General features: G+C 50.1%; 2 protein-coding genes and 1 non-coding gene across 5 annotated transcripts; 1 reads left to right on the forward strand and 2 right to left on the reverse strand.

Annotated features, from left to right (window-relative positions):
• Positions 1 to 2,249: 2,249 nt before the first annotated feature.
• Positions 2,250 to 2,322, reverse strand: TRNAM-CAU. Its single transcript has one exon. It is a non-coding gene; the product is annotated as a tRNA-Met (tRNA).
• A 12,674-nt stretch (positions 2,323 to 14,996) lies between these two features.
• On the forward strand, positions 14,997 to 28,855 carry FAM83A (family with sequence similarity 83 member A). Of its 2 annotated transcripts, XM_016131197.2 has the most exons (4): positions 14,997 to 15,476; positions 23,091 to 23,258; positions 24,798 to 24,922; positions 27,948 to 28,855. In XM_016131197.2, the coding sequence occupies exons 1-4, from the start codon at positions 14,997 to 14,999 to the stop codon at positions 28,474 to 28,476; spliced, it is 1,302 nt and encodes a 433-aa protein (XP_015986683.2). In that variant the 3' UTR covers positions 28,477 to 28,855. The 2 variants fall into 2 exon arrangements, with proteins under 2 accessions (XP_015986683.2, XP_036088885.1); XM_036232992.1 differs by lacking the exon at positions 23,091 to 23,258.
• Positions 28,856 to 32,523: 3,668 nt separating this feature from the next.
• Positions 32,524 to 51,427, reverse strand: LOC107503233 (uncharacterized protein C8orf76). Of its 2 annotated transcripts, XR_004954648.1 has the most exons (9): positions 51,273 to 51,427; positions 48,285 to 48,380; positions 47,434 to 47,577; positions 43,616 to 43,956; positions 43,331 to 43,435; positions 39,683 to 39,815; positions 34,680 to 34,787; positions 33,514 to 33,715; positions 32,524 to 32,810 (listed from the first exon to the last, which is right to left on the reverse strand). XR_004954648.1 is itself a non-coding variant. In XM_016131198.2 (7 exons), the coding sequence occupies exons 1-7, from the start codon at positions 51,387 to 51,389 to the stop codon at positions 35,792 to 35,794; spliced, it is 1,131 nt and encodes a 376-aa protein (XP_015986684.2). In that variant the 5' UTR covers positions 51,390 to 51,427; the 3' UTR covers positions 35,659 to 35,791. The 2 variants fall into 2 exon arrangements, 1 of the variants encoding a protein (XP_015986684.2); XM_016131198.2 differs by lacking the exons at positions 32,524 to 32,810; positions 33,514 to 33,715; positions 34,680 to 34,787 and adding an exon at positions 35,659 to 35,986.
• Positions 51,428 to 56,692: the final 5,265 nt, after the last annotated feature.

A 56,692-nucleotide genomic window follows, 5' to 3' on the forward strand; every position in this document is an offset into this window, starting at 1 on the left:
CACACACATACAGCAGGTAGACTATAACGCGGGAACAGGAGTTAAGCACAACAGCACGCTGGTGCTGGAAGAGACGCCCGTTCCGCCCGCCCTGTCCTCCAGCACCCTCTACTGACAGCTTGCGGGTGCGCACCGTGAAGAGAAATGCTTGAAGAGTTGGGCGGGTCTGTTTGGGGGAGCAGGTCCTGAAGAGTGCATTGGAGCTGAGAGGCAATAAGTTGATGACTGTAACACTCATGCAATTCAAAGTGGCTCTTATAGTTTACTTGGTTGCTTGACAGAAATGTGGGCTCAGTGTTGGCCTCGATCTAATCAGATTGACATGCCAGAGTTTCCCCGACGTGATGTAGAGGGACTTATCCAAAGGCTTAGGAAGGCAGGAATGCATATGAACTTCTCACTCACCTCCCAACTACATGCTCAGCCCAACAGACACGTCCTTCGTTAAGGCATTGAGTGAAGGGAATATCTGAAGACTTGAAAAGCCGTGGTGGCTCCCCTCTATCGGTGATATGTGACAATGAGACGCCACCATTGATACGCTCCCTGACCTCAGTGGGGATGATGGAATTCCACGGTAGCCGAGGCCAAGTGGCAGCATTTAACTTCCAAGGACAACCATTCCCAGTGAAGGGCGGCTGAGGAGTAGTAGTAGGAAAGGATGTTCGGCTCTTGGTAATTGATTATATGTTCCTAAGAGTGAAATAGATAGGCAACCTACTAAAATACTGCTTGATGTATGTAACAGGAAAAAGTCCAGATCTGACTGGAGTCTCCACGTTGGAGAGCCATGCCTGTTATCCATCTTCCAGACCTAAAGTCACTTCCAGATCCAAAGCCTCTTGATGGAGTGGGGAGCCAGGTCCCCCTGAGGAGGGATCCTGCAGCAGCGACACCACATGTATATGCTGTAATAATCCCCCAGCCTTCCAGAAGGGACCTGTAGCCATTTGCTTGAATGGAAACATCAGGGCTTTTAGGGATTACTAGACATTGGCTCTGAATGGACACTAATGACTGTAGCTCACTGAAGTCAGGGCGGGGGGTAGTCAGGTGATAAAGGAGTCTTGGACCACGTGTGAATTACAGCAGACGCAGTGAGGCCATGAAACCAGCTGCGGTTATTTTCTGAGTACCTGAATTTATAATTGAATAAACACATTCCACAAAGACAGCTACTCCACACGTACACTATGTCCCATTGAGGAAGGGTCATTATGGCAGAAAGAACCAAGTGAACGCCCCTGGAAGGCCCTCCTTACTAAGGTAGTAAACCAAGAGTATTGTCGCATCCCTGGTGGGAGAGTTGCAGAGATTAGTGCCACCATCAAAACCCTGTAGGTGAAGGGGTGGTTACAGCTCTCACATCTCTGTGGAATGACTGAATTGTCAGACACTCAGCCCGTGGCGACTGCAACTGAGCAACGGTTTCGGATGCAGGATCAGCGCAGCCCTGTCGTGTTATGTCCCAGGAGGGACTGCAGGACCCCCCTGAAACCCCTCCCCCAGACCCTGCCTCGTCCCTCGTCCGGCCACTTCCCAACCCCACGGCCCCAACCGCTCACGTGTTCAGCACCCATGATTGCCTGGCCTCTCATCGCGCGCCACCCACCTGCTACAGTCCCCGCGACACTTCCCTGGTGTCAGGTGCCAGGAATCGGCCCCTCCCGCGGGCCTCGTGTCCCAGCCAGTCCTCGGAAGCCTTCACGAGGAGGCCTTGCACCCGGCGGCTTACGCGGCGCCCTCCTGGACCGGGATCAACCGCGGGCTGTGGCCCATCCCCGGGCTGTGCACGTCCCCGGCGACAGCCAGCGCTCAAGGGCAAGGGCAGGACCGAGGGTGGAAGGCGTGACAGCAGGGGGCGCCTTTCCTGGGAAACCCTCGGCCGCAGCGTGAGCGTGGGGCTCTTCCTAAGGGGTTCGGCCGGGTGCCGCCCACCCGACGTGGGCGCCGTCTTCTGCAGGTGTCCCCCACTTACTGTCTTGCTCTGGACTTCCGTCCAGTTCTCCAACTGCCGCCCAGAACTCCGGGAGCCAACGATGCCGCGGGGCAGAGTCGGGAGATTAGGGGACAGTTAAAGCTTCCAGGCCCGGGTGTTCCGGGAGGACAGGCCTTGCTGAGCGTAGGCCGGCACACCGGTGACCCCAGAGTGGAAAAAGTACGGTCGCCCAGGGTCTCCTGGCTCAGAGAAGAGTAAGTAAAACCGTCTTTCCAGCCGGAGTGTAGAACTGGAGGTAACAAAAGTATTGTGCCCCGTGTGAGGATCGAACTCACGACCTTCAGATTATGAGACTGACGCGCTACCTACTGCGCTAACGAGGCACCTGCGAGGCCTGTGCGCCTGGAAATTAATGAAGCTTACAAGGCGGCCCTTTACGCATGCTCAGGAAACCACAGTTTTATCTGGTTTTTTCACTTTGTCCTGGACCGGGACATTTCAAAAGTTCTCGACCTCAGCGCGAGCGTGGGAGGGCATCCTGGCAGATCCGCCCACCAGCGCTCCGGTCTTTCTCCTCCAGCCTGTCAGTCAATAAATGATGAGGTTTGCTTGACATCGCTGTGCTGAATAGGAGGACACCAGGGAGTGGCATTCTTCCTGTCGTAAACCCTTATTTTTGTATAGTGCTTACAAAGCGTTGCGCATTTGTGATCTCGGGAAACATTTATTGGGCACCTACTGTGTTCCCCGCCCTGTGCTCGGTGCTGCGTTCACAGGGACACTCTCAGCCTCAAAGAGTTGGAAGGGGGCGCGCAGAAGACACAGATATGCACGCACACGTGAACACTATTTCGGCCCTACCGCAGATCCCGCTCCACCTGGGTCCCTCCAAGCGCCACAGGCCGAGGCCACAGTTCGGCAACGACACCTCAGCCACAGCCTCAGCATCTTGGAAGCCCCCACCCCCTTCCCTACCTACTCCTTCCCCGTCCCCAACTCCTTTCCACAACTCATTTAAATACATTCATTGTTAAAGGAAGCTTGCTGTCTCTATCATAAATGGAAAACGGGTGGGTTGTTTTTTTTTTTTTTCCCTAGTACATGTTAAAATGAACACATAACCATTAAATAAAAAATACTCCTCCAGGTACCATCTAAAATCAGCCAGACCGGTACAGTTAAAATTCGTATATTTCGCTGTATGTAAATTTCACCTTTAAAAAGAAAACTAGAACTAAAGCTGGACTCCAGCCAATGACAGGCATAGAGACGGGCTTCGGGAGTGTACTGATGTCTACGAGTTTGAAGTGCTTCCAAAGACAAGGCTGATGGACGACCACCTGCGAGAGGTGAGTGCGAACAGTCCGCCAAAGCGCCAGCAGCGTTCAAGGCTCCGCTGGGCGTGCGAGTGTAATGAAACACTCGTGCCTCCTCGCTGCTACCGCAGAACCCAGGCAGGTACCGAGTCCCTACTAATTGAGCCCGGAGTAAAGGGTGCTCAGTGCCACATGCCCACCGGGGTCGCAAGCGCAGAGAGGCTCCTGCAGGAAGGGACCCAGCAGTGACTGATGGCAGAGGGCTGGCGGAGGTCAGCGGGTGGAAGGCAGGACCTCAGCTTGTGCCTGCGGGGTGGCGGTGGGGGTCCCGGAACAAACCCTCCCCATCTCCAGGCCTTTGCACGCGCAGTTCTCTCCGCCTGACATGACTCTCCCACCATCAGGCCCCTTTTTTTTGTGACGGGGATCTCTTGCTCGCCTTTCTTCAGCCAGGTCAAAGGTTCTCTCCTCTGATGTCTATTTCCTTCCTCACCTGCTTCTCCCCCGCCCTACTCTAGCGGCTGAAGGCGCTCCTGCCTCGCGGCTCATTTACTCCCGCAACAACCTGAAGGGGTCAGTATTACGTCCGCGAACTCAAGGGCATGGGCGACCTGGCCAAGTGTAAGGGAAGGCAGGATTCCATGCTGAGTCACACGATGGCGCCAAAAGCGATTCCTCATTTTGCACCCCCTAAAATAATTTTTGAAAAACATCTAAGCACCTCCTTGCATAATGTTGATATCTAAACTTTCTCAGTCGAACAGTTACAAAGGATGTAATTTCCAGTAGATTGTATATCCCGATTTTTTTAAAAATGAAATTGCATATGTGATTTTTACGTGCATCCAATGACATAGAAATGTATGGATTTCATACAAACCATAATCTATTTTAAATATACATGAATAAGCTCCTTTAAAATTTAAGTTTACATTTATTTTCCCCAACTCATATTTCTATTTTTCTTCTCCCACAGAATTGTATCCTCATATAATATATATTTCATTTCAATGCCTTTATTGATCACCCTAAGATACCGCTCACAACAAAAATATATCCATAAATTGAAATTTTTGTTTCCTGTGACCCTAAAGCTATGTCAAAATTTTAATCTAAATTAATATGTTATTATTTTTATTAGTATATAATTAATGAAAAATTATAAATCCATTTATAGATTTAAAGAATAATTTTTAATGTAAAAATGTAAACTTTTTATCAAAAATAAATATCTATGACATGCATCTTTTTAATCCCATTTAGTTCATGCACTCATGGCCCGCTATTAATTTTTGCTAGAATGAGATGGGCTGCAGAATTAATTTTAGTCATACTTTTCATATTTACAGATGTAAATGTTGAGAAACTTTATTCACATGAAGTAAAAAAGAAGTTTTGCGTCAGCACCGAAACTCAATTCCTTAAATAATTTCAAGTTACCTCTTTAAAAAATCACTTCTCTACCAGCTTGATAAGGTCCCCTTTCTATTCTGAATTGCAAGCCACGATCATCAGTCATTATTAGATCTTCCACTTTCTCAGCCTTCAGCTTCCAGTGGACATTCCCCTTATTTGTAACACTGGAGGTTTTCACGCCTGACTAGTAAGATCCTGAAGTTGGAGGAGGAGCAGATAGGAAAAGGAAGACGGGAAAAGAACAGTGGCCTGGCCTGCCTTTCTCCAGGTGATCAATTTTAGGACATTTTCACGTACTCGTGGTTTACATGTCCAGGTGGCGTGTGACGGAGCAGTAGAAGCTGTGGTAAGCTCATTGTACAGCATGGAAAGTGGCGTGTGTGCACGCGTGTGCGTGTATGTAGAGGTAGGCTTGGGGCTGGCTGAGCAGAGTAACTTAATGGAAACGTGTTTCAAATTCATCCTCGCGCTTGGCCCTGGATGGACCCCTGGGAAACCTATGAAATAAAGCAGGCCCAGGGCGATGAAAGTGTGCCCTGGGAAATGGCCGCAGAGACCAAGAGGAAGGATCCAAGCGCAGACACGTTTTGCAGGAACGGCCAGGATTTGGGCCTGGTTAACTGCCAAGGACAAAAAGAGAAGTGAAGTCATTTCAGATTAAGATGAGCAATGTCCAAAAACGTCCTGGTGCTACTACTGGACAGGAAAGAGGGGCCTTTTTGGGGGGAACCCAAAAATTCTGTTTTGGCATATTTTGTATTATATATACCCATTATAAAATGCATACATACATAAGTGCATACTGTATCAGTCAGCTATTTCCGTACTAGTGCTACTTAACAAATCCCAAACTTAAAGGTTTAAACAACAATCATGATATTTTAATAGCTTTATGAAGATATAATTCACATACTATACGGTTCATTCATTTAAAGTATACAATTCAATGGTTTTAGTATAATGTGGCAAAATATATATCACACAGTTTACCCTTTTAATCATTTTAAGTGCCTAATTCGGTGGCATTAAGTACATTTGCAATGTTGCTCAACTATATTATAACTATCTATTTCCAAAACCTCTTAACGGGTACAAAATCTTTGTACCCATTAAGTAATAACCCCCATGCTGTCTGCAAACCGAGGAGAGAGGCCTTAGAAGAAACCAACCCTTCCTACACCTCGATCTCAGACTTCCAGCCTCCAGAGTGGCGAGAGAATAACCTCCCGTTAAGTCCCCCTGTCTGCGGGACTTCGTTACAGCGGCCGGAGCTGCTCCGGGTCTTCCCACTCTAGAACGCCTAATTCTAAACAGTTAGGAACAAATACTGCAGTGAACATTCTTGTGCATGTGTTTGACAGTGGAAGTATGAGGAGCCTGTGAGCAGCCAGAAAACATGTTCTGCCCTAAATTCTGGAGGATTCGCTGTTTTCCCCCCAAGGGAGCACGCAGGGAATTTTCCATTTTCCTGATGGTGAAGACCAGACGCCGTGGGATTTGTGGGTGCCAGGGAATCGCAGCTGTTAAGAGACAAGACGTTTCTTTTCAGCCCTGAGCTCTCCCTGCACTTTCATCCCATCCACAGGTCACTGTCCTCATCTGCGTGGCAGGGATCACAACCAGGTCACAGAGGCATGTGACCTGGCCACAGCCCACAGCCTGTCTTTCCCCAAACGGTTCCCTGCAGTCGCTGCTTCGTTCGGAGGGAAGTCAGGGTGAGTGGATTCCAGGATCCACACTCACGGTGCTTTTCTTTTCCAGTTCTTTCTGCTTTAAAAATTAAAATAAAAAAAAATAGAGAGAGGGGGTCAAGAGTCTGGGTGAGGGGAAAGGTTACCGGGGAAGGAAGGAGGCCGAGGAGGAAGGCCCCGTTCGGGGCCTGTGATACGTTGGGATGTGGCATGGGTTTTCTAGGCCTGGCTCTTTTCCATCCAGGACTCAGTAATGTGGTAGGACTTGGCCGCGGGCCCACGCGTCTCATCTCATTATTCTGGCTGTGACGAGCCAGAAGCCAGGGCACAGCCAGCTGAGTAAGTCAAAGGAGACTGTGGGAGGCCGAGTGCAGGGGGGTTTCCCTCAGACGTGGGGAGCAGCGAGTCGTTCTGCTGTCATCCGTCCAGGGCAGCGGAAGGCCCCGTCCTCCCGGCTTCATTTTCTCTGGCCGTGCGGACGGTGCTGTGAGTCAGCCTGCGGTTGCTGGAAGCGTCTGAGTGTCATTGCTGGGCACTGAGCTGACAGAGCGCTGAGAAGGAAGGCCTCGCCCTCGACTGTCCAGATGTCCCTGAAAGGCCCTGCCCTCCGCACGGTGGCTGGGGAAGCCGGACGGACGCCAATCCGGCCCTGTCTGGGTTCTGCTAACAAGCCTCGGCAGCGCCTGCCGCCCCTGACATAAAGGCCAAAGTCCTCGCGTGCCCCTCGATGTCGGACCTCTCGAGGCCCTCTCTTCCCACTCCTCGCCACCTGCCACACAACCGCTACGCTCCTAGGGCGGCTGTTCCCTCCCGCCGGCCGCAGCGCAGGCCCGCCGCGCCTGCCTGCCACGACCTCACAGGGGCCTCCCGGCCCCTGGGCTAGGCCAGCCTCCCCGCTCTGTACTCTCATGGCTGTTGGTCCCCTGACCTTGACTCTCAGCCCAATTCAATGTCATGACTTCCCATCTGCTGTCCTTCCCCCCGCCGTTGGCATCACCACTGCACGGACCGTGCTGTAGGCTGTGCCCAGCCCACGGTGGGCCCTCCGGCATTCGATGATGAAAGGAAGTGCTTCTCACACTCCGCCATTATTGCTTGTTTTCCCTGGAGGGCAGAGACTACGGTTGGTTCGTACCTATATCCCCAACTTTTAGTCTGATCAAAGACCTATCTCCTAGTTTCAAAGACATACAGGCTCTGATTTCAGGAACCAAGTGGGCCTTGCCATGACCTGGCCAGAAACGAACTCCAAGGTCCATGGGTCACCTCCATATACAGAGGGGAGGACGGAGAGCTCCCCCAACCAGAGGACGGGAAAGGGTTAGAGCCCTCATCTCTCAGGCCCTCCCACTCCACCCCCTCTGCCGGGAGACACAGCTGGTGGCGGGTGTGGCCCCAGCAGCCCTGGGCCCCAAGGAGCTGGGCCTGCCCTTTCCAGGTTCAGAACTAGAACAGGACAGTGGTTCACCTGCCGTTCCGACAGGCAGAATGACAGTGGCAGGGATCATGGTGTATGTCCTGGCATCCCAGGCCGTGTTGGGACACAGAATGGTGAAGCCCCCTTCTTCACAGGGCTAATGGGTGCCGTGGTTCTTACCTGTAGTCGCCAGGCATCCAGGGACCGGACTGTTTAAACATTCATCCTTTCGAACCTTATCACTAAAACCTACTCCCGCACCTGTGCTGCAAACACTGTTTGTGCCTGAAATCGCACAACCACATTATGGCAAAGTTGCGTCATCTGGCTCATAATTTAAGGCTTAGAGGCTTCAGCTAGTCAAGGTGGCAGTCTGATGGCTAAAGGGAGGAAGTCTGATTACAGAGTGGCATTTGCTCAGAGGGCTGGAGCTCCCTCCAGCACCTCACACGTACATGCACAGGAGGTACTCAGAAAGTGTTCGTGGAATAAATGAATGATACAGAGTTTGCTATCCTGAGTCTGCGTGTCTTTTACTATTCAAAAGTCTGTCCCCAATTATCACACACACACACACACACACACACACACACTCACCGCAGAGCAGGCCCTTACTCACTAAAATTGGCCACAGTGAGCCGATTCACCCTTACAACTTTATATCATAGAGCCAAAGAGAGGTACAAGCCAGAATCTTTTAGAATACTGTTTTTCTCTGCAAAAAAGAGACAATTGACCAGGGCTGGCAGGGGTTGGGAGTACACGTAGAAAGACTACAACCCACTAGGTCCACAGAAGTGGCTGACGCTGGTATTTCCACCCTCCTTTGGGGTAGGAGCTGCTGGCAGGTGATCACACATTTCACTCACCAGACATTTACCAAGAGATGCTGCGATACAGCCACTGAGATCAAAGTGACAAACAAGACAGAATTGGTTCCTCCCTCATTGAGATTGTAAGTAGGTAAACAAACCCATGAGCAAGAAAATTCCGTATTATGGTAAGTGCTGTGACGGGGGCAACAGAGTTAAGCTGAGGCCGGAGAGACGGGTTCTTTGTTGCGACGGTCAACAGGACTCGCTCTAGCCGGTTGAGCGGATCAGTTCATCACCAAATGGGAATCACACTTGGAGGCCACCGAGGCCAGGAAGATGCCCAGCTGCACCGTGGACCGTCCCTGGGGCACGTCCCTGCTGCCGCCACTGTCCACCCCCGACGTCACTTCTGCCTAAGCTGCTGCTGCAGAATCTAGTCTTGTATGGAGCCTGCTGGTTGCTCACAAGCGTTATCCAAGTCATGAGAGGGCGCTCGGGACCCTGTCGGATCCGAGGCCCCACGCAGAGCTCTGGATTTGGGGATGTCTGGGAAAAGGAGTGTTGAGCTCCCCAGAGACCACGGGAAAGCCCACTAGAGGGAGGTCGCAGAGGATCCCGAAGGATCTAACCCACACTGTGGCCACAACACACAAGAAAATGTTAAAAACGATGATGTCTAGCAGCGTGACTGTGGGGGATGTTTTGTTTTGTTTTGTTTCATTTTAATATATTTTATTCATTTGCTTGCTTTCTCAAACTTTTCTAAGAACATGTAATAGTCACAAAACAAAAGGCAAAAGCCAATTATTGTTTTCAGAAGACAGGAACTTTAAAGAAAGGAAACAGAGAGGAATCCTGTGGAGGAAAGGGCTCCCAGCCCAACCTAGGGGGGGTGTGGTCCTTCTGGTTACCCCCTCCAGCCAGGCCACCTCAGAGGCAAGGAGGTTCTGACCATTTGGTGACCTGTACCCAGAGCTACAAAAAATTCCTAAGAGTCATCTCTAAGTAGTTCAAGAGCTGATGTTCCTGAGATGAGCAATTAATACATGCCTTACTTTACAGTCTGATATCTTCAGCCTTCTTATCCCACAGGGGCATTCTCACAGAACAACACTTTAGGGAGAGATCACAGATCGTGGTTGCCTGGGGCTGGAGGTGCGGGAAAGGGTTGACTAGAGAAGGGCCTGGGGAAGCTTCGCAGTACTGGAAATAGAGTCTATATCTTGATCACGGTGGTGATTACATGATTGTATGCGTTTCTCAAAATTCATAGAGCTGCATGCTACCACGGGCAAATCTGACTGCATCCAAGTGCTACCTTAATTTTAAAAAGCTTCTGAAAATTTGCTAGCTCCAAAATTAGAGCTACGATGGTTTCATTGCATGTCGGGAATCTCAAGCAATGAACTTGGGAACTCGAAAGTAGGAAACGCGAGAGAGCCGAGGGGCTTCGCGGCCGTGGGCCCTGGGAATGAAGCCACGCCTTTGCTGGGTGCTGAGGATGGACGCACAGAGGCTGGCCCCGGGAAGGCCGCTCCCAGGAAAGGCAATTGTCGAAGGACCTCGGGCGGGTAGGTGGGTTAAGGGTACCTGGCTGGACACCCCAGCCCATTTCCGCTCCCACACTAAGCCCTCGCCTGCCAATCACAAGCGGCAGCTGCCAGAGCTCCTTGCTTGCCTGCGCTGAGCTGATTATATACAGAAGGGATTGATCGGTGTTGACGGGGAGCTATTTACCCGTCTAATTAATTATGCCAACTAATTTTCAACTTAATTGCACTTCTCAGGTCACTGGGAAATGAGCCCGTGTAATTTTCAAGCTGCTGCAGGCCTTGATGAGGAAGTGGTAGGGAGAGGGTGGCAGATGCTCCTTAAGGTCAAATCGGCACCCTGTTCCTCCAGGTTCCCGGGCCCACAGCCCAGCCTCTCGGTGGCTCTTGGCTGCCCCCAAGATGAGCTGCGGAATCCTACATGTGTGTGTGTGTACAACCTACCTGTGCGAGCTGGCCTCTGCCCCAGGAGCTCCTAGCCATCTCCTAACAAGCAGTGATTGAATGCCTTCCGTATGCCAGCCCCAAACTAGGATAAGCACTGCGGGTGCCAAGAAGCTAAGTCAGGACTCACCTGTTCCGCACCTCCTCACCCCGAACTGCTCATAGTCTAAAGAAGGAGATTCTCATTTAAAAAGCAGTTTAAAAATCTGGTTGCAGATGGGAGCGAGGGCTTTGGAGACAAACCCGGTTCAGGCTCTGCCATTGGGCCCCCTCTACTGAACCTCCCTCTGCCTCAGTTTCTGCATCTGCAGAAACGCTGTGGGGCTGTGACAGGGTGCTGTGTGTGCGCGAGGGGACTCGCCACTCCCTCCCTGGTCCCCGATGCCGTCCGCTCCCCCATGTCCCTCCCACTTGTCGAGTAGGTCTCTCATCGTCTGGATTTGCCCAATTGCCTCCTCCTAGTAGGATCGCCTAAAACACACTTTAAAAATAATAATAACAACAGTCAAAATTCAGGTTACGCATCGTTGGCAAGAATGTCGCAGAAGCGATGCTGTGTCCGATGAGGTGGCTCCAGCTTTCGGTTTGTCCCACCGTTGATAGGGACCACCCCGATCACTTGGTCAGGGTGGTGTCTGACAGGTGCCTCGGCTGTAACATTTCAACTACATCGACTATGTAAAAAGCTCAGGAAAAAAAATCCTGGCACTGTCTTAGGCCAAAGAGGGGCGCGGGAATGCGGCAAGGCTGGACCGCTTGCGGCAGACACGGCCTTCTCCCTCCCGTCTCTCGCCCTCGGTGCCGTGAAAGAGGCGGAAGGCGCTGTGGCTGCCAGGTAAACGCTGGGCTCAGACCGGCCACCTGCCGCTCCCGGCACTGCCACTTCCCTGCCAGGCGACCCAGGGCAAGTTCGTTAGGCAACCTCTGTGCTTCGGTTTCCTGCACCCACGAGGCGCAGCTGGTAGCAGCGCTGACTCCCGGGGCTGTGAGGATGGCCACAGGAGCTGACACGTGGAAGGCGCCCAGAAGAGCCCCTGGGCCTCGGGACACGTCCCGTAAATGTCAGCGGTTTTCACACGAACAGAGAAGTGAAGCTCAGTGAAGCTCCCTGCTCAGGGTCACACACAGTCCGGGGCACGAGCCGAACCCAGTTGTGCCTGATTCCAGAGTCGCGGAAGCTTTTCACCTTGTCCTGCTCAGTGACTCAAAGGCAGAGTGGCGAGACGAGGCGGCGTGCCCGCAACTAGTGTTAAGACTGACCCAGACCAGTTCTACCTGCACCTCACAGGTGCAAGGGAGGAGCACGCACAGCTGCTCGGGGATCGGGGATCGTTAAAAAGCCCCCCTCACAGAGGCAGGGAGCAAGAGACACCCTGAACGTGGAGAAAGGTTTGAATAGGTTGTGGTTGTAGAGACAAGGACTTCCTGCTGAGGGGGTGGGCTCAACAGACAAGGGGGGTTGGGCCTCCCACATGGGGGAGGCCGGTCATCCACTGGGGTCTGTGCTGCAGAGCAGGGTTCCTTGGTCTCCGCTGTATTGACATCTGGGGCCAACCGTTCTCTATTGTGGCTTCTGTCCCGTGCATGGCAGGCTGTAGCCGCATCCCTGGCTTGTCCCCACTGGATGCCAGTAGCCCCAACCGCCCCACTTGCGACAACCAGAAATGTCTCCAGACATTGCCAGGTGACCAAAGCTCTCCCAGTTGAGAGCCGTTGCCCTATGTGAATGGAATTCTCAGAAAGCCCCCGACCCCACTCCGTTACCAATAGGAGCCCCCGCTTCTCATTCTTTCGCTCGTCTGGCATCCTCACGAGCAGGAGAAACTTCAGGCCACAGGAAGGAAGAGGGCAAGTCTCTGTCACCCACAGTGCCTGTGACTGAGGGCTCTTTGATAAAGATTTCTCCCTATGGGAAGGTGTGGCTCAACAGCCGGGCGGCAGCCAGCCGAGTCCAGAAGTGCCATCCCGGGTGGGGGGGTTTATTATTTCCGCCAGTGGGCCCAGCAAGAATGATGACATTTCACAGGGCAGAGGAGATGGGGGGCAACGCTGATGACAATCGCCGGCCAGCTCTGTGGCTTCGAGGACGGTCGCTTCCCCTTTACTGTTTACTCATCAGTAGACTGAACCACTTGCAGTGCATCCAAGATTCCTTCCAAGTGAGGACTCCTCCCTGAACGCGGTAAGGAACACTGAGGGATTGTTCCCAGCTCGAGGAAAGAGTTCTGTGATCGACTGGTAATGTCTGCCGGGAGAGCAGGAAGGGGGGGGGTTGGGCGTGACAGCGCACACAGGGCGCATTTGCTGCCTGTTCTCAAGGATTCAACTAGAATCCTGGAACGGTGCCAAGGGGCAATAGGGAGAGCTGATTAGGTCTGTCCTCTTCCAGGTACCAGGGATTGTGGGGAATGATAAGATGAGATAAAGGAGGGTTGCCCGAGGTCACGAGTCGGATGCCTTCGCTGTCTTCGAAAGAGAAGTTCCTTTGAAATTGCTTTTCTCTTCTTTGGACTGTCCTTAATGCTACTCTACTACTGGCCCGAGCCACCTGGGCCACAGCTTCGGTGGGGTCGCAGATGCTTCTAGCAATTTTCCTTTCCAAAGGGTAGATATGCCGCAGAGAGACATCCGGCCCCTGCTGTACGAGCTGTTGGAAGGCCCCCCGGGCCTGGGGTCCTGGCACCGTTCTCTTCGCAGACGTTGGCGGGGCCCGGCTTTTATCCCGCCGGCCCTCACCGCTCCCACGGCCCCGCTCACTGCGCGCACCTGCGCCTCCACCCGGAGGAGGCTTTCTGGAGGCTTTCTCTGGCCTCGGGCTGTGCTTGGTGAGCACCTAGGGCAGGTGTGGCCGGGAGCGGCCCCCACCAACGGCAAATGGAGGTTGGTAGGTAAGTCCCACAGCCTTCTCTCTCACTTGGGGTGGGGGTGATCTGAGGCGGGTCCCACACCACCTCCCAGAGGTCCAGACAGGACTGGACACCAGATGCTCCCACAGATGCTCATGCCCCTCACCCCCGCCCGATGTCCGCAGTGGCTCGTTAACAGACCCGATAGGGGCTCCCCTCCCCTACCAGTGCTTCTCGGGATCACCCCCCGATTAGCTACCTGTACTGGCGGGATCCGCATCTGTGGGTTCTGTGCCCACGAATTTAACCAATCTCGGACAGAAATTTTAAAAAAAAGTTGTGCTGTTGCTGATGCATACCATGTAGTTAGGGCTACGATGGATGCAATGTGTCTGCACTGAACACGTACAGCCTTTTTCTGGTCATTATTCCCTAAACAATACAGTATAACAGCTATTTACACAGCGTTTGCAGTGTATCGGGTGTTATAAGTGATCTAGAGATGATTTAAAGTACAGGAGAGGAGGTGCGTAGGTTACAGGCAAATACTGTGTCATTTTATATAAGGAACTTGAGCGTCCACAGATTCTGGCGTCCGCGGGGGTCCTGGAAACAGTCCCGCATGGATACTGAGGAACAACTGTACTTGAATCCTGGTCTCAAGGTCCGTTCCTGGCAGAACCCAATCAAAGACAGTCGGGACTCTACATATTGCCTTCCACCGGCCTGGAATTGACTGTGACCCGACCTGGAAAGGAAATGTGGCTTCTCCCTTGCGAGTCCTTATACTTCAAACACTCACGCTGCCACCTGCCTCTCCGGCAGCGAGACAGATGGATCCCAAGGGTCCGTGGGCACAGACCTGGAAGCTCTCTGGGGTCTCTGTTCCAACACGACCACAATCACGACACAGGAGAGAGAGGAGAGAGGAGAGCCTTTTCAGAGGACAGGGAGGGCAGGAGTTTGGGGTGTTACCAGAGAGAGGAGGAGCCCCTGGCCTGCGTCCAGCTTCCCTGCTCACACAGGTGGGAAGGCAGATCTCACGGGCAGCATCTGACCCCGCTGGGAAATTCAGGTCTTTGAAGCGATCGGCGCTTCACCCCGGGAGCACAGGAGGAGACCCGAGGGGTGAGGGCGACTGTGCTGGGAGACTCTCTGCTTTGTAACGAAGGCCTGGGGGTCTCTGGGAGAATTGTGCAACCAGCGAGCGGGAAACTGGCTCACCCTGGCCTCCCGCTGCTGCTGGGAGGAGAGGAAATCTCCCAGGGCTGAGTGTGCTGAGGCGTGATTGAGCCAGCCCTACTGTGGGCAGGGCAGGTGTCACTGGGAGATAAGCCAAGCCCCAGCTGCGGTGGTTGGTGATCTCCGTGAAGCTTTGCTCAGGACAGTGGGGAATCGCTTCCTCGGAGCGCGTGTGCGGGGTGGCAGGCAGCCCTGATCCCCGGTGCCTCCCAGGGGTGCCGGCCGGGAGCTCCACTCCTCGGTGGCGTGGCCTGCTTGCCCCTGACATCCAGAACAGCTCAAGTGCCGGCCTCCCCTCTATAACTCAAGGGCAAGGCAGCATGAGCCGGTCAAGGCATGTGGGCAAGATCCGGAAACGCCTGGAAGATGTCAAGAGCCGATGGGTCCGGCCGGCCAGGACTGACTTCAGTGACAATGAGAGTGCCCGGCTGGCCACAGATGCCCTCTTGGATGGGGGGCCTGAGGCCTACTGGCAGGCACTCAGCCAGGAGGGTGAGGTGGACTTCTTGTCCTCAGTGGAGGCCCAGTACATCCAGGCCCAGGCCAAAGAGCCGCCCTGTGCTCCGGAGACCCCAGGAGGGGCTGAGGCAGGAGCCAAGGGGCTCGACTCCTGCTCCCTACAGTCAGGCACCTACTTCCCCGTGGCCTCGGAGGGCAGCGCGCCCACCCTGCTGCACACCTGGGCCTCGGCCGAGAAGCCCTACCTGAAGGAGAAGTCCAGTGCCACCGTGTACTTCCAGACGGACAAGCACAGCAACATCAGAGACCTGATCCGCCGATGCATCGCCCGGACCAGCCAGGTAGCGATGACGGGCCTTGGGTCTCCTTGGCCACGGGCAGGGAGGAATGGGGGCTGGAGGAGGAGGAGGAGGAGGAGGAGGAGGAGGAGGAGGAGGAGGAGGAGGAGGAGGAGGAAGACGGGGGGCGCGTCCCGTTCTGAGGGGAAGAGTCTGGAGCAGTGGGGCTTACAATGGAGTCAGGGATATGACTCTCTGCCTCGCCCTGCATAACTGACTTCCGATGCCACGTGTCGTAGTCTGGGTCCCGGCCACCACCGCACATCACCAGACTCCTACGACAAGCTTCCTGCCTGGCCCTCGTCCTCCCTTGATCCCCAGCCACGCAGTCTCCGTGCTGCTGTGCACACCTTCTCTATCTGTCGAATCTAACTTGGTCCCTTTCCTGCTGCCTATTTGGTCTTCTGCCCGGCCACTGGCTGGCTTCAGCTGCCACATGGTCATCTGTGCAGGCAGGTCTACATAGAGTCAGAGAGGACAAGGGACAAGTGTGGCCCCAGGGGAGTGGCCGCTTCATTCGGAATCACGGCGGAGCAGTACCTGGCCTGGCCTGGGGACCTCAGAAGAGACTCCCTAAGAAAAGCACTTCGGTGCTGGATCCTGAGAAGGAGTAGGCGTACAGCAGGGAAGATGGGGAGGTCCTGGGCAGAGGGCAGGGCACACGCAAAGGCCTGAACGTGGAGTGTGTAGGTTTAAGAGTCCTCAGATCACTCGGTGTTGAGTGGCAAGAGGCGGGGGCTGGAGAGGTTGTGAGCCGTGCTGAGGAGTTTGCTCTGCCCACCGTGGGCAGTTGGGAGCCGCCGACGGCTCTAAGCAGAGAAGGGCCACAGCCTCCTTCCACGGACAGCCTGTGGGAACAGCCCGTTCCCCAGCCCTCATGTGTGTATGCGTGTGTGTGCGTGCGCATGCACACGTGTGCGTGTGTTCTGTGTGGGGGAGGATATCGCAGACTGCCTGCCAAGGCCTGATAGGTGACAGAAGAGTGACGTTCACGGGGGCCTGGGACAAAAGGGAGTGGTGGGGACTGTGGCCAAGGTGACCAACCCAAAGAGGTGGCCACAACTCGGCGCCGACAGAGTCGGGTCTTCGTCCCTGTGAAGAGGAGCTGGAAATTCTGACCTTTAGGTGAAATCGTCTGATTTGTAAGTGTCAGTCTTGAACTCGTAACATGCTGTGCTGGTGAAAGAAAGGCCACCAGCTCCGCAGGGCCACAGAGGCGAGGGAGGGAGCCTTGCAGGTGGGGAGCAGGGGAAGGAGAGAGGCTCCGCCAAGGGATCGTGTTTCACAAGCCCTGACCTGGCTTCCCTCCAGGGAGTGTCACTCACCCTCTGAGCAGCAGCTGCCTTTGAGGATTCCCACCCCCACCAGTGGTCCCCACCCCTCGGGAGAACACTGGACACTGGACTCAACACGCAGAGAGGCCAGAGCCGGCACATAGACACAGACCCTCGGGGCCGGAAGGGGCCTTCGTCCGGCGTGGACCCTGAGGCCCGGGGAGGCTGAGGGACTTGCCTTGGGCCCGTGGGTGAGCCCCAGGCGGTGCCGACGCCCTTGGCTGCCTGCCTGGGCCCATCTGTTAGTTCCTGTTGCAGCTCTGTCACAGAAACATGACAAGCCAGCGCTCCACCCACCGCTACTTTCTTTTCAATTTTCCAGAACCCCACTCCCTCCCTCCTCCCCTTCCACACACACCCCAGCCGCTCAGGGTGATGTTTTTCCCAGAGCCAAAGATTGCACAGAGTATTGATCTTGGGAGGAGCTTTAGTCAAGACACTAGGTCCCTGGCAAAAAACGAGCTTAAATATCAGCTTGTTCTTTTTTTTGCTTTCCTTTACACGTAGCCAAAAGTCTTTCCTTGGAGTCCATTCTTACCCCTCTGCGGCTTCAGGAAGGCAGAGCGGGCATCCGTAACCCTGAGCTGGATAGTCAGTCATCTTGTGCACCTGGGGTCAGAGGGACAGCTGTCAGCGAGCAGCCACTTGCGGCTGTGATTCCAGGACCTTAGGAGAAATCCTGACCAAGGGTCAGTCGTGGCGCCTGAAATTCCGTCTGTCGAGGCAGGGGGCAGAGCAGAGGGAGAGGCCTCGCGCTTGGGGGAGCTCCCTGCCAGCTGTCCCAGGAGGAGAGAGGACAGTGTTGGAGAAGGGGACAGTGTTGAGTGGCAGCCCTGGGCTTGAACGTGGAGGAGGGTGACTATGGCAGGCTTTGCAGAGGAGGCGAGTCTCAAAGGCCGAGCAAGCGTTTGCCAGGCAGGGAGGCGAAGGAAAAGTTTTCCAGGCCTAGGGAGGGTCAAACACGAAAGTCAGGGGGTGCGGGAGGGCTTGGGTGTCCTGGAGATGGGGGGGCCCGCAGTCCTTCCGGTGGGACAGGGCTCGTTGATGCGGAACCTCGAGGAGTGTGAGGCTGGGGACAGGACGGAGGCTCGGGGTGCCAGGGGCAGCTGTGCCTCGCGCCTTGAGGCAAAGACTGAGCAAGTTCTCTTTTCTTCAGTGTGTCGGGGATTTGTTTTAAGCGGGTGCGGTAAGCCACACAGACATGGAGACGACTGTCGGGAAGCAAGATGTTCTTACAGGTCCCTAGAAGTAGGAGGCACAGGACACCACGGAGAGCCACGTGGGCACAAGCCTGCCTTGTGGCTTTGCAGGAAAGGCAAGGCAGGCCAGGGTTAGCAGTGTAGGGCCGGCTAGTTTGAATCATTTTGGCAAGCTCTGGGATAGAGGTGGTTCCTAGGGGTCCAGGACCTGGCCCTGAGTGGCTTGGGGCAGGGCGACTACTGTCTTGATGTGTGAAAGTTAGGTAAGGGAGGTGGTTGAGTTATGGCTCTAGGTTGCTCGGTTTGCATGTCAAAGTATTATAATCAGCCCCTGGGAGGTTGGGAGCTGAGCCCCTGCCCTAGGATAGGATGTTCTTCCCCACTCCACACACACACACACACACACACACACACACACACACACAGGTCACAAGGTCACTGCCAGATGGGCTGAGGGCAGTGCGCAGAGGGATGAGAGAGGTGGGTCTAGGCTGGAATGAGGCCACCTGAGCAGAAACTGCACAACCCCCTGGAGGGAGCTGATGAGGGGGTTCCGGGCCCCAATCCCCACACCTGGGACGCCTCAAACACCACTGAGGTCATTCCTCATTCGAGCCCCACTGGGGAAAGGGCTAGATTCGGGCGAGAGGAGTCTGGTCCCCCAGCAGTGTGGGGGTTCCAGCCAGGGCCCCAACCCACATGCAGAGATGGCACTTTGCCCCTTGGGCTGTGTCCATTGAAAACAGACAGACAGACCTCAAAGTCCTTTTCCTAGGCCGGAAGTAGAATGACTGGGGGCCTGGCTCTGGGGTGGGGTCTGGGGCACCTGCCTTGCATTCTAGCCACGTGGCTTTCAGAAAGTTACCGAACTTCTTAGCACCTGCGGCTTCTCCCCTGGGAAGGTGGACAGTGTCGTGAGGGTCACAGAAGAGGAACACGTGGCTGAGAGTGGGTGCGTCTGGAACAGTCGCTGTCGTAATTACACTCGCCTGTCGAAGGCAAGCTCAAAAACAATGTCAGTGCTCAGGGGAAGGGAAAGAGGAAAGAGTAGAAACGGAAGCACGGACTGGGAGATGGGGTGCTATGTGCCCCCAACAACTGTCCCCGACGTAGTTGGTGGCCCACCAGGACCCAGATTCCTGAGTCTCGCACCCTGCCCTTCCTCAGGCAGGAAAGTTTCCAGTCCTTGAAGGACTCACATCTGCCTGGCAGGCTGCGAGGGCTTCTCAGCCAGGATTTGAGGTCCCCACAGAAGAGCCCCAGCTGACCGGCTTCCCCACCCCTCACTCCCCCACCCCCCGCCCCCATCCTGGACGGGCCCCTCTGTCTCATTGAATCTCCAGATTCCCAGCACCAGCCTGTCAGGCTCCGCTTCCAGGCCGGCTTCCGTTTTGGCAAAGTGTCACAGAAAACGCTTCTTTTCCTTCTCAGCCAGCCCCACCCTCTGTGCCCGTCCCTCTGATCGGCTTAGGGAGAGCCCTGCTCTTTCCTGTCCACAGAGACGTGGGCGCTAATTTTGATCCTCTTCTGTAGCCTGGATTAAAACAACATTCTTGCATGCTGTTATTCTAACATCCACACTTGCTCATAAATAATGCATATGGAAATCATGACCATATTTTCACTATACACTAGAATAACAGCCTTTACCTTCGCACACGCTTTCATTTCTATGATCCAGGCTTACAGCTAGATCCACCTTGCATGATAGCTAATGCTCTACTATCATGCAGTCTTTATAGGTAAAGAAACTGAGGCTCAGAGAGGGCACGTGACTTGTCCAAAGGTACTTAGCGAGTCTCCAGTAGCACCAAGGCTGGAGCCAAAATCCCCTACATCCCCGTAGACCGCTTTTTCTCTGGATTATGTACTGCCCTCTGCATTAGTTTTAAGGGGCTGCTGTAACAAATTAGCACGCGTTTGGGGGTTTAAAGCAACAGAAATTTATCCTCTCACAGTTCTGGAGGCCAGAAGTCCAAAATTATGGTGTCAGCTGGGCCACGCTCCCTTCTGAAGTCTCTAGAGAAAGGTCCTTCCTCTCCCAGCTTCTCCAGGCATTTCTTGGCCAGTGGCTGCGTAACTCCAGTCTCTGCCTCCATCTTCAGTGGGCTCATCCTCTTCTCCCTGTCTGTCCATTGGGTATCTTTCATAATAGCACTTGTCATTGGATTGAGGGTTTACGAGATAATCCAGGATGATCTCATCTTGAGAGTCTTACATGCATCTGCGAAGATCCTTTTTCCAAGTGAGATCATGTGAGTTCATATCCATGGCCTCTGGTAGCTAGGTTGAGGATCCGGCTTTTAGAACATCATCATCCACCCTCTACACCCTATAAGGTAGCATGGCCACGCGGGTACCTGGAGCAGGTACTGGCTTTGAATTAATCTGGCTGAGAGACAATTCCAACAGGAGGCGAACGAAATAGAGCTGGGCATAAGGAGCCTGTATTTGCAAGCATCCCTTAAATCAGGACACAGGGTTATTTGTAAACCTGCTGCCTTCTCTGTCCGTTGGTCACCAGCCCTGTCTCAGGGGAACTGGGACTCACTGGGAAGCAAGTGGAAAGGTTTACTGACCTTCTGTTGAGAGAAAACAAAAGGTCTGGGTGTCTCTTTCCTCCACACCTTGGATGAGGAGGCGTTCATCTTTCAGCAGAGGGGGCCTGGGCGTTACTGGTGCCAGAGCTCGAATGTGTACAGACACCAGTCATGCGATGACAGGCGTGGTTCTGAAGGGTCACAGGTGTCACGACTAGAAGGTCTTTTCTGACTCGAGTGCGGAGTGAGCAGTTTCTCTGCAGTTCCCTCCCCAGTCCGGACACCCACACCAAGCGAGCAGAAGGCGAGCTCCAGGTGGCCACCGGCCACCTCCTTCCCTGTCTCTGTGAACGGTGGAGCTGTTATTACTGGTACTGCTGAAGAAAGAATGGCCGTAGTCCCCCTTCCAAACGGCACCGCTGGTTTGGGTTTATGCCGATCCATCCGCACCCCACTTGCCCTCACGGGCAGGTACAGCGGACATGCTACCATTTGTGCTTTCTTTTTTCAGTCGATTTGTTGATTTGCAATACATATGTGCAGAGCACGTAATATACAGCAAGTTGCACAAGAACATTTCACAGGGTCTTGGGTAACCAGTTTCTATGTCACCATTATAATTATAATAATCCACCTGTCGATAAACCACAGTTTAAGTGTTAGGAAGAAGGACTCTTCATTGGGTGACAAAAAAAGTTGAATTCTGCTCCAGTTCCACTGTCTGGGAGCTTCCCACACCAGCAAGGAATTCCTGGACACCAGCTGGGTGTCTCCCAAGTCTATTGGCAGCAACAGAAATCTGTGCCTGGGTTTCTGACCCCTCAGCCACAGGCCGGAGATTCCAATGACCCCCTCGTCAGGTCTGGTTAATCTGTTAGAGTGGCTCACAACACTCAGGGAAATATTCTCCTTACTAGGTTATCGGTTTGTTATAAAAGACTATATAACTCAGGAAGAGCCAGATGCAAGAGACGCAGAGGGCAAGGTAAACGGGGAAGGGCTCGGAGCGCCCACGGCCTGCCTGAGTGCACCTTTCTCCCCTCACCTGGAGGCTCTCAAACCCATCCTTTTGGGATTTTATGGAGGCTCCGTGACATAGGTGTGTTTGATACTGTCACTGGCCGTTGGCGATTGAGCCAAGCTCCAGCCCCCCTCCTTCCCCAGGGGCCAGGGGGCTGAAAGTTCTAACCCTCCGATCACAAGGTTGGTTCTCCAGGCAACCAATCCCCGCCCCTCGGGTTCGGTCCAGGTGTCGCATCATTAACATAACAAAAGACACCTCCCCCCCCTCATCACTTCCGAAATTCCAAGGGTTTTCAGTTCGTGCCAGAAACAGGAAAAAGATCAAATATACATTTCTTATTAATTATGAATTACGACATCACAGAAAGTAACCCCCAGTCAGCTTAAGAAGAACGTGCGCTGACATCCACAAGAGGAGAGGCCAAGGGTAAGACTGGCCGCAGGCGCCGCTGATAGGAGATGCCCCGGGGACGCTGCGGGCATGTCTGCCCCTCGGGGCCCTGCTGCTTTCTCCGGGGCTGGCTTCACGTTCAGGCAGCCTGTCCCCATGCGGTGGTGGCAAGACGGCTACCAGCAGCTGTAGTTTGTAATCGACTAGCTAAGCAACCCCGGTAGGAAAAATGCCTCCTTCCTGCGAAAGCCCCCGCAGAGGTCCTGAGCTGACTCTCAATAGACTACGTTAGGTCACGTGACCGTCCCTGGGCCCATCTCTGTGGCCAGCGGGGGATGCAGTGTTCTCAGCGGTCTGGCTTTGGCGATGCGCCCCGCCCCCCGCCCCGCCCCCCACAAACGAGCCAGGGCATGGCAGTAGCCCCGACCAAACAGCACTGCCTGTGGGAAAGAGGCGATTCCTTACAGGGAGATTGGGGTGCTGCCGGTGGGGGAATGCAGGCCCGGCAGCAGGAGGACACGTCTCTCCGCTCTGCTGGACGTCGAGGGCTCTCCACTCGCCGAGCATCATGTCCCGTTCAGACAGGACGCAGCGACTGCTGGCCGGAAGGGCTCCCTCCTCATCCCACTGGCTCATCTCAGTCCATCTAGCCCATATGTGGGGTCTCTACAGGGATTTCGTTTGAGGCAAGGCTTCCTCGGCTTAAAAACATTTGAAAACAAGAGACCGCAGACTCCCTTCGGGCTCCAGAGGGCCAAGAAGCCATGACGTTAAATCTGTGCCTCTCCCCTGAACCTGCCCAGCCGCCCCTCGCCCTTCCCTTCCCCTCTCCTCCCCTCCTCTTTTTTGCTTTTCTCTCCTTCCTCCTCTGCACTTTATACTCCAACCGTGGGTGGTGAGGCCGGAGGATTTGTGGTGGGGCTGCAGAGGGGGGGTCTCCACTGCGCCTCTCCCTTTCCCGTCCCTGAATCCTGCCCCGTCAGGCCCTCCCCCCACCCCACCCCTCCCCACTCACACGGCACCAATGGGACCAGCTCTCCCAGGCCCACTGGGACTTAGGAAGTTTGGCCGAAACCAGTCAGCGCCTGCCCCTGACTCTTCTGGTATTTGGCCCCTCTGCTCCGGCCCAGGTCCTGGCCATCCTGATGGATGTGTTCACAGACGTGGAGATCTTCTGTGACATTCTAGAGGCAGCCAACAAGCGTGGCGTGTTTGTCTGTGTGCTCCTGGACCAAGGAGGCGTGAAGCTCTTCCAGGAGATGTGTGACAAGGTCCAGATCTCTGACAGTCACCTCAAGGTAGGGGCCCCCGGTGAGAGTCCAGAAGGTACTTGGTATTAGAATGAGATAGGCCACGCCCTGCTAACCGATGTCTCCCGTCCCAACGGCTTAACATAGTAAAGGTTCAGCTCTTGCTCGAAGTCCGGTGCAGGCCAGACAGCCGTTCCCGCCTCACAGCTACACCAGGACGGCAGTGACAGGGCTAGAGGGGGCCGAAGGGTTTCGCAGGATGTTTTTAGGACCCGACCCGGAAGAGATTTTCATCACTTCCGCTCATAGCCCTTTGAGGCACCTGTGTGCAGGGGGTCTGGCAAGTATAAGGGCCCGTGGACAGCTGGAGAGCAGTGTTCTCCGCCACAGCCGCCTCTTCTCCTCGCAGCTGAGGAAACTTCGCCACCAGGCCGGGCAGCACTCAGGAGCTTAGATACGAGTCAGGACTCCATGGCTGATCCTCTTAGATTTAACCCAACACTCCACGTTCTTCTCCTGACAAGGAGGAAAGAACCCCAGAGATACAGGTTCATTTAGTCATGTCAGATTTGGGGCAGCTAATTCAAAGTCAAATGTCAAAGCATCCGTAGCTTTCATGAGCAGGCCCAGCTGAACAGCTGGTGGGTGGCCCTCAGGGTTCCCGTGGGGACTCTCTAGCTCAGGCAGGTCAGCTTCCAGGAGACCCTGCCCTCTTCCCTCCCTCCCTCCCTCCTGACACCGACCAGATGCAGCTGAGCCCGGGCACCTCCTGGTGCCACAGGCCTTGACTCCCCTGACTACTGGGTCCGCCTGATGTTGCCTGGGTCAGACCTCCTTGGCATGCAGCCATCGAAACAGAGAGGCAGCGTGTCTCACCTCTGTGGCCCACACCTGACAGTCCTCTTGGCACCAAGGGACAGCGGGATGTCACCTTCCTCCCGCCATCTCAGAGCTTACGGAGAGGCGGAGCGGAGATGTTGGCGACATTTAGACATGAGGCGTCCTCCTCCGCCCAGCCACAGGCGGGCATTCTCAGGGGCCCGGCGGTATCCCGCCTCCGGCCGAGCTCCCCACGTGTCGCCTGCCCTTCCCCGGGTCCCAGCCATGATTTCGGTTGTGGACACAACTTTGTTTAGACAGGACTGTCAAGGGTCCACTGAGGTCACCGTAAAGCTCCCCACTCTGGCTGTACCGAGCCTTCCCTCTGACCAGCTTGAAGTCAGGAACTTTGTCACTAAAGCCACTTACGAGGCTGGCCCCGCCAGACCTCTGTGGTTCTGGGAGCCTCGACCGAAGTCTCCACGGCCATCAGGCCCTCGTCTTTCTTTTATTTTCGGCTTTTATAAATTCTACCATCTCCCACCCCCCCATCCCCCCTTTCTTTTTTACCATTACTCAAATAATATCAGACAATGAAGAAAGTTTAGAAAACTCAGCCAAGGAAGAAAGAGAAACGGCCCACAATCCCACCAACCAGAGATAAGCCCTGTTGGTGCCTTGGTGTGCATCTTTCCGCACTTTGTCCTGGGCAAACACGTATCTGCAAACACATGATTAGCGAGGGACGCCTGACTTTCCTTCCCACAGAACATTTCCATCCGGAGCGTGGAGGCGGAGGTGTACTGTGCCAAATCAGGCAGGAAGTTTGCCGGCCAAGTCCAAGAGAAGTTCATCATCTCGGACTGGAGATACGTCCTGTCTGGATCATACAGGTGAGCGCTGGGTTTCACCTGTTGAGGCTTTGTGGAGGCCAAGGCTGAGCAGCTCAGGTGCACCTGCCCCTGCTTCCACCCCCCCTCCCCACCCTATCCCCGCCCCGGAGCTCCCAGGACACTCCTCCTCTACCCAGAGCTGGGGCTTCGTCTCACACGTGAGGCTGGAGGCAGGACCCGCCTGGGGAGAAAGGGGGTCAGTCGAGCCCTTCCTGGGAGGACTTCACAATAGACGTACCCAACCAGGCGCCTCAGTTTTCCTTGATGTTGCAATAGAACATAGAACCCCCTTTTCCCTCCTCAGCTCCCTCAGGCGTGATTACAAAACCATGCAGTTCGTTTTGGGATGTATGTGTGTTTGTGTGTGAATTATACTGAGATATAATCCGCACGCCAGATGATTCACCCATTTGTTGTGCACAGTTCAATTCTTCTTAGCGTACTTCCCACATCTGTAATATGGAGATTAGGTATCTTAACACAGACACCCCTCTGTGTTAAACAGAACACAAAAATGTACTGGCTGTAACAGATGGCTGAATCTGCTTATATTGTAGTTAAGACCCCTGGTTCATCAGAAGGCTAACTCTTAAAGAAAGTAAAAGGTCAGGTTATAAACCGGGAGCAGGGTTTCATGATGCCCTGACAGATTAGTGTCAAGCATCACAAAGAAATCCTGTGACTCATGACAGCACAGCAGAAGCATGGGTAAGGGACACAAGCACACGCTTCACTGAGGAGACGCATGTGAAAACACACGAAGAGATGTTCAGCATTGGAAGTGATCAGGAAAATGCACACTGAGGCGAGGATGAGGTATCATTGTATGCCTTCTCAACTAGCAGAAGAAAATTACGACTGGCAATACCAACTTAGATTTGCCGGATCTTTTATACATTGCCGATGGGATTTCAAATAAGCACAGCGACTTTGGAGAGAGCGGCATTCTCTCCTAAAGCTGAAGGTTCACCTAGTTTATAACCCAGTAATTCCACTCCTTGGTGTATTTCCAAGAAAAACTGGTGTGCAGTACAGTAGAAGACAAATATAAGAATATTTGTAGCAGCACTGGTCACAGCAGAAAAACTGCGGAAGCAACCCAAATTCTTATCAATGGGAGAGTAGATGAATCCACCATAATCTAGTCACCAGTGGAATATTACACAGCAGTCAAAAATGAACGAAGTACAGCAACTAGAGATAACATGGATGAACCTTAGCAATAGAATATTAAGTGAAAAAATTTCAAGAGACTGTCATGTTAAAAACGACTAAAGTAAAAATATTTACTTTCCAGAGTAGACAAAACTTTTCGTAATTATAGAAAAAGGAAAGTACGGGAACTATGGCGCAGGATTCCGGGCGACGATTTCCTCTAGTTTGTGGAGCAGGGAGCATGGGCTGCCGGAGGGACTGTGTGGTTAGATGTCAGCTAGCCTCTAATTTGAAGGGGTGGGTTCACAGGTGCTTATTCCATTATTTAAAATAACGAAGTAAATAGCTCCATACATTAAAATGGGCCATGCATAGACCAATATGGTGACGGTGGGTCTTGAGCCAAAGGTTAAGTCGATTCATGTACTTGAGGGGCAGAAACAATGAAAGTAAAATGTATTTCTTACAGTGGGTGGCGATGAAGGGAAGGGTGCAAGCTGGAACGCAGGACGCGCTGACCTGTGGGGTGTGCGCGGGGGGCCCCCGCGCGGTGCGCACGGGCACACAGATACTGCAGAGACTCACCTGCCCGTGGGGGTGCACGGGGGCCTCAGGCGTGGGGCCTGGAAAGGGGCCCCGGCACCTTTGGACCTGTTTTGTGGGGCAAGGCATGCAGTCGTTGGCCCAATCTAGCCTGGTCCCAAACAATACGGGCCTCTTGATTTCTTAGTGTCGCCAAGAGTCTCACTGTCCCTGTGGTTGCTGCTCCCCTGTCACCTGGCTGGCTTCAGGCTCAGCACCTGCTCCTCGATCTGTGGCTGTGTGGGTGGTTCCAGGGCGGGAGGAGAAGTTTAAACAGAGCCTCATTGTTCTTCCTGGGATTGCCCTATCCCCTGTGAGCCCCGCCCTGCCTCACAGGGACCCTGCAGGCTGGGCTCTGCCTTTCTGGTGGCAAGGCGGGCCGGCTGGGAGATCCAGGCTGAGACCCTTGGCGGGGGCTGTTTCTGCTCAGCACTGGTGACCCGCCCAGCTCTAATCATCGGTCCCCAAAGCTGCCCACACCTGGATTTGCATTACTAGGGATACAGGAATCTCTAACCTGACGCTCTCGGTGGGTCTTCTGCACTGTCACTAGGCATTATCAAGAGGAAGTGGGGTTGGGGGACGGCGGGGAGTTTTCCATCAGAAATACAAGGAATTTGGTTACATCAAGGAATCATAAAAAGTAATACATAAATGCCTTGAATATTTTGTTTTCACTTAAAACCTGTAAATGGAGGGAGGGACGAGACCTTTACTTGGCTGTCCTCGGGGGTATCTGGGCAAACCTCGCCACGCTGGGTTCCTGTGGGCTCCTGCGGTCTCTTGTCCATCTCCCAAAGAGCCCGGGATCCCCCCGCCCCCGGATGTTCCTGCGAACACAGCCCCCCCTTCCAGGGAACAGCCACCTTTGTGCGGCCGCCTTTCCCAGGCCCCTACTTGGTTAGAAGAGGCAGGCGTCCCATGTGTCACAGGCGGGGCCGCTGAGGCCCCAGCGTCTAGGTGACTGGCGTGAGCAGAGTCCATGGGGACTCGCCGGCCCTCAGCCCTCTGCGCGTCCACAGGGCCCTCACTCTACCCGGCTGTAATCCGAGCACAGGACGAGCCCTGCCCGCAAGCCAGCATTCACTCTGGCCACTTAATCGCGAACCTGCAGACATTTGCCGGTCCTGAGCGTCACTTCTGCCATCTGTGACACCGGTCACCCGCTGCTGTCTCTGTTCCTCCGGGGGTCCTGCCTCAGCCCCCGCCACCCCCTCAGGAAGGGGGCAGAGAGGCCCAGGCCCGGAGCCCCCATTCCCGCCCCTCACTCTCTCTCCTCCTCCCCCAGCTTCACCTGGCTTTGCGGACACGTCCACCGGAACATCCTCTCCAAGTTCACGGGCCAGGCGGTGGAGCTGTTTGACGAGGAGTTCCGCCACCTCTACGCCTCCTCCAAGCCCGTGATGGGCCTGAAGTCGCCCCGGCTGGCCGCACCCCCACAGCCGGGCGCGGGCCGCAGCCCCCCGCCTGGCCGCCTCAGCGGCAGCAGCGGCTCAGGCAGTGACCTCACGTCCTCCAACCCCTTCAGCAGCCCATCGACGGGGAGCCGCCCCCGGAACCGGAGTCTGTCCACGTCCTCGGGGCCCAGCAGTCCCCTGGCCCCAAACCCGCCCCCGCCCCCCAGGTTACAGCCCTACCATGGTCTCTGGGGGGCCCTGACCCCACAGGCCCACTTCCTCCCAAGGCCCCATAAGGGGCCACTCGCTCTGTATAGCAACGCCTACCGGCCCGCGAGGCTGCAGCTCGAGCCGCTTGGCCTGGTGCCCAGGGCGGCCCATGTCTGGAGGCCCGCTCTGCAGGTTGCCCCTAATTTCTGAAGGGTCCCCTCCCCCAGCCGCCCTCCCAGGCCAGCGCCGGGCACTGCGGGTTTGCTGGCCCAAGGAACCACCTCAATGACTAGCAGCTTTGACCCCAATTCCCTTTGACCGATCCTCCCAACCCCATCTTCAGTCCTGCTCTGACTAGAGTCACATCTGCACCTGCCTCGGCAGGCCTGCTCGCTGGGGGCTGCCCTGAACGGAGAGTCTCTACCACAGTGTGAAATTCAACAACAGCGACGGGGTGCCCGCCATGTGCCAGGCACCATTTCAGCGACAGGCAGAGACCCAGACTCAAGTTCGTCCTGGAGAACTCCAAAGTCAACTAGGGGTGACCCCCACGTGAACGGGCACCATGGAGAGCATGACAGAATGAAAGAAATCGTATGGGGGTCGTGTCGGGGGGGGGGGGGCACAGTGCAGGGGGCTTCGCTTAGGGCCAAACACATACCCCCGACCAGGGACCGGCGATCACTGACTGGACGTTTTGATAGCTAATGACCAACCCTCCCCGCAAACCTCTCTCCTGGAGACTGTAGCATCCACCTGGTCCTACTAGGTACCAATCTGCATCCCCTGTCTGCACTGTAAGAGCCCAAGGGGACCCTAAGGACAGTGCCTTGGACGTCTGGTGAGTGATACACATTAGGTGCCTGTTTAAGAAGCTTTGCTCCTGCATGAACATTCAGACACCGCAGGATGAGCTTACTGCCCTCTCTCCCGCCCTCACCTGCCCGGCCTCCCCGCCTCCGCCCCGCTTGCCCTGCTGGCTGTCACGGAGGTGGCAGAGCCCGTCTTTACAAGCTTCATTGTCTGGACTTGGCCCAAGAAGCTGTTGGCCACAGAGGAACTGTCACTCACTTTCTCAGCTTCCACTTGAAGAGTGTGTTGGAAAAACTGTCATCAGAGGATGTAAACATGGCAGACACACACATACGAGCATAATTCACTCCAAAAGGGCCTGAATTCCTGTACTTGGTCACGAATTTGCCCCCCGCCCCAGGTGCCAGGGCTGGGCAGCCGCTGTGGGGGAGGAGATGTGCCCCCAGCTCTCAGAGCCTGTGTGACAGCGCCTCTGAGGCCCCTTTATGTTAGGGAGCTTGGTTGACTTCAATAACCGGCCATTTGGCCTACTTTTTTTTTTTCTCTCTCTCTCTTCCCATGTACTAAATTCCAGCGCTTCTGTCTTAAATTCACCAATAGTGAGGCTGCCAAACCCTGGGCCTCCGCCCTCAACCCCAGTGAAAGCAGAATCTCGGGGGTGTGTGCTCCCGCTCTCCCCATCAGCGTGGCCCAGGTGTGCTCTGTAACTGCCAGGCCTTGTAGGTAATAAACCTGTATCTTTTCAAAGTTTTGTGGATGAAAAAGGGGTGTTATCATAAACCACAAATTCCTGACTGGGCAGGCCTTGGTGGGTAGTCACACCCCTGGCCTGTTACTTTGTTAGGGAAAGGTTTCAAGCCAGCCCTGTCCTTTGTTCCTGTGCATCTAGGTCAACACACCTTTGAAATGCCGGAAGTGATTCCTTTTGAAGGCCTAGCCACCCTTAAGAAATCACATAATCTTATAATCCAATCTCTGCCTTGCTGTCTCCTATCTTCATGTAATCTTATTTAAATTATCTCCTTAATTCCAAATGCATAAAGGAAGCTGCAAACTGATGCATCTGAGAAGGGGTCACTATCTAAAATTTACAAAGAACTCATACAACCTAACACACACACACACACACACACACACACACACACACACGAAACAATCCAGTTAAAAAATAAACAGAGGACCTGTATAGACGTTTCTCCAAAGAGGACATACAGATGGCCAACAGACATATGAAAAGATGCCCAGTATCGCTAATCATCAGAGAAATGCAAATTACAACCACAATGAGATATCACCTGACACCTGTCAGAATGGCCGTCATCAGTAAATCAACAAATGAGCATTGGCGAGGATGAGGAGAAAAGGGCACCCTTGAGCACTGTCGGTGGGATCGCAAATTGGTGCAGCTGCTATGGAAAACAGCATGGAGGTTCTTCAAAGATTCAAAACAGAACTATCTTATGACCCAACAATTCCACTTCTGGGTATTTATCTGAAGAAATTCAAACCATTAATTCAAAAAGATGTATGCACCCCTATGTTCACTGCAGCACTATTTACGATAGCCAAGATACAGAAGCAACCTAAGTGCCCATTAATAGATGACTGGATAAAGAAGATGTGTACATATATTTAACGGAATATTACTCAGCCATAAGAAATGAAATCTTACTGCTTGCAACGACATGGATGGACCTAGGGGTATTATGCTAAGTGAAATAAGTCAGACAGAGAAAGACAAATACCACACAATTTCACTTGCATGTGGAATCTAAAAAACAAAATCAATGAACAAACAAACAAAAACAGATCCATAGATACAGGGAACTGGTGATTGCCAGATGGGAGGGGGGTTGAGGGGCAGGATGAAAAAGGTGAAGGAATTAAGAAGTGCGAATTGGTAGTTACAACATACGGGCATGTGAGGGGCAGCATCGGGAATACAGTGAATAATGTTGTAATAACGGAACAGTGCCAGGTGGGGTCTAGACTAATCAGAGGAATCACTTCGTAAGTTATGTAAACGTCTACTAACCACTATGCTGCACACCTGAAACTAATATCAAATAATATCAAATGTTAACTCTAATTGGAAAATAAAAAATAAATTTTAAAAAGGGGGTGAAAAAAGGTACAGGGCCAAAGCCCCAGCACGAGGCAAACCTGCTCAATGATTGAAAGGCTCTGTGCAGAATGGTTAAGTACAGGTTCAACCCTTGGTGTTAGAATCAACTTCAAAAAAACGAAGCTGGAAACTTACATCCTATGGAGCATTTGAGATCTTGCTTCTCAGTTGTTGTCGCTTTGGGCTCAAATAAACTCTTAAAAAATGCTCCGCAGGTCTGGACACTTCTTGGTCTGCAGTTTCCTGGTGGCTTCTGCTGAAAGGCATCGTGCAATCGCAAGCAGCAGCAGAGGGGCTGGTCCAGCCACAGCACTGGGTCTTGACAGGCGGAGACCAGTACGGACACTCCCTTTGCCGTGTCGCCTAACGTATTCACAGGTCCTTGGGATTAGGACGTGGACATCTTTTGGGGGCCATTATTCTGCCCACTTCAGTCTAAGTGCCTCGTGACAGCCACAGGTAAAAATGTAGCTGGGCCCAGAGAAGAGGAAGGCCCGGAATGGGGAAGCAGCTGAGTGGAGGCCTGTCCCTCGCCCCTTTCTGGGCATCTCCTTCATCTTCTCTCCGAGGACCTGTTCTGTCTGCTCCTTAGTCCATTTGGCAGCATGCAGCCACCCCCAGGTTTTGACCAAGCTTCAGAGACGTGAGAACAAGTGTTCATTGCTCAGTCCCTAGGGGACATTCTGGTTGGCCCAGCTTAGGTCAGGAAAACCCTCCTTCCTCTCTCCAGCCAGTCAGGGTCACTGAGTACACATGGCTGCCCAGTACCCACCCGTGTGGATGACAGGGCAGTTCCCGGAGATGGGGGACAGGGTGGTCGTTTGCTCAGAGCCTGAGCCTACACGATGCTGAAGCTTCAGGTGAAGAAGCCACTCTGTGCCTCGGAGGGAGAAAAGGATCAAGGAAGGGGAGACCCAGGTAGAAAAATGCTTGTCCTCCACCTCTGGCCTCTGCGGCAAAGTCTCCCAGGGACTCACGTTGACTGGGAAGGCAGGGTAGGAGCCAGCCGGGGCCGCCCGTCATAAGGGCCATCAGGGACAGTCACTTCAGCTTCTGGCTGTGCGGCAGAGCTCAGCAGCCCACGGCACAACCCCAAGTCCTGGTTTAGCAAGGGGACAGGGCCAGGCACGGGGAGGCGGGCGTGTGCACCGCCGTGCCTGAACGTCCTCCACGTGTGGTCCCACCTTTGGACCAGAGCTCGGGGTTCTGTCCTATCGCCCTCTCTGGGTTTTATTTGCTTGTTTGTTTTTATGATTAAGACCTTAGAAAGTAGTGTGTAAATTCCCTTTAGAAATGAAATTTCAGAAGCACAAGAAAGCTGCTATTTAAAACAATCTTTTTTTGCAAATGATAGCCTTGGATTTCACAGATTCTTACCCAAGATTTTTTCTAAAACGAAGCACGACTTTGTGGCGCTGCACAGGAGGGCAGGGCGGCTTTGGTGCTGGCGGCGGGACTCTTAGGGACAGAGCTCACCAGGCTTCAGGCGGCCTCTGCAAGGACCCCAGGCTCCAGGACGGCAGCAGTGGGCAGAAATTGTCGTATCCAGGAAGGTGAGCTCCACCGTAAAGGGGCAAACCGGAGACACAGTCCTGGAGCCTGTGATCTAGCAAGGATTCATTCTATAAGTATGCAATTACAATCCCGTAAGCGTTTGGGATGGGGGTGGGGGGGCTTTGGGGGGGAAGCATGGGCACTACGACATTTAAGGGGGAACCTGAGCAAGTCTGGGATCAGGAACATCTTGTCTGAGAGCGACTTTGGAGCTAAGGTCTTTGGGAAGGGGAAGTTTATGGCAGGGTTGAAGACTGTAGGAACGTTTGTTCCAAGTATGGGTAACTGGATGGGCAAAGGGCCTGGGTGGCAGGAGGCTTAAAGAGTCCAAGGACATGAGAGGAACCCAGAGCGAGCTGGGGTGGAGCAGGCAGGCTGGACTGCACAGGCCCCCCAGACCCCAGGAAGGATGTGGGAAGCCACTGAAGGATTCTGAGAACCATCTTTATTTTTATAAGATCACTTTGACTACAGCATGAAGATGGCAGGGTTTAAGAGTATTAAGGACTAGACTCTCACCGGCTCAAACACCAGACATAGATTCCCCTCCCTGGGAGATGCTCGAAGGCATGCCTTTTGAGTCATAAGAAGCGGGAATTGGTCTTGCGTCCCACCCCACGCACCTGGAGTAGAGGCAGTCACCTCTGTGGTTCACATTTGCTCACCTTGTGATTCACTCATTGACAAGAGGGTGGGGTGTCTAGGCAGGCTGGTCTGAGATTTTTCTTTAGCATAATCACTGCTCAATTAATTACCTTCACTATGTGTGCTGGAAATGATCAGGATGACTTTCGGGTGATGAAACGCAGAGATACGGTCTCCCTTGGTGCCGGAGTGCTGGAGGCTGGGCTGTCACCTGCATGGCGTGCCGCTGCCAGGGCGACGAGGTGGGGCAAGAGTGACGGCAGGAGCAGCTCATGACGACCACGAGGGCGTCGGACAGTGCGCACAGTGGGCCTGTGGGGGAAAGCCAGAGGGCTAAAGCTAAAAGCCTGGGCAAAGTTAGACGGGGACCAGGATAGGGACCGGAAGCCAGGTGAGGCTGAGGAGGAAAAGGGCATTTCTAGGAGACCTGGATGGACAGGACGGAGCGGGTTTTGCTACAGTAACAGGCAGGATGCTTGGTTTACCTCAGTGCGGTCAGATCGTCGGGTGTTAACCTCCTGTGCAAAGATAATAAGATGCTGGCCAATTAATTCAGCAGTTCTTTTCAACGAATATTTAGCGAGATGCCAGGTACTCTCCCCTGAGGATATAAATACGAACAAGCTTCCGAGTCGCCGACTTTACAAAGCTTAAAGTCTGGTCACGGAAAACAAACAGACGATTACGATATAAAATGATAAAGACCAACGTGAGTGAAAGAGCGGGGAAGGAGGACAGGAGGGGACCTACCACCTCTCGGGGACGGAGGCCCCTGGGAAGCTAAGACTAGGCGGATACCCGAAAGCTGAACGTGAACGAGCCGTGTGATGGGGCGGGGGAGGTTCCAGACGGAGCTGCCTGTGCAAAGGCCTAAAGGTTGAGCGACAGCACGTTTAAAGGTGGGGGGTAGGGAAGGATGAAGCCCCAGGGGGACAAAGGCCATAGAGCACAGACATGCTTCAGGTGGGGCTCTATGCTCAGGGCCATGGACACCTAGGCCAAAAACTCCATGATAACCTATGTCTCCACGGCAACCGTAATGCTGACCACATTACAGGAGCTCAATAAGTGGCTGCTAATGACTCCATAAATGGGTGGAGAGCAACGGGAGCTGCTGAAGGGTTTCCACACTTCTTATTGTTCCTAGAAATTGAAATGTCCATTAATCATACAGAGTCTTTTGCTTCACTTAGAGATAAGTGACTAACCTTGCAATTGCTGGTCATGCTCTCACTCACTCATTCTAAGAGTAGTCAAAATATAAACAAAGTCTGACCTTTGTTTGGGGCAGGGGCCCGGGGAAGGGTGAAGTCAGCAGGTGAGGTGGAAGGGAAATCCCGACGATGTCACCTTCTTGCCCAGGCCTGGAATTCTCCTCCCTTTGCTAAGGAACATAAAATTAAAAGCATTTTAATGGGACGGCATTTGATGAAGATTTTGGTTTATTATTAAATTCCACTTCTCCCAAGGGAGCTTCCCTCTCGCCCTCAGATAATTCTATGGCGCCAATGGCCCTCTGTATCTGGTGACAATACTGTAGATTGTGACTGTGATTTGTGTGGCTGAACAGACAGGACACTCGCTCTGTCAAAGTGCTTTATGGGTTTCACACTTCTGTTCGTGTTATGAGCATGATACAAACTGCCCTTCATTCCAGATGATCTTTTCAATGATGTTTACATAGCAAACAGCCTTAAAAAAAAGTGTCCTCTGGAGTGCAGGTCAAGCACCTTTACTGCTCATTACAGAAAGTCTGAGGTCCTAAGCTCTGGGTTCCACCCCTGTAACGCACCCCCGCACTGCCTGAGCACTCAATACTTGGAGCCCAAACACATCACCCCCTTGGGATTCCGAGGCACGAGGAATTGATGCAAGCATGCTGAAGCTCCCACTGCTTGCTGGGCCACGAATAACAGTCTCCTGCAGCATCTACGAGACCGGCAGGCTAGCGTGCTTACTGACAGGCGTGGCAAGGGCTCGGAGCCTCCACAGACCTCGATGCCCCCTTCTCAGAAATGGTTTACTATTATATTTCAACACTCTTGGTCGTTCCTGACCAGCTTACCTAAACAATGTGGATACCGATATTGCTGGTTATAATACAGTAACTATTTTTAAAAGACTATCCAATCTAAAAGTCTCTTTTATACCTGTTCCCAACAGCTATCTTCTAAAGGGGTAGGAGGCCTAAGATAAGTGAATGGCAAAAATCTAAAAAGACAACAAAAAAAGCAAGAATGTGAACACAGGAGAAATAAGTTGTGAGATAAGCCATTTTTATAAAACGATCATTTTTAATTCACTACATTTCATGATTAGCAGCGGATTCTCTGAAGTAAACAAGGACAATCAACATGGTAAAAGACGTTCTGTTTGTTTTTAAAGGGACTACGAAGCCGAGATCTGTATCTCTTTATGGTTTTCAAAGGGAGAGAAGTGGTCTTTGATCTTTCTGAACCACTTGTCTTCAAATTCTTTCGAAGATGCAATCACCAAGGCAGTCAGGGCTGCAGAGCCGACACACTTCACCTCGGCGTGAACCTCGTCTTTTAGTTTTTCTGGGACAATATCTTCTCCCATAACCTGCAGTGGGAGGAAAAAAACCCTGACGCAATAAAGGGCAGCGGACATGGCATGGAAGACTGCTATTCACCAAGCGTAAAGGATCTCACGAAAACAGAAAAACTTTGGCAGTCAGAGGACATTCGCCAGTTCCAACATATTGAAAAGATGTTTGTTTGGAAGTAGCGATCGAGGGACCACATGGGCACCATGTCCCGCATTTCTAGTCTCACCCTTCCCTATGGCAGTCACATTCATCCTGCATGAGTCAAAGCAGGAGAAGATACTGTCCCTGGCGGAAAAGCAGAGCCTGGGTAGAACGCAGCTGCTGCAGGAGGGGGGGCGGAGGCGAGGCACACAGATTCCGCCTCCTAGTTCTCCAGGGAAGTCAGAGGCAGCAGACGGGGGAGTAGCAAGAAGCTGGGCCCACCCTTTCCTGATGTGTAGAGACTCAATCCCTCTGGAAATGTGACCACGGCTACGCCAGGGACTTGAGCGGGCCTGCACTATGATGGCGCAATACTGCTCCCTGCTGGACAGAGTCGGGCCCAGAGGCTTCAGTTTCTCCTTGACCAAACAGCCAGAAAATAAAGTAGAAAAAGCCTGCACCTGAGCTGCCCCCGCTCCTGCCCCCGCGATCAGCCCACCTGTGGTAAGGGCGGTGACCTCTATTAAGTCTCAAGACATTTCATATAGCACTCGGCAGGGATGCTGTGGAGGGAACTTGAGTCACTTAGATCTGGACTAGATGACCTAAGTTTCCTGCAAACTCTGAGAGCCACGTATTTGTGAAAACTCAAATGACACTAATTAGAAGCACTCAGAGAACAGTCTGCAGTGGCTTTAAATCTTCAGACTACATATTGTTTGAGGTAAGAGCTAATGAGATGAGTAGCTTAATGAGGCAACTGTCGGCTTTTATGAAAGCATGGTATTTTGATCAATTCTAAGGTAATTTTTCTTTCCGTATTTTACCATTCCTGAAATCAAGGGGTATCTTATAACTACTGGCTGTCATAATGTAAATGGCATCTTATTTTTCTTTCAGTTGTAGTTGTACATCAAATAATGATGTGTCTACAACCGATGACTCCGTGGACTCAGTGAAATATATAGTATTTTAAAATCTGGAATATAACATCAACAGTGCATTCCCAGGTATATACCCCAAAGAACTGTTCACAGCAGCATTATTCACAAAAGCCAAAAGGTGAAAACAGTACAGGTGTCCATCATCAGATACCAAGTAAAATGTGGTGTGTATATATGTTAAGTACAATAGAATACTATTCAGCCATAAAAAGGAACGAAGTTCTGATACATGCTACAACATGAACCTTACCAACGTTATGCTAAGGGAAATAAAAGGACAAATGTTTTTGATTCCATTATTTGAAATATCAAGAACAGGCAAATTCACAGACAGTGAGAGTGTGTTAGAGGTTACCTGGGGTTCGGGAGGGGATTACTGATGGTTACAGTTTCTGTTTGGGGGGATGAAAAATTTTGGAAAGAGATAGTGGTGATGGTTGTACAACACTGTGAATGTAACTGATGTCACTGAATTGTACACTACACGATGATTAAGATGGTAAATTATATATATATTTTTTATTACAAAAAAAGGAGAAGAAAAACTGTTCTAGAATAAAGGAGATGTAAGAGACAAAAGAACCAAATGCAGTGTGTGGGCCTTATATGGCTCCATATTCAAATAAAACAACTACAAAAAGAAAAAACTATGCAATCAAAGAATATTTAAAGATAAGGGTCGTTGCCCGTGTAGTAATGTTAAATAAAATTAACGGAGCACAAATGAAATGTACATTATAACCCCAGTGAGAGTCCACACATGTGTCATTTTTAAAAAGCTCCATGAGTATGTCACATGTATTGTCCAGGTAAAGAACTACTATTTCAATTAGTCCACAGATGTACTGAGCATGGTGAAGGATGTGAAGACGTTTAAGACATCTTGTAAGGGTGTCTTACTTATAAGGGTACTCTCAGTCATAAGGAACCTAAAAGTTAGGGGAAAGATGAGACATGTTCTTGTACTTTTATTCAGGGCCCAAAGAGCTGTCTATTCAAACGATCACTTTATCTGAGCTCAGATGAGGATGGAACTGCCACAGACCAGGACGCTCAGGGAACGCTTCCTAGAGGACGTGGAACTTCAGCCTGGTCTTTGGGGATGGGAACTGTAAGCAGGTGGAGACGGGAAACCCACGACAAGTTTGTTAGACGTGGGCAGGTTAGTCGAGTGGAAGCAAAAGATTTGTGTGGGAGATTACTAGGTCATAAGTGTGGGGTCACGCCCTGGAAGGCCTCAGACACCATTATCAAGGCCTTTAAACTGGACCTGACCTCTGAAGTAACGGTGACACAGTTTAGTTTTTAAGCAAGGAGGTAACACGGTCAATGTTTTAAGATGGACCCAGCAGCAGTGTTCCAGGCAGCTCCGAGGGGAGAAGGCGAGGAAGCAGGGACGACAAGCCAGGAGGTCGCTGTGAGAGTCGCCGTGAGGCGATGTGACGATGGAGCTAGCAATGGAAGAGAAGCGAAGGTGCGCCCTGAAGCGAGGTGGGCTTGGCGGTGGGCTGCGCGGGAGACTAGAGAAGAGGCCCAACGGAGTGAGGTTAAGAGCAACAAAATAATGAGGTCTAGCACCGAGAAACGCAGGAGAAAAGCGGACCAGTGTGGCCTCTCAGAAGTAAAGGGAAGAGGGAACAAGTGGGGCAGGGGGGCAGCAGCTACAGATGCTACAGAGGGATGAAGGGACGCGAAGGCTGAGGGGGGCCCGGTACCCAGGAGACACGCGGTGTCTGCGCCTGTCCGTGGGCTCGAGGGGAAGAGCCCAGGGCAGAAGGCTGAGAAAGGTTCGGAAAGGACAGACAGGACAGTGTGACCCAGGAGTGGGGAGAGTCCAAACGGGAGCTTAGCTCGGCGAGGGAAGGAAGGTGCCTGCGATCGCAGACACGCGGTATTTCTTGAAAGAGCCATGCTTGGATGTATATGGATAGAGATTGATTCTCACGGGAAAAGCCCCTAAGCCATCAGGTTTCAATTATATACCAGAAAGAACTAGAAGGAAAAACTTAAATACGTCATCTCCGAATGCCATCTTAAGTAATTTCAACAGCGTATTTTTTAAAAAAATAAAAGAATAAAGTTTAAAAAAAAAATTGGCACTTGCATTTCTCTGCAGCCATCGCCGTAGTGACAGGGCCGAGCAGAGAGGAAATGGGCTTGTGGCTGGATGGGGTCCCGGGCAGCGCTGCCACTTAAAATCTGACCTTAAGCAAGTCACAGCCTGTCTGAGCCTCACTGCCAGCTCTACCCCGTGCCCCAGGCGGTTAGGAGGATGAATGGAGGAAAAAGCACGTGAGAGTGCTGCGCGCATGTCAACACGCTCATTCATTTATTCCGCACTGAAAAAACGATCGCTGGGCATTCGCGATGCTCACGCGGGCAGGGGGGACTCACAAGCACCGACCAGGGAACGACACACAGCCCCTGCCTGTCCGCGCTGCAGGACAAAGATGAAGCCGTGGCCGCTTTGGGGGGTGAAGAGATCCAAAGGCAGGTAAAGGAGGGAGACGGAGTCCTTTAGTGGATGAGATTTGACTGGTGTTTTGTTTTTTTTTTAATGGTATTGGAGCCGGGAAAAGTATCTCTGACGCCTCAATTCACATAAACCCTATGGGATATACTCACCTCGGCTAGCCACAGCAAAGTGTCCTCTTTGAAGCTGAACCCTTTCATTTTATCTTCAATTTCCTGCTGAGTCCTTAGGTTCCTCTCCAAAGCAAATGATGTTTGCTGGGATTGGGTGAGCTGAAGCAAAAGCCTAAAAAAACCAGAAAAGTCCCAATGTGCAGGCTCCACAGATCGGAAAGCAGTGAGGACTTGCTCACAGACAGCATGGACACACGGCTGAATGGAAGGCGCCCACCCTCACCTGAACCCCTGAAGCTTCTTATTCTGAACAAACTGCCCAACTTTTCACTGGAGTCATCTTTGCTAAAATTCATAGACTGAAGCTTCTCAAAGAAATCTTCAGGGACCGAGACCTCAAAGGGCTTCTTGTAGGAGTGAAGTGATTGAAAAAGCACAAATAACGTGGAGCGAAAAGAACATGCCTCCGAGTCAGAGGCTCCTCCCCCAGAATCGCTGGGGTGTGTTCCTTTGAAGTCAGTGCCCTATGACCCTTCCACGTCCCTGAACCCACAGCATCTTGACCTCGATGATTAATTAGATTCTCCAGCTCACTTCAAAGCAGGAGTGAATCTCTGAGGACTCTCTGATGACCCCTTTGTAACTGCGTCACTGCTGCCTTCCCCATCGTGATTGTAACCTGGTCTCCTCGTTCCTCTGGTCCTCTTAACACGTCTATCTCATTGTGGTTTTTTTCTTTTTAAATATGGAATATATAGATTTTCCCAGTTTCCCTCAGGCCTCACTGGTCCCTGCTGTTGCCACCCAGCAGCACGCAGCTCATGTTCGCTCACGCCACATCCTGAGGAATGTACCGGATACTGCTCTAGGCAAAGGGGGATACTGGTGAGCAAAACAGAATGTTCCTGCTTCGTGGGGCGGAAGGGGAGAGATCAGATAGAGAGATAATTTCGGGTAGTAAGGAGTGCTATGAATAAAACCCAAGACAGAATAGAGGAATTATCTACCTCAGATGGGGCGGTAGAGCCAGGCTCTTCTGAGGTATCGCCCAGGCTAAGACCTAAACGATGAGGAGCCCGCTGAGAGGGGGCCTGCTTCCTGTGGGAAGGGGGCCTGCCGAGGGGGAGCAGCACCCTGACACAGAACTAGCTCGATGTGTTTGAAAATCATGAGGATCACCTTTGGCGGAACACAGCCAGGGAGGAGAAAACTAGTAAACGAGGAGAAAAAGAATGGTAGGGCCAGATCACGTAAGACCTCACAGACCATGGAAAGAAACGTGGACTAATGTTAAGTGCGATGGGAAGTCACTGGAGAGTTTTATAAAAGAATCTGACCCGATTCACGTGCATCCTGCATCACCCACCTGGCTTCGGGAAGCATCTACATTTGTGACCCCTTTTCTGAACTTGCTTTCTCCTGCCTGCTCCTGAAATTACTTGAAAATACAGCTTACACTTGCTCCTACTTCACGTTCATTCAGCCCGCAACTCTCTGCAACCTGCCTTGTCACCCCATCGCCACTGAAATTGCCCTCTCAAAGGTCACACATGACCTCCTAGCTTTCAAATCCTCTTTTCAAAATTGATCCTACCCAACTTCTCACTACCGTCTAATTGCGAATCTCTTTCCCAAAACTCTTAGCCTCTGACTCCCTTCTGAGCTCAACCTGCATTTCCTAACGAAAAGCTCCAGCTGGATGACCTGCCAGCACTTGAACCTCAGCACACGAAACCTGCAATCATTCCCTGCAGCATACACCTGCTCTATTCTTCCTCCTATGCGACTTGTCTCCGTGGCGGGCACCACCTCCACCATGCGCCCAAGGCACTCTTCAGAGTCGTCTTTGACTCCTCTGTTCTCCCCTCCCCGAGCCTGTCCTTCCCACACACTTGGCTGGTCACCAAGTCCCGTCTATTGCAACCTGCAGTGACACCCATGTCCTCGTCACCGATTATCCCACGACCCCTTCGCTGGGGCCCCTAGTTCCAAACACCTTCTTCCGATACTTCCTCCCAGCCGCCAGGGCTCCCTGGAGACCACTGCTCCTGTTACGCCACTTCAGCATTTATAACCTTCGAATACTCTCTGGGCCTTCAGCATGAGGACCAAGCTCTTGAAGATGACATTTAATGTCTTGCGCTAATAAAAACAACAAAAGTACATTTACGAAATGTTCACCGAATGCTGCCCACTGCAGCAAGTGCTTCAGGCACGTGGGGTTTCCCACGACCCATGCACTTTCCCCATTTCTCCCTCTGTCAGGCTGATGAAACGGAGATCAGTTTCCATAATCTGTGCGAGGTCAGACAGAGCAAATGGAGGAGTCCAGATTCAGATCTGACTGAATCCGACTTAAAATCAGATCTGGCTCCAAAGTCCTGCCTCCGACATAACTCTGCCCGCCCGGCCCTGCGGTCCACAGCCGGCCTCGCACGCTCCAGCGCACGCCGCCAAAGCTGCCCTTGCCACCGCCCCGTGTGACAACGCTGCTTGGCCCACTCGTTCACCCCCAGGCCGTGCTCTGCATCCAGCACGCCTCTCCTCTCTCCACGGTGTCAGTGAGATGTTCTGGAGTCGAAGACCTAGGTGCAAATCCTGGCAGCGCCCCGCAGCTGCGCCGCTTTGGACATGATTCTAGACCAGTTTCCTGGTCTCCATGGGGGGATCCCAACATCCACGCCAGCGGGTGGCGGCGGCTGGCATAAAATCACGTGCACAAAGCAGGTGGCCCCGGGGACTCGGCGGGAGCATCCCTCTGGAAAGGCCTCCTTCCTCCTGCCACACAAACAGCGCCCGGGCGCCGGCCCCGCAGAGCTCTGCTCACGCTTGCGCTAGCACGCTGCTGGGGCCCGAGCTGCCCGTCACCGACTGCGCGGACACCTTCCTCACGACAGGGAGCGGCGGAGAGGAACGTTCTTCTCAAGAGGTCTTTATGATCTCAGCACCTAGCACGTGCCTGGCACAGAGCTGTCACTCAATGCACTTCTGAATTAGTGATTAGTGACCTAGTCAACACTAAATAAACACCTGAATAGTTTAACATCTGCCAAATAAGTATCATTCTCAGGAAGCCTCACTGTTAGTCAATATTTCTTGAATTCTTTAGAGTTAAAAAAGGAAAACAACGACTCATGTTGTTTTGGCATCACTTGAGACCTAAGAGAGCCTCTTTCTCTCATAAAGTACAGAACTGGTCAAGTGCAGTCCCCTTTCCCATAAACTCTTACACATTATGGAGTCAGAGTACACGGAGCCCTGGACCCTGGGAATTCTCTGTGGAATGAATTAAACACTGTGCACTGTTAACAGTGATTCAAATACAAGAGAGGGTTTTCTTTAGATTTCTGGAGAACATATGAGTAAAAAGTTCCCTGTTTAAAGTATCTCTTCCCCCTCTGTTAATGTTTTATATATTTAATTTTCTTTTCCCAATTTTAATGTTTTTCAATTTTAACTCTCTACCTTAAGTAATGATGCTAGTGTATTCCTGAGCAAACATGGTTTAGTTTCTAAATCTTACATACTAAAAGGACACGTTCAAAGGATTCTGTCTAGACCAGGGGAAAAAAATCTCCAAGACATATAATGGCGTCTTGCCTAAAACTTTTTGAAACTTCAAATCAGAAAACTAAAACCTCCCCCCTGAGCTTAGTACCACGCACTGTTAACCCACTGTCCATTCACCTGGTCCGGATGAGAGAGGCGCACGCTTTCGTCCGTGCGCCGAGCAGCGCTGCTTCTCTCTGTTCTGCCGCCGGGGTCTGGACGTCAGCGGGAGCTCGCTCGGTCCGCCGATCCGCGGGGCTCCGGACGTCCGCGGGAGCTCGCTCGGTCCGCCTATCCGCGGGGCTCTGGTCGTCAGCGGGACCTCGCTCGTTCCTCCTATCCGCGGGGCTCCGGACGTCCGCGGGAGCTCGCTCGGTCCGCCGATCCGCGGGGCTCCGGACGTCCGCGGGAGCTTGCTCATTCTGCTTATCCCCGCCGCCTGCTCCAACAGAACACACAGGCAACGTTTCGGGGGGACACAAGAGACAATCTCTTCCTGCATGTGAAAAGGAAGATTTTACAGCTTTGTCGCTCGAAGTGAAACTGTTCTGTTTGTGGGGTGATGTGGCCGGTGCTGAGAGAGCTGGCCCCAGATTCAGGTAAGCCTCTGCCAATCTGGCCCAGTTCCACGGGTTAAAAGGATGCAAAGAAATCAGTTTCTGCAGGCAGACGATGCTTTTCTCCACGTTCTGCAGACTTGAACAAATAGCAAACTGGAGGTTGAGCACAGTGGTTAAATGGTCTGTGTTAGTTGCTTTATTTTCCTAGGGAGAAAAAAAAGGTCAAAAAATTTAAACTTCCGAATGTTTTCCATAAAAAATGGAGATTCCTAAAAACCCAAGTTGTATATATTATAAATCAGAAGTGTCTTTCAGCAGCTACACTAGAAGAGCGAACAAAACATTTTTCAATAGATGTTAGAAACCATAAACCTAGAGAAATATACCCTACCTAGCGAGCAAAATAAGCACCAGTTACTCCCAAACATCCTAATGTCATAACGATAACACCATTCGTGTGATAGCGGCCTGATAAAGTCCAGCTCCAAAACCATAAATGTCAGTTTATTTCCAATTTTTATTATAATCTTTATTGTTTTTAGCCAAACAGCTGAGACCCAAGACAACTTTTTTATACGTTGGGCTAATGGTTCCATTTTAATATTCCAGGCTTTCTAAAAATCCAAATGGTAATTTCCTTGAGGATTCAAATGAACTCTACTTCCAAATTTTCCGTGGCTTAGACATCTAAGCAGGACGGCCCTGAAGCCCTGGGTGTTTCATGCTGCACCATGACTGAATCCAAATGCCCTCCCTGCTAGCTATGACCAAGGCTGGCTGCTTCTGGCCGGTGTCGTGCTGGGTGTCAGTCTGATCAGAAAGTCCTCTTCCAGTCTCCTTAACCGGAGCCACCACCTCTTGCCTAACTGGCCACATGGCAAAAGCCCTGTGGGTTAGGGAAAATGAGCTTTCTTTTTCTAAGTTAAAGTTTGTGGAGAGCACATAGCAGATTAAAATTACCTTTCTGTTGATTTTAAGTCTAAGGAAAACCTGGCCTAGTATCCAACATCAAACTGCCGCAGAGAAATACACTGAGCAAGAAATAAGAGAAAAACCACACAGCAGGCAGCGGCAGACCGGTGCGTGAAAGCTCGGGAAGACTCCCAACAGTCATGCGTTCAGTGCAAAGACAGGCAATAAAGGCCCCATGCCACCTGTCTGGCTACCATCCCGATGACAACTTCTCTGGTTTCATTATTACTATTTAATACTCTGTCCTTCCCAACAGACCCTTAAGTTACAAAATGGTTTTTGGTCAATGCGAAACTCTTAGCACAGAGTACAGCGCCTCAGACATAACCTGTTGAATTATACAGCTTCATGCCTTTTCATAAGGAAAACAACAGGTACAGATGATTTATAACAAATGCTACCTTTCCTCTACCCAGTGTGTAGTGCTTCGTGCTGTTCAAAAATATTTCCATATCGAGAAAGCAAGCGTGTGTTGGGGCAGAGGTTGTTACACAGAAACCATGATTTTGACATGAGGGTTTTGACAGCATAACTAGTAAATAACTGGAAATTAAATTCCATTTAAGTGAGTTTGATTTTTCCAGAATATTGCAACTCTTATACTGCGATGATGATGACTGTGTTAATATTTACTGAGTGCTTACCCTGTGCCAGGCACTATTCTAAGTGCTTTACTCATTTAGTACTCATGATGAGCCTTTAAAATAGATTCTCTCATCATCTCCATTTTATAGACAAGGCAAATGAGTCACACAGACAGCGAGTGGCAGAGCTACAGTGAGTCACACTAGCAGTCACAGACTGAAGGGGGCTTCAGAAGAGCTGATGTACGTTAGCTGGCTTAGGATTCTCCCACAAGACGCTAGGTGAGCAATCCATGCACGGGGTACAGATATGGTTTCTCTCTCTCCTTAGCACTGAACCCAGAACTGGGCACAGAGTGCAACTGAAACAGGTGTTGTGGAGTGCAGAAATGAAAAAAAGTCATTTACTGTCAGAAAGCAGTTTCCTTACCACAGTTCATGAGCACATCAGCCACTATACGATGCTTAAATTATTTAAGAAATAACTTCTTTTACAAATTGTATCCAAAAATCATTGAGAGGTGAATAAAGTTCAATAGAAGTTGTGAGCATAACGTGTTCACGTCCTGATGGGCACTTTGAGACTAACTGTCTATTTTGTTCGATGCTGTACAGTGACCTGTCCCCCTACAGAATGTGAGGGGACAATAACTACCAAGACAAAAAACAGAAATGGACCAGAGCTAATAACAAAGAAGAGGATTTGAAAGTAGAGAAAAAATTTAAAAACCAAGCAAGGGATGAGACCCACTGGCCTACACTGTTTCCTTTCCCCAAAGTCCTCCCTGACGGCATGCCTGGAAATGGAGGAACAGTTCTCAGAGTCCTGGCAGGAGAGCTGAGGTCTCTGACTGTTCTTCCTCCTGCCTGGGAACCACCCCAAGCTCTGGTCACCTGGCACCTGCAGACTGGCCACAGCTCTTTCTCTGAGCCACAGAAATGGAGACTTTCTAGGCCAGAAGGAACCACAGAGCTAATCCGGCCCCTGACACTGACCTAGCAGCCACTGCTTTCAGTGGTCTAGGAGGGGAAGGCAAAACACACCAGTGACTGATGTGCAAGAGGTGCCAGGGAGAGGGGATGGGAACAGAAGAGTAACAAAGGACGAGTAACTGATGTCTAGAAAAAGGTACCGAAAGGGTCAAAGCTGCTGTTCGTTTGCAGACCGAGGAGGCAGAAAGTAAATCCCACCCGGCCACTGTTCGCTGTTTGTGCCATGCTTCCTTAGCCAGGTAATCTTCTCTTTCAGTTTAAGAATTAACTCGCAATTACAGGGGAGAAAAAGAAAGAACACACACAGCTATCTGCCATGTTCTGAAGACAATTACCACCAGGGTTTCCTCTCTCTGCAAGAGGCTGGGGTCCTGTGCAATGAACCCCTCAGCAAGCACATTTAGGGATTTCTCTTAGTTAATGAGTATGAGAACAGTTCAACTGAATGCGTATTTTAGGCTGATCTCTGGTCAGCTAGATCCATAGGGTTCAAGATCAGTGCCTTGGCACCTCATTAATTCCCTTGGAGGAAAACTGGTCATCTATAAACTAGGACTGGTAAATTTATGACCAATGCCCATATAAAATTCACACAAATACCCATACACGTAAACCATGAATGCCTTAATCCGAAAACAAAAATAAGCAGAATCAAAAATTGCAAAGAACTGCTTTTCTTTAGCTCTTAAAAAGAACTATTAAAGTTTGGCTTAGTTTGATATTTAGTCAATTTTTTATAACGTTTTTTCTGTTTATAAAAGTAATATTATATTCATTGTAGAAATTATGAAAAATAAAATCTAACAAAAATCTAAAGAAGAAAATAGATCACTGATAATCCTTCCACTCAGTATTTATTCCTAGTAACAGTAGAAACTTTACAAATGAGATTTTCAGGCAATGAAGAATTTTGAGCATACTATTTTTTCATATAGGAAAAAAATATTACAAGAAAATGATTATGTCTAGAGCTCCAAACTATTCATCATAATAAAGTTCTTGGCTATTTTCTCCTGCTTACCCAAATTGATTTTAATCCTAACAAGAAGCTATTTTTTGTTTTGTTTTGTTTTTTAGAACATATTCAACAACCCTAGGAAAACAAATGAAAATGAGCAATGAAGCCACTCACCAAGTCTGTAGCAATCTCCAGTGCCTCTGCGTGCCTTCCCAGGTGAACCAGGCACCGGGCCTGGCTTTCCTGGACATCCCTTTTCATGGCCAAATTCGCAGGTGACAATTTTTCAGAGATACTAGAATACTCCTGTAGTGCTTTCTGACAATTATTTGATAAACAGAGGAAGTGAAGAGAAGAGATGAAAATAAAAATAGTAGAAAAAAAGATTCAGTTACAAGGATGATTTTTCCCCCAGGCAGAAGGTAATGTCATAATATATCCCACAATGAGTTAAGAAAGACGTGAGTATTTCAGTCAGTCACTATTTTTCCAAAATGCAGAGAAGAAGGTCTTGCAGAGTATAACCACTACGACCGTGGAGAACACTGCCTTATGGCAGGAAGAACGTTCTAGAGCCAAGTCCTGGTTTTGCCACTACTTCGATGTATAAACTTTTCATCAGCAAAATAATAGGACTCTTGTGAAGATGACATGAGCTCTATATGTAAAGCAAGCTGATGTCAAGTTGTTAGTTTCTCCATTTTCTTACAAACGTGGGCGCTTTGCTCCTGTGACGCCGTGAAACATCTGTGCTGGAGCCTCCGCATTTCGCAGAGACACAGTGCCTGGGGAGACCCACCTACAAGGATCCCGAGGGGTCCCTATGCTGGAGTTACTCTAAGAAACAAATTATGTAGAGCCTCATAAAAAAGGACAGAAACTTGGCGTTCTAAGATTACAGACACATATCACAAAAGATTAAATTCCTCTTCACAAACAACATGCTCATAACTTTGTAGCCTGCTATTCAGATGTGCTGTGACTGACAGAACCAGCAGGGAAATCTTCCATCTGTTGAATCCTACCTGATACTCCTGCCGTCTGTAGGCCAGGTCCCCTTTGAATTTCTTGATAGTTAGAGCTTCAACGTCATCATTGCTCTCCGTTTCTTCATAAAACCACTAGAAATTGTGAAAAATAGCATATAAGTGAGAATACACCTTGCTTCTCCACTTCATACTCAGAAGCAATTTCCCGTATATATAACCCATTAAGTCTCAAAAAAGACATACTTCCTCAGGATGGGACTCAGAGGAAAACATGTGACATAGAGAAGTGACAATTTTAATGATGGCCCAGTTTTTATTAAAATTATCATAATTAAGAAACATACAATAATATGATACCTCCTAACTGAAAAAGAAATGCAAAAGTATATGGCTGTATCCACAGCATTTTAAGATGGGGGTGTGGTGCCTGGGAGCCCACATTTCATGAGCACAGTTCCTACTGGTTCTTCAGACCGGGATATGCTTTCTGGTAGAGAAACTTTTAGAGTGGCCAGAATAGGAACTGACAACTCTTTAAGGAAAGGACATAGAAAAGAATCATCATTCTAGTTCTATTATGAAAATGCTATAAAAGCAAAAAGCAGAACCTCAGCAATGAGGAGATAAACATTAGGCTGAAAGGAGGTTTCTGAGCAGTCAAATGCCAAAGAGAAAAGTCTGAGGAAGTGCCCGTATTTTATTCGCCTTTCTACCGATTTAGATGCTGTGAATAGAAAGGAATGCGTGAGGCTGAGAGTTCTTGATTATTGAGTAAAGAACATTCAGATGAGAAACCAGGTATGACAGATAGCACGGTGTGGCAGTTCTCCCAGCTCCAAAGGAGCGTCTCATCCTCCCTGTCACTCACAGGAAAACGCACTGAGGATGAACAGAGTCCATCCCCAATCAAATGCTATTAATTTAAATGTAACTGCACTTGGGATGCCAAAATTCCATGTTTCTATTTCTAAACGAGCTGCCTGGATATCATGACCCCCTGCGATCTCAGTAAAACACTTTCTCCCCTTTGCCTGACCCACCACAGTGGAAAAAGCAAGTAACCACTGTTTTCCTGTTCTCTCTGCAGTACGGTGTAACTCAACAGCAGTCTATATACTGAGCCCTGAATTGCCCTTTGTTCTCCATTGCTCTCTAGTCGCACAGGGTGTTAGATTAGCCAATCCCAAATTCTTGAACAACGGCATAACTTCAAAGCTCCATCCAATTTTCATTATCGTACTAGGAAATGATCAAGCAAAACTGCCTTTCAAAGGATTATTTTTACTTTCCCACATAACCTGCAGGCTCCCAAGAATTCAGACAGGGAATTGCTTTCAATACCCCTTTCTGATAAGAGGAAAGAATAAAGAGCAGAGTGAACAAGGGTGGGACTAAGAGGTGGCGTGCTGGTGAGGCAAACAGCTGGTCCACGTAGAGCCTGAGCGGGCAGGGACAACAGAAATCTTCCAACCCAGCTAGGGACACCGAGATGACTTGAATAAAGGCCTCTTTGAGTGTACGAGCAGTACCATGTACCAAAGTCTACAGACAAGTGATTTTTGGATTTTACTTTATAAGTGTACAGCACACCACTCTTGGCAATGTGTTATCTCATTTCATTCCCACGAGAACCCTGTGAGACAGCAAATATTATTTTTCCCAAATGACAAACAAGAAGCTGACACCTTCAAAGACACGTGGTAAAGCCAATGCTGGAATTCAAGGGTCCTATCTCAGAAACGCGGCTTTTCATGCTGCATGACACGACTTCCCAAGCCCATTCAATTCCGAGGCCACATGATCAAGTACTAAAGGTAACTGAATGACTGTGTGTGTTAAGGAGAAAATGTAAGTGAAATAAAAGAAAAACACATGTCAGTAATCACTGAGTGCTTGATATCTGTTAAGTACAATGGGTGTAAGGAAAAATGAGACAATACATGAAAAGGAACCCAGCACAGTGCCTGAAAAGTAAGTTTTTGATACAAGTAGTTTTTATCAGTGAGATGAGATTTACACACATGAAATACAGTTGACCCTCAAAGCACATGAGTTTGAACGGAGCAGGTCCACTTATACACACTTTCTTCGATAAATACTGTAAATGTATATTTTCTTTGATTTTCTTCATGGCTTTTTCCCTCTAGCTTACTTTATAAGATACAGCCTACAATACATACACCGTTTAAAAACATGTTCATCAACTGTTTATGTTATCAGTAAGGCTTGCCGTCAACAGTAGGTTGTTAGTAGTTAAGTTTTGGGGGAGTCAAAAGTTATACATGGATTTTCCACTGTGCAGAGGTCAGAGTCCTTAATTCCCATGTTGTTCAAGGGTCATCAGTAATACGAATACTTTTTAATTCAAAATAGTCACGGAGTTCCCATTACTAACAGAGTGTAGCTGATCATTTAGATTCCGACCTAAGAGCTTTATGTGATACTGAAAAAAAAAGTGTTTTAACAGAAGCTAAAATAAAAGGGAGGAAAGGCATCAAAGACAAAAATTTTTGATAGAAAAGGAGAATCAGAAAAGACTTCTTGGAGGAGGCAGCATTGAAGCTGTGCCTTGAGAAATGAATATAACTGAAGATTTTGACCATCAGAGTCGGGTTAACGTGGGCGGGGGAATTTATGGAACAATGTCAGGCCCTGAAGTGGACAGCGCCGGCAAGGGGACAGACATTAAGGTTTGAGGAGCGGATGGTGGACGGATTTCTGGGGGCCCTGACTGCCAGGCTGCAGGATCAGTGGAGACACACGGGAGTTACTGCGGATTTTACAGCAGGGGCGTAGGGAGGGCTGGAGAGCTGCGGCCAGACCCGCCAAGGGCCAGACGCGTTCGTCGCCCTCAGTGCGGGGTGTCCTCGAGCCCTCGCAGGCCGACTGGGCCGGGCCCACTGGGTGGGGCTCGGGAGACGCCCGTGCCTCGTGGGGAGAGGGGGACACCGGGGGGGCGGCGGGCCTCGCGCCCGGCCCCGCGGGGACGAGGCCGGGCGGGACTGAGAGGCTCCGCCCTCTCACCTGCGGCTCGCAGCGCTTGGCGCGGTAGGACCCGGACGGTCCGGGCCGCCGCTCCCGCCTCTCTTCGAACACCGAATCCTCGAACTCGCCGCCGAACCAACAGAAGCCGGCCTCCATCGCGCGCCCAAGGCGGGGAAACCGAGAGGAGGCGGCGCCTAGAGCGGCGCCCAGTGAGGGCCAGCGCGGAAAGGGCGGAGCCTCCGAGGCCCAGAGCGCGGCATCCTGGGACTTGTAGTCTCTGGAGGGGCCAAATCGAGACTTGGCCCGCTGCGGATTGCGAGTCGTTGGGGGATTTTTATCTGAGTCACAAAATGAACCAACCCGAGAAAAGTTGGACATATCCGTTTCAGCAGATAGAGCGATCCTTATATGCATGCGTCAAAAAGCACTGGCCCCAGGGTAGCTGTTTCGGACCAGTAGGTACCATTTTTTCCATCACTGACGATATTCCTGACACTGTGTTAAGCACGTTTTTTGCACTTTATATATCCTTTTCTACCAACTTGTGAAGGACAGTGATTCCCATTTTGCAAATGAAGGGCTTAGAGAGGTTAAGGAATTTCCCCAGGATCAATTATTACGTAGCTAAAAGCCGGGAAATAAATGGGTCAGTAATCCCCCAGGTCGCAGGAGAAAAGACACCACTAATAACAAAGACCAGCACGATTCACTCGTTTATAAAACAGAGGACACAGATTTGCAGAGGACGCGATCAGGAGCCTTAATTCCGCCTGGAGAAAACACCAAATCCCAGAATTCTAAGACTATTATTTACTAGCGTTCTCAGATTTTCAAGGTGTTCCTTGAGACTAGAAAGCAGAGATTGTTGACAAAATACTGGCCAGTATTGCACAGTATCACTGTGCTGTATTACACAGCAGATAATAGACTTGGAGTTTTTCTCTGGTGTTCCTCCTGTTGGCTCCTCATCTCACGAGTTTCTCTTTTACCATTTGTCTTCCAGGGTTCTTTCTTCGACACAATTTTCTACTTCACAAACTCACTGTAGGGAAACCTAATCCACTCTCCAAGGTTTCAAAATCCGTCTCTCTGTTGGAGACTACAAAAATCAGATCCCAGCCCATATACCCAACAGTCTGGGTGGAAGGCTCCACCAAGATGGCCTGCAGGTGTTAGCTACTGATGAGTTCATCTGGAAAAGGGCAATTAAAAAAAAAGTTTGTTTTCTCATCAGAGATGTAATAGTCCTTAATAGGAAAAAAATTAGAAATTATAGAAAAACAGAAGAAAAAAGTATCCAAAATATCATCACTCAGCAGTGGAGCCTAAAGAAGGTAGAGCTGTTTGTCCTAATATGCCCTGTCCTAACAGAAAAGGCAATACCACATAGAGTCGAGGGCCACAAGCTCCAGATTTTTCTGGATTCAAGAGCCTGAATCAGTTATTCACTAGCTGTGTGACCCAATTTGTGAAACAAGCATTGATTAAACTGTGTGTGAAGTGCCTGTCAGTGAGTAACATGTGTTCATTTAAAATTTCTGTTTCAAGCTAAAGTAAGAGCAAAGCAAAGGCAAGCAGGGAATTTTTTCAGCATTTTCTTTTTGAAGACTGTTTGGTTATGGAACTTCTACTTTCTCCTGTTTTGAGGCACCCCCAGGTCTAGCTTCCTATTGGCCCAGCAACTAACTTGAGCTAGACATTCTGCTGAAATAAGTTAGGAAGTTGAGGAAGGGCAGCTTAGGAGTTAATGTTCTTTGCCCTTTGAACTCAGGATTCCTGAGTTTAGGGTTTTCCAACTGTTTTACCCCTAAGAACACTTTTAGTTCATTTTCTCTGAAGTTGTAGAGAATTTGTGTATGCAATAAAACTGTATTATTAACTATTAATTGCTTCATTTTCTTTAAAAAAAAAAAATGAATCCAAGTGCTATAAAACAGCCAGCCCAAGCTCCTGCCCAGCCTGAGCCCACCAGCATTGCCTCACTACATGTTAGGATTCTAGTTGAAAACAAAGAAGTAGGGACCCTGGAAAGCCCGAGGACAGGTTAAACGTGATTAACATTGGGCCTTTGGCAATAATGAAAACAGCTCAAAGATCTCTATCACTGTTGAGGACCCGGGGTCTAGGACCCCAAGCTGTATACCACTGCTTCAAGTGATAGAGAGGCCCTAAGATAAGGTTACTTTAAAAGAGAGAAAATCAATAAATGAGAAGGGCACTCTGTAACTGTTAAATACAACTTATGCACTTAGGACATGCCAGATGTTAGACACTGTTGGAGAGTAAGTGGGAATTCTGCAAATGTCTAAAATTGTGTGGATGGTGATGAAAATGTTTTATAGATTTCTATCTGTAAATTTTTATTTTTGATTGAGGGGTATGATTGAGTTCCCCATAGCAGAGTAGACATCACAGGCAGCCCTGTTTCCTTTTGCCTGAAATTCCCCCATGCTTCCATCCATTGTGGCATTTAACACACTGTGGACTGTTCGAGATTGGAAACAGTGTCTTTTTCACTCTTGGAAACCTAGCCCCAGATACGGTTTGGTGCAGAGCACCTCAATCAATGGCTATTGAATGAACAGGAAATGGCAGAAGGAGCAGACAAGAGCACATCTCAGTTCTAAGTCACATGTTCTTGTCCCATCTGAGTGGGGAAGGGGAGGAACCAACGTTTATCAAACATGTATTATGTACTAGGTTGTGCTATGGGCACCCTTTAAACTTTAATCAATTCTCACAATCTCAATCTCTCTGTCTCTCTGTCTCTCTCTCTCTCTGAATTATATGTTATGATGCCCATTTTTACAGATGAAGAAATGGGATCTGAAAGGTTACTCGCCCAGGGTCATACTCTGAGTAGAAGAGATAAGATTCATACTCAACTTCCTCTGTTATCGAAGTCTATGACCTCAACCATCCCTAAAAAACAAAATGACAAGGGCTCACGAAAACACAGAGAACTGAATTTGTCACTGGCTGGCTCTGCCCGCCTCATATTCTGGAGCCTTGGGACTGAATATAACCCAAGATAGAAGATACTAAGCACCTTACGAGAAATATAAAGTACAAAAGAAGTCTAGGAGAAAGAGAACTTAATTCCACTCAGGTACTTTGTATTTAAAGAGTCTTGTCTGTAAGAGGTGCTAGAACAACTAACATCCACATGCAAGAAAATGACCTTACACAGTTCACAAAAATTAACTCAAAATGGACCACAGATCTAAATGTAAAATGAAAAACTATAACTCCTAGAAAATAACACAGATGAAAACCTAGGTGGTCTTGAGTATGGCAATGACTTTTTAGATACATCATCAAAGGCAAAATCCATGAAAGAAAAAATGCATAAGCTGGACTTCATTAAAATTAAAAATTGTCATTAAAAAACAGTTTCAAGAGGATGACAAGACAAGCCCCAGCTTGGGTGAAAATATTTGCAAAAGGCACATTGGATAAAGGACTGTTTTCCAAAATATACAAAGAACTCTTAAAAAGCAACAATATGAAAACAAACAATCTGGTTTAAAAATGGGCCAAAGACCTTAACAGAAGATATACAGACAGCAAATAAGCTCAACATCATATGTCACCAAGGAAATGCAAATTAAAATGAGATACCGCTACACACCTATTAGAATGGCTAAAATCCAGAACACAGACAACACCAAATGCTGGTGAAAATCGGGAACAACCGAAACTCTCATTTATTGCTGGCGGGAATGCAAAATGGTATAACCACTTTGGAAGACAGTTTGGCCTCCTCTTATAAAACTAAACATATTTTTACCATATGATCCAGCAACCATGTTCCTTGGTCTTTACCCAAAGAATTAAAAACTTGTGTCCATACGAAAACCTTCACATGGATGTTCATAGCAGTCTTATTCATTATTGTCAAAACCTGGAAGCAACCAAGATGTCCCTCAGTAGGTGAATGGATAAATAAACTGGGCAACAATGGCATATTATTCAGCGCTAAAATGAAACGAGCTATCAGGCCATGAAAAGACATGGAAGAAGTTTTAATGCATGTTACTAAATGAAAGAAGCCAATTTGAAAAGGTTACAATTTGTATGATTCCACTATATGACATTCTGGAAAAGGCAAAACTATGGAGACAGTAAAAAGATCGTGGTTTTCAGGGGTTAGCGGGGAGGGAACAGGAATAGGTGAAGCAAAGAGGATTTGGGGGGCAGTGAAACTATTCTCTATGATATTATAATGGTTGACACATGTCATCATACATTTGTACAAACCCGCAGGACATACAACACCAAGAGAGAACCCGAGTGGAAACTCTGGACTTTGGGTGATGATGATATGTCAATGTAGATTCATCAGTTGTAAAAAATGTCAGCTACAGTGGGGCACATTACCAGTGGGGGAGCCTGTGCAGTAGGGGAGTTGGCAGCAGGGGGCATCTGAGAAATCTACGTACCTTCTCAACGTGGCTGTGAACCTAAAACTGCTCTAAAGATTAAAGATTATTTTTTTAAAAAGCTATAAGGCACATAGAAAACAACAGGAAAATGGCAGAAGTCCTTCCTTATCAGCAATTACTTTAAATCTTAAAGGATTAAACTCTCCGATCAGTAGGCAAAGATTGGCAGAAGGCATTTTAAAAAATCATCTAAAGTGAATATCTTGTAGATAGCAACACACCAAAACTTGTGAGATGTGGTAAAAGCAGTGCTCAGAAGAAAATTTATAGCTGTAAATGCCAACATTAAAAATAAATATCTCAAAAAATTAAAAAATAAATATGTAAATAACCTAACTTTACACCTTGACGAACTAGAAAAAGAGCAAACTAAAAACAAAGCTAGCAAAAGGAAAGAAATATTAAAGACTAGAGTGAAGATAAAATAGGAAATAGAGAGAACCAGTGAAATCAAAAGTTGGTTCTTTCAAAAGATCGACTAAATTGATAAGCCTTTAGCTAGACTGACAAAGGAAAAAAAAGATGCACATAAGTAAAATCAGAAATGAAAGTGGGGACATGACTACCGACCTTCCAGATATAAAAAGGATTATAAGAGAATACTATGAATAATTATTTGCTCCAAAGTTGAATAACCTAGATGAAATGGACAAATTTCTAGAAGCATGTAAATTACCTAAACTGACTCAAGCAGAAATGAGTCTCATCAGACTTATAATAAGAAATTAAATCAGTAATCAAAACTTCTCAACAAAGAAAAGTCCAGGACCAGATGGCACCACTGGCAAGAAGAATTAATTTAACACTAATCCTTCTCAAACGCTTCCAAAAAATAGAAGAGGAGGGAAACACTTTTTCATTCTATGAGGCCAGCATTACCCTGATACCAAAGGCAGAGAAAGACATCACAGGAAGAGATAAAGACCAATATCCTTTATGAATATAACTGCAAAAATCCTCAACAAAATACTAGTTAAGCAAATACAATAGCACATTAAAATGATGATACACCCT

This window comes from Rousettus aegyptiacus, unplaced genomic scaffold (assembly GCF_014176215.1).
Source record: "Rousettus aegyptiacus isolate mRouAeg1 unplaced genomic scaffold, mRouAeg1.p scaffold_m13_p_15, whole genome shotgun sequence".
Lineage (NCBI taxonomy): Eukaryota > Metazoa > Chordata > Mammalia > Chiroptera > Pteropodidae > Rousettus > Rousettus aegyptiacus.

Excerpts from the sequence above, each read along its gene's own strand:
- FAM83A (XM_016131197.2), top strand. The coding sequence starts at position 14,997 with ATGAGCCGGTCAAGGCATGTGGGCAAGATCCGGAAACGCCTGGAAGAT. Across the intron at positions 23,259-24,797 it reads TCTCTGACAGTCACCTCAAG|AACATTTCCATCCGGAGCGT; the intron begins GTAGGGGCCCCC and ends TCCTTCCCACAG. Across the intron at positions 24,923-27,947 it reads GTCCTGTCTGGATCATACAG|CTTCACCTGGCTTTGCGGAC; the intron begins GTGAGCGCTGGG and ends CTCCTCCCCCAG.
- LOC107503233 (XM_016131198.2), bottom strand. The coding sequence starts at position 51,389 with ATGGAGGCCGGCTTCTGTTGGTTCGGCGGCGAGTTCGAGGATTCGGTG. Across the intron at positions 47,578-48,284 it reads ACAGACGGCAGGAGTATCAG|AAAGCACTACAGGAGTATTC; the intron begins GTAGGATTCAAC and ends AATAATTGTCAG. Across the intron at positions 39,816-43,330 it reads GCCTCTCTCATCCGGACCAG|GCTTTTGCTTCAGCTCACCC; the intron begins GTGAATGGACAG and ends TGGTTTTTTTAG.